The sequence below is a fragment of the Chiloscyllium punctatum genome, chromosome 26, assembly GCF_047496795.1.
Source record: "Chiloscyllium punctatum isolate Juve2018m chromosome 26, sChiPun1.3, whole genome shotgun sequence".
NCBI classification, from domain to species: domain Eukaryota; kingdom Metazoa; phylum Chordata; class Chondrichthyes; order Orectolobiformes; family Hemiscylliidae; genus Chiloscyllium; species Chiloscyllium punctatum.
Genome location: NC_092764.1, coordinates 13,860,477 through 13,932,565, shown reverse-complemented (window position 1 = coordinate 13,932,565; position 72,089 = coordinate 13,860,477). Strand labels below are relative to the sequence as shown.

General features: G+C 44.3%; 2 protein-coding genes across 7 annotated transcripts in view; both read right to left on the bottom strand.

Moving 5' to 3' along the window:
• Positions 1 to 23,360: 23,360 nt before the first annotated feature.
• Positions 23,361 to 50,704, bottom strand: nudt7 (nudix (nucleoside diphosphate linked moiety X)-type motif 7). 6 transcript variants are annotated; one of them, XM_072595856.1, is made up of 5 exons: positions 49,359 to 49,422; positions 40,727 to 40,793; positions 33,855 to 34,005; positions 27,414 to 27,572; positions 23,361 to 24,404 (listed from the first exon to the last, which is right to left on the bottom strand). In XM_072595856.1, the coding sequence occupies exons 2-5, from the start codon at positions 40,753 to 40,755 to the stop codon at positions 24,051 to 24,053; spliced, it is 693 nt and encodes a 230-aa protein (XP_072451957.1). In that variant the 5' UTR covers positions 40,756 to 40,793; positions 49,359 to 49,422; the 3' UTR covers positions 23,361 to 24,050. The 6 variants fall into 6 exon arrangements, with proteins under 6 accessions (XP_072451957.1, XP_072451953.1, XP_072451955.1 ...); XM_072595852.1 differs by lacking the exons at positions 40,727 to 40,793; positions 49,359 to 49,422 and adding an exon at positions 49,895 to 50,691; XM_072595854.1 differs by lacking the exons at positions 40,727 to 40,793; positions 49,359 to 49,422 and adding an exon at positions 49,624 to 49,881.
• A 13,821-nt stretch (positions 50,705 to 64,525) lies between these two features.
• bola3 (bolA family member 3) overlaps positions 64,526 to 72,089 on the bottom strand; it is an 8,074-nt gene continuing 510 nt past the window's right edge. The window contains exons 2-4 of the mRNA XM_072595851.1: positions 69,227 to 69,353; positions 67,246 to 67,334; positions 64,526 to 64,841 (exon numbers count right to left, since the gene is read on the bottom strand). Of these exons, the coding sequence (XP_072451952.1) occupies positions 64,752 to 64,841; positions 67,246 to 67,334; positions 69,227 to 69,353 (306 nt within the window). The 3' untranslated portion in view covers positions 64,526 to 64,751. The remainder of the gene's footprint in view (positions 64,842 to 67,245; positions 67,335 to 69,226; positions 69,354 to 72,089) is intronic.

Sequence of the window (72,089 nt, the reverse complement as noted above, 5' to 3'; positions counted from 1 at the left end):
CTGGCTGCTACTTAAATTTAGAGTCAGTGTTCTCTAACTATTAGTATGGTAGTACAAAATGGTTTATTTCAAGATGATGTGTGAACAAAAAATGCATTTCGCGGAATACATGTGTTTGTAAACAGCCTAGAAAATTGGTTATGTTTATCAAACCAAATCTACCAAAGTAAAGATCTGAAATTACGATCTACTCATGTTGTAAATGTCAGATTTCCATCTTTCTGTCATTGGCGATCATGCCTTCAGTATCTACCTGGACACTAAATGCGGAAATGCCTTCCTTAATTCTCCACACCTTTACCTTTCTCTTCTCACTTGAGATATTACTTACAGCTTTCTTACCAACTCGCCAATATCTCCTGAAGTGCTTCATTGTCAATGTTTGCCTCTTCTGAGCACGTTGTCAATTTCCCAGCTTGCAGATGATATATGACTGTAAGTTAAAAGAAGGGGCAATCCCTGGTCTATACTCAGTTTTCGGGAACTGCAGTAGAAGTTATGCAAATGCATCAGTTTCTGCACTTGGTCACTATCTAACGATTCCTGCTGGAAAAATGCATTTCTTTTACTGGTCAGAGAGGACTGAGTAAATTTTGATGGGATCCATGTACAATCAGTCTGCCAATGTGCAGGCCTTGACTTTGATAATAATGAAGAACATTTCTACCATTACAAGAATTGCTCCTGAGGCTGAAATCCAGAAGTTCCACCCCAACATTCTGTATGGACCATTTGCATGGGTTTGGGAGGGAGTGGAGCCTGGAGGAGTTGACCGTAAGGAATGGGACACATCCATATGTCCTCCCTAGGGGGCACCTTGTCTTTCTGAAAGGGTACCATACCTCTCCAATTGACTCCAACAAGTTTGGGCTTGCTTTTATCATGCCTAATCTGTATACATCTTTTAGAAACGACGAGTGACACTTTTTGTTATGTATGGGTGACAGCCTCTGTGAATAAAAGTGTCGCTAGTCACTTCTAATTGTCAAAGGAAACTGTTAAAAGCAAAAGTGAAAAACAACTTTCAAAAAAAACTCTTAAAAGCATTTCAATTTGTAAAGCATTTAAATTCATGGCCTTTAAATATTTGAAAAACTTTTGGAGGGTTTATTGAAAAAAATGCACAATAATTCACACTGTTTGTTGATATAAACTTGTGGTCTGTCATCACTGGATTAGATTAGATTCCCTCCAGCGTGGAAACAGGCCCTTTGGCCCAACAAGTCCACACTGACCCTCCAAAGAGTAGCCCACCCAGACCCATTTCCCTCTGACTAATGCACCTAACACAATGGGCAATTTAGAATGGCCAATTCACCTGACCTGCACATCTTTGGACTGTGGGAGGAAACCAGAATACCCAGAGGAAACCCATGCAGACATGGGGAGAATGTGCAAACTCCACACAGACAGTCACCCGAGGCTGGTATTGAACCTGGGACCCTGGTGCTGTGAGGCAGCAATGCAACTACTGAGCCACCGTGCTACCTCATCTGATTGCACAACCTTCAGTTGTCACAGTAGGGTGCCTACTAATATTATAATTTCACTGATAACTCAATGTGGCCATTGGTTGCTGGAGGTGATAATATGTATTTCAATACAAATGTTTATAAGGAATTAACAGAATTATAAGAAAAAGCAATTGAACAAAATGTTTTTTTATTAGAGTTTCAGTATTTGCTGGAATGTGAGTGTGGTGAATGGATTTTTATGAACCAGGTAGTAATTTTCAATAAAGTCAACACAGCCACTTAGAACATTATTTGATTTAATTTCAGCATGGGTTTTGAGTGTGCTATTGATGGAAACTTGGTAAATTGGGATTGTCCATGCAAGGATAAAGGATAACAAATGCATGAGTCAGTATTATGTTGGAATTGGGGCTATAAAGAGCCAATGGAGTGATTAGACAGGCACAGTTTGGCTTGCGGGATATGAGGTATTGTGGGGGATGTGTGGAGAGGCATTGATTGGCACCAAGGACCATTGAGGGTCAATGGGAGCATGACGTGGTATGAGTTAGGATGGTTAGGGCATGGGAATATGTGGAGTGAAGAGAGGCGTGAGGACTGTATTTTATTTTATTGTTTTTTCTTAAAATGAAAGACACAGAGTCGGAATCCTCTTCCTCTTCACTCCGGACTTGCAATCCCTTTCCATCTCCATCCCCATCAAGACAGTCTCGGCTCCCTGCTTCTTTCTGGAAAAAAAGGCCTGAACCATGCCCATCCACTACTACCACCCTGTAGATCTTAAGAAGGTAAGATGTGGTTGAAATAAATCCATGCAGAATAGCCTTAGTTGAGTAGACAGACTTTCCAGAGGATAGTTAGGAACAAGCATATTAAAATTTCCTGATTCACACACTACCAGCAAGACACAGTAAATTCTGATACATAGAATCACAAAATTCCCACAGTGTGGAAGAAGGCCATTCAGCCCATTGAGTTCACACCAACCCTCCGAAGAGCATCCCAGCCAGACCTACCCTCTACCCTATTCCTGTACCCCTGTATTGCCTCATGGCTAATCCACCTAGTTTGCACATCCTTGGACACTATGAGCAATTTAACATGGCCAATCCACCTAACCTGCACATCTTTGGACTGTGGGAGGAAATCAGAGCATCCGGAGGAAACCCACACAGACACAGGGAGAATGTGCAAACTCCATACAGACAGTCGCCCAAGGGTCAAATCAAACCTGGGTCCCTGGCAGATGGCTTTGTCTCTCTCATTGTCTCATTATTGTTGATGCCCACTTTTCAAGTTTAATGGAGGTCTTTCAATGGTACCTCCCTTTCCATTGTCATGGCAGCATGGTGGCACAGTGGTTAGTACTGCTGCCTTGCAGTGCTAGGGACCCAGGTTCAATTCCAGCCTTGGGTGACTGTCTGTGTGGAGTTTGTACATTCTCCCTGTGTCTATGTGGGTTTCCTTCGGGTGCTCTGCTTTCCTCCCACAGTCCAAAGATGTGCAGGCCAGATGAATTGGCCATGCTAAATTGCCCATAGTGTTAGGTGCATTAGTCAGAGGCAAATGGGTCTGGGTGGGTTACTCTTCAAAGGGTTAGTATGGACTTGTTGGGCTGAAGAGCCTGTTTCCACACTGTAGGTAATCTAATCTAATGATCATGCTTTAATTCAAGATGGAAAACTAGTAATGAAGGGTTGAGGGCATGTTTTTGTTGATGGAATCTGCATTTACTAATAAGGTGTGGAGGAGCCGGTGTTGTACTGGGGTGGACAAAGTTAAAAATCACACAAGACTGGGTTATGGTGAAACAGGTTTATTTGGAAGCCCTGGCCTTTGGAGTGCTGCTCCTTCATCAAGAACTATAACCTGGTGTTGTGTGATTTTTTTTAACTTTACTAACAAGATTCTAGCACTGCAATTTTGATTCCATTGCCAAAACTGTTCCAAACATTATTAACAAAATGATCATGTGCAATGCAGATAGATTTCTAACTTTGCAATCCAGCTTGTGTTAACTGATAACAAAACATTGTTTTCCACCTGCACAGTGATTGGATTGGTGCTGGCATAATTTATTGGACAACATTTTATAATGTTGAAAATGTGTTGCTGGAAAAGCGCAGCAGGTCAGGCAGCATCCAAGGAACAGGAGAATCGACGTTTCGGGCATAAGCCCTTCTTCAGGAAGGGCTTATGCCCAAAACGTCGATTCTCCTGCTCCTTGGATGCTGCCTGACCTGCTGCGCTTTTCCAGCAACACATTTTCAGCTCTGATCTCCAGCATCTGCAGTCCTCACTTTCTCCTCGAACATTTTATAATGTGTCAGCTTGTACAAAACAGTAAATCTACTCTCAGGAGAATTGACCAACAGTTTCCAAAAGAAACTGACAACTCAAAATAGTCTTGAACTTCAGCATTTCCTCTTTCCTTTCCCAATTATTCCTCATACAGGCCTATAGCACACAACTATATTGAATGTGCCCCTTTGAGTGAAGATAACATTTGCTCTCAGGAAGAGCACATGGATGCTTTTCCAGTTCAGAAAAGAACTATTGTGTGGCAGTGACCATATTGTTCTACAAAACTCATCCAGTGTTACCTCCTGCCATAGGCAAACAGATTGATAACCAACCTACATGGCCATCAAGACAAAGCATCTGGCCTAGAGGATGGACACCACCACACCATGCCACAGGCCGATTTGTGATCTACCTGAGCTGCACTTTTGCCCAATCGTGGAAAACATTTCTGCACTTCCTGCCTTCGTGTTTAAGCATATTGTAGTCATTTATTTCCTGCTACTTCATCTGATTAGTAAATTATGATGTAATTGTTCTCAAAGGTAGCACAGTGATCGGGTATCTTCACCGTGACTTGATCCTGGGACTTTCCTTCTTCCCCCTCCACCCTTTAATTCATTCACGAATTCTCCTCTGTCCCCAAGTGTTGCTCCTTCTCTCCTGTCTGGTCCTACAGTCTCCTCAGCACTGGAGGACTATGCTGGTTTCTCAATGCAGAACCTATCCTATTGACTGAATCTTACTTTTTCTTTGGCCAAGTGTTGAGCGTTTGGTTGTCGCAAGGCCTTGCGAGTTCTCTCACTGCATCTTACCAAACTTGCCTCAATTAATTACCTAGGAAAAAGTGTGGACTGCAGATACTGGAGAGTCAGAGTCAAACAGTGTAGCGCTGGAAAAGCACAGCAGGTCAGGCAGCATCCGAGGAGCAGGAGAGTCAATGTTTCAGACATAAACCCATTCCACTCTAATCATAACAGGCCCTATCACATCCAACTTGCACCCCTTCTTTTGGAATTCACCAGATCCCTTGAGGCTGCAACATGAAATACCCATCGGGTCCACTGGACAAGCATTATCAGTCCACAGGAATTGCTGGAGAAACTCTGCAGGTCTGGAAGTACCTGTGCAGAGAAAGCATGCTTAATATTTCAAGTCCAGGGACCCATCCTCAGATTTGATTGGAACAAGCAGAATACGTCATATATGCTGAACATGGGATGGGGATACATATCAGGCGCAAACAATAGCGAGAAATGGAGCCTAGAGAAAGAGAACAAGCAGGACGCTGGGAAAGCACAGCAAGCCAGGCTGGATTCATCCCTCCCATTGACCAACCAGCTCGCAGCCTCTACCTGTCTTCATCTATCCCCACCTCACCACCCTGCAACCCCCTCCCTCCTTACTGCAGCTCCCCTTACACCCACCGCCAGTCCTGAAGAAGGGTTACACTCGAAACGTTGACTTCTCCCCCTCCTGATGCTACCAGGCTTGCCGTGTTCTTCCAGACTCCTGCCTGTCTCCCTTGGATTCCAGCATCTGCAGTTTTCTTTTGTCTCAGAGAGAGAGAACAGCAGTTGGGCAGACAGAGGGGTGAGTAATGGTGAGCCACGGAGAAAGGAGAGCTGGTAAGAGGGATCATTAGTGGGTGAGGATGCATTGGCTGTGACGAGAGCAGCCAGAGGTGTGGGTTTGAGTCAAGAACATAGAAGAAGGTGCTCAAGCCCTGAGATTATTAAGCCTGATATTGAGTCCTGAAGGCTGTAGAGTTCATAAGCAGAACCCAATTTCTGTTTTTGTTTTAAATTTCCAGCATCTGCAGTAATTGAGTCAAAGAGCTGTTCAGCACGGACAGAAACACTTCATCTAACTCATCCACGCTGACCAGATATCCTAAATTAATCCAGCACTTGGCACATGTCCCTCTAAACCTTCCCTATTCATGTAACCGTCCAGATGCTTTTTAAATGCTGTAATTGTACCAGCCTCCACCACTTTCTCTGGCAGCTCATTCCATATATGCACCACCCCCGTGTGAAAAAGTTACCCCTTAGGTCCCTATTAAATCATTCCCTTCTCACCTTTAAGCTATGCCGTTTGGTTCTGGACCCTGCTACCCAGTTCTTTGTTTCTTGTTTACTATCAGTTCGGAGCTGCACTGCCCAGTTTCAGACATTTGGCCCAGATGAGGTGGATGGAGTAGAATCGGTGCCCTGTTTTTGCAGACAGGGTCCTGTTGAATGGGGTGGGTGGACGTGGACTGTACAACAGTTCCTTATCACCGGAATGTCTTTACACCATGAATTTTTGATTAGTATTCAACTCTAAGTTTCATACCAGCGTGTGATGATTCATCTTTATATTGTCTTGCTTTTCTCTCCTGTCAAGCTTAAGCAAGGTAATCTGTGTCCTTGGAATATGTTTAAACACCAGCTCATGAGGTGAGCAGCCTGGTATTATTCTGCAAAAGAAAAGAAAATTTATCACAATGAGAAATTTGGAATTGATTGGCAAGAATGACACAAAACAAGCATATCTGCAAACAGCCCTTTGTAATCGTCAGCCTTCTCTTTGTAGTACTTTTTGATGCTGCGTGATGTGGTGGGATGAGAGTATATTGATTTTGTCCTTAGAAACAATTCTAACTCTTCTGATGTAAACTGTAGACAATTATATAATAGCAACACCTCTAGCAACCTATAACCTTAATAGTTTTGTAATTTGTGACATTGGGTACACTCAACATTGACCAATTGTCTATAGCTATTGTTCAAAACATTCCATTCTACTTCAAAGAAATTAACAAATACTAATTGCCTTGTTTTTCTTATGTTTGAAAATGTTTGATCTAGCCTGCTCCCTATGTGTTCCTAACTGTGTGTTAGACACGCTTAGCTGACAGAATGTCCGTTGCATATTGTCTTTTATCTTTGATGTGGACGTGCTACTGATGGACGAAGGTGAACTTCTGACTTTGTCTTTTATCTCGACTTTAACCTTGTGATGCCAAATGTTTTTGTTTGGCTGTCTTTGCATTACGACATTTGTGATTTCTCAGGTAAGAGTCAAAGTACTGCAGATGCTGGAAACCCAGTATAAAACCGGCAAGTGCGAAAGAAGCTCAGCAGGAACTGTGAGGGAAGAGTTTGAGGTCTATTCTGAATCTTCATCAGAACTGAAGAGAGGGGTGGAAAAGGGACGGGCCTCATATTGTAGAACAAGTTGGAGGGGCGAACGTGGAACAGAAGGGAAGGTTAGGGAAAGGGGAGAGGGGGAGCAAGATTCAAGATCATGGCTGCCACGCCACACAAAAGAAAAGGAAGTGGGAATGCTGTTAACTGCGTGCAGGAGCAGCAATTACTGTTTCATATGCTGTTGCATTGTTTTGGCACTTTGGAAAAAAAAGTCAAAACAACAGCAGTTTCAAAAGGGAGAAGAACAGACAAAGGAAGCACATGGTGAGGTCATTGCAGCAGAGAGAGAGAGACAGAGAAAAACCTGCACAGTTACTGCCTTTGCTGTTTGAATTTGTGTATCGCTGGACATCGGAGTGCATCTGGGAAAATTATCAAACAGTGAAATTCACAACTGATCTTGGAGGAACTGTTGAGCGAAGTTCACGGCACAGAATCAGATAAGTTAATTGTTGTTTTAAGTGTGGCCGACAGAGAATCTGCAGCAGTGAGTAGTGTAGGTTCTTTCTTGATAATATGTTTTGGAGGTATGTCTCTTGATTAAACTTAAAATGTAAGCCATAGCTATTCATTTAACCTGTGGCAGTGTTTGTAGAGGAATAAGACGGTGTTATTTTCTGGATATGTAGATTGTGTAGGAGCAAAACTGGCCTTTAATAGAGTGAAATGTACTACTTGTCAGATGTGGGAGTTTAAAGAGAGTTTAAGGGTTACTGCGGATTATATCTGCCAAAAATGCTGCTGGCAGTGAATCTTATCAGATCGAATGGATCGATTGGAGAGACAGTTAGAAGCAATGAGAAATTTGCAACAGCAACAGTATGTGTTGGATGGCAGTTATAGGAGGGAGAAAAGTCTCAGATACAGTCACATAGATGGGTTAACTCCAGGAAAGGTAAGAGAGGTAGGCAGTTAGTGCAGGAGTCTTTTGTGGATATACTCTTTTCAAAAGGTATGCTGTTTTGGAAAATGTAGGTGGTGATGGATTCTCAGGGGAACATAGCACAAACAGCCAAGTTTCTGGTATTGAGACTGGCTCTAATGCAACGAGGGGTACGTCAGGTTCCAAGAGATCAGTTGTGTTAGGGGACTCTCTAGTTCGAGGTACAGATAGACGTTTCTGTGGCCATCAGCGAAAAAGCAGAACGATGTGTTGCTTCCCTGGTGCCAGGATCAAGGATATTGCAGAGAAGGTGCAGAATGATCTCACGGGGGAGAGGGGCCAGCAAGAGGTCATTGTCCACATTGGAACCAACGACATAGGAAGGGAAAAGGTTGAGATTCTGAAGGGAGATTACAGAGAGTTAGGCAGAAATTAAAAAAGGAGGTCCTCTAGAGTAGTAATATCTGGATTACTCCCGGTGCTACGAGCTAGTGAGGGCAGGAATAGGAGAATAGAGCAGATGAATGCATGGCTGAGGAGCTGGTGTATGGGGGAAGGATTCACATTTTTGGATCATTGGAATTTCTTTTGGGGAAGAAGTGACCTGTACAAGAAGGACGGATTGCACCTAAATTGGAAGGGGACTAATATACTGGCAGAGAGATTTGCTAGAACTGCTCGGGAGGATTTAAACTAGTAAGGTGGGGATGGGTGGGACCCAGGGAGATGGTGAGGATAGAGATCACTTTATTCCATGAGATCCAACCTTACTAATCAATCTCCCATGGGGAACCTTCTCGTACGCCTTACTGAAGTCCATACAGATCACATCTACCACTCTGTCCTCATCAAACCTCTTTGTTACTTCTTAAAAAACTCAATCAAGTTTGTGAGACATGATTTCCCATGCACAAAATCATGTTGACTATCCCTAATTAGTCCTTGCCTTTCCAAATACATGTACAACCTATCCCTCAGGATTCCCTCCAACAACTTGCTCACCACTGACATCAGGCTCACTGGTCTATAGTTCCCTGGCTTGTCCTGAACACCCGTCTTAAACAGTGGCACCAAGTTAGCCAACCTCCAGTCTGTGACTATCGATGATACAAATATCTCAGCAAGAGGCCCAGCAATCACTTCTCCAGCTTCCCACAGAGTTCTTGGGTACACCTGATCAGGTCCTGGGGATTTATCCACCTTTATGCATTTCAAGACATCCCGCACTTCCTCCTCTGTAATCTGGACATTATGCAAGATGTCACCATCTATTTCCCTCCAGTCCAAATCTTCCATATCCTTTTCCACAGTTAAATACTGATGCAAAATACTCGGTTAGTATCTCCCCCATTTTCTGTGGCTTCACATAAAGGCTGATCTTTGAGGGGCCCTATTCTCCCTAGTTACCCTTTTGTCCTTAATGTATTTGTAAAAACTCTTTGGATTCTCCTTAATTCTATTTGCCAAAGCTATCCCATGTCCTCTTTTTGCCCTCCCGATTTCCCTCTTAAGTATACTCCTATTGCCTTTATACTCTTCTAAGGATTCACTCGATCTATCCTGTCAATACCTTACATATGCTTCCTTCTTTTTCTTCATCAAACCCTCAATTTCTTTAGTCATCCAGCATTCCCTATACCTACCAGCCTTTCCTTTCACCCAGACAGGAATATACTTTCTCTGGATTCTCGTTACCTCATTTTTGAAGGCTTCCCATTTTCCCGCCGTCCCTTTACCTGCGAACATCAACGTTCAATCAGCTTTCGAAAGTTCTTGCCTAATACTGTCAAAATTGGCCTTTCTCCAATTTAGAATTTCAACTTTTAGATCTGGTCTATCTTTTTCCATCATTATTTTAAACCTACTAGAATTATGGTCGCTGGCCCCAAAGTGCTCCCCCACTGACTTCTCAGTCACCTGCCCTGCCTTACTTCCAAAGAGTAAGTCAAGTTTTGCACCTTCTCTAGTAGGTACATCCACATACTGAAGCAGAAAGTTTTCTTGTACATAATTAACAAATTCTTCTCCATCTAAACCCTTAACGCTATGGCAGTCCCACTCTATGTTTGGAAAGTTAAAATCCCCTACCATAACCACCCTATTTTTCTTACAGCTAGCTGAAACCTCCTTACAAGTTTGTTTCTCAATTTCCCTCTGACTATTAGGGGGTCCATAATACAATCTCAATAAGGTTATCATCCCTTTCGTATTACTCAGTTCCACCCAAATAACTTCCCTGGATGTATTTCCGAGCATATCCTCCCTCAGCACAGCTGTAATGCTATCCCTTATCAAAAATACCACTCCCCCTCCTCTCTTGCCTCCCTTTCTATCCTTTCACATTTGTGTCCTGGAGAGATCAATCTGAGACGGGTACAGTTGAGAACAGAAGCAAGTCAAACAGTCAGGGCAGGCAGGGACAAGGTAGGACTAAGAAATTAAACTGCATTTATACCAAAGCAAGGGGCCTAACAGGGAAGGCAGATGAACTCAGGGCATGGTTAGGAACATGGGACTGGGATATCATAGCAATTACAGAAACATGGCTCAGGGATGGGCAGGACTGGCAGCTTAATGTTCCAGGATACAAATGCTACATGAGAAGGTTTCCCATGGGAGACTGATTAGCAAGGTTAGATCTCATGGAATACAGGGAGAACTAGCCATTTGGATACAGAACTGGCTCAAAGGTAGAAGACAGAGGGTGGTGGTGGAGGGTTGTTTTTCAGACTGGAGCCCTGTAACCATGGAGTGCACAAAGATCGGTGCTGGGTCCTCTACTTTTTGTCATTTACATAAATGATTTGGATGTGAGCATAAGACGTACAGTTAGTAAATTTGCAGATGACACCAAAATTGTAGTGGACAGCAAAGAGGGTTACCTCAGATTACAACAGGATCTTGACCAGATGGGCCAATCGGCTGATAAGTGACAAATGGAGCTTAATTCAGATAAATGCGAGGTGCTGCATTTTGGGAAAGCAAATCTTAGCAGGACTTATACACTTAATGGTAAGGTCCCAGGGAGTGTTGCTGAACAAAGAGACCTTGGAGTACAGGTTCATAGCTCCTTGAAAGTGGAGTCGCAGGTAGGATAGTGAAGAAGGTGTTTGGTATGCTTTCCTTTATTGGTCAGAGTATTGAATACAGGAGTTGGGAGGTCATGTTGCGGCTGTACAGGACATTGGTTAGGCCACTGTTGGAATATTGCATGCAATTCTGGTCTCCTTCTTATCGGAAAGATGTTGTGAAACTTGAAAGGGTTCAGAAAAGACTTACAAGGATGTTGCAAGGGTTGGAGGATTTGAGCTGTAGGGAGAGGCTGAACAGGCTGAGGATGTTTTCCCTGGAGCATCGGAGGCTGAGGGGTGACCTTATAGAGGTTTACCAAATTATGAGGGGCATGGATAGGGTAAATGGGCAAAGTCTTTTCCCTGGGATCGGGAAGTCCAGAACTAGAGGGCATAGGTTTAGGGTGACAGGGAAAAGATATAAAAGAGATGTAAGGGGCAACTTTTTCACACAGAGGGTGGTATGTGTATGGAATGAGCTGCCAGAGGAAGTTGCGGAGGCTGGTACAATTGTAACATTTAAGAGGCATTTGGATGGGTATAAGAATAGGAAGGGTTTGGAGAGATAAGGGCCGGGTGCTGGCAGGTGGGACTAGATTGGGTTGGGATATCTGGTCGGCATGGACGGGTTGGACCGAAGGGTCTGTTTCCTGCTGTATATCTCTTTGACTCAATGACTCTATATATTCTGGATTAATCTTTGACTACCATAACTCCCTTTGCCTTTACCACGATCAATGAAAAGTGATAGGATGTCTGAGCTTATTCCAGTCTGACACTAACTTCAATTATCACTGAAATACAATAACACTGCAATAATGATTCAGATTCATAGCTGCTTTGTGGAAGGGAACATGACTTGGGGACCTCCTGCACTCTCTGAGACAGAACTTCAGAGCTGTATCAATGATGAAAGTTAGCTGTGAATCTCTGACTTCCATTTCTTACCATAATGATTTTGCCCTCTGCCTGAGTACAACTCTTTCTTTTCTTGATTTCTTCAACTTTTGTTTCTGTGATATGTACACTTGAAGCTTTGCAGACTCCTGAACTATAGAATCTCTACAGTGGAAGCAGGTCATCTGGCACCTCAAGTCTACACCAACCCTCTGAAGACCATCCCACTCAGACCCAAAACCGCCTACCCTAACCGTGTACCCTTGCATTTACCGTGGTCAATCTTTAATCACATATCTTTTGATTAGATTAGATTGGATTAGATTAAATTCCCTACAGTGTGAAAACAGGCCCTTTGGCCCAACCAGTCCACACCGACCCTCCGAAGAGTAACCCACCCAGACCCATTTCCCTCTGACTAATACACCTAACACTATGGGCAATTTAGCATGGCCAATTCACCTGACCTGCACATCTTTGGACTGTGGGAAGAAACTGGAGCACCTGGAGGAAAACCCATGCAAACAGGAGGAGAACGTGCAAACTCCACATAATCGCCCGAGGGTGGAATCAAACCTGGTTCTTGGGTACTGTGAGGCAGCAGTGCAAACCACTCACCCATGGCTGAATTATAATCCTTTGCTGCAGCTTGGATTGTTGTCATTTTCCTTGCTCTTGCATGCTCCAGGACATGATTGGCAAAGCACTTTGACTGGAAACATGGGAATTTAAATGCTTTACTATGACTTTGGCCAATATTTCCTCAAGCGCTTTGACTAAAAATGTGGGAATTTAAATGCGTTAAGGGGACCTTGGCCAACATTTCTCAAGGCTGCATGGATGCTAAGAGGTTCTGCACACACACATGTTGACATACACACGCACTGACTTCTGCTCCCAAAGTCCAATCCTTCACATGGATCTCAGAGGAACATGCAACAGAAAAAAATAATCAGTGGGAACATTGATGGTGGCATCTACATTTTTGACTGGGTGATTGCAAATCTGGCTCCCTTGGCCTTGATCATCCTGAGGCAAAAGTGAGGGCTGCAGATGCTGGAGATCAGAGTCAAGATTAGAGTGGTGCTGGAAAAGCACAGCAGGTCAGGCTGTATCTGAGAAGCAGGATTGTCGATGTTTTGGGCAAAAGCCCTTCATCAGGAAAAAACATTCCAGAAAAGAATCCCCTTTTCATTTGAAACTATCTCTTTCTGGTTTCTCTATGGTCTGCTATCTCATTTCAGGTCCCCTTTCACAACTGCTTGTGGGCTTTGGCCTGGATTTTATTGTTCCTCAGGCCTTTGACAAATGTGTCTGTAAGATTGAGTCCTGAGTTAGTACCATACTCACACTGACGAGAGAGCTTTTTTATTCAAGATGCAATCTGCAACAGTCTCACTTGGCAATTGCTCCCTTATATGGACTGCGGCTCTTAGTGTAATTGCATTGTTAAATGTGCCAGAATCTCATTAATTTTAGCACATCCCCTCAAACTGGGTTTCTTGGACAACGCTGATTGAAACTTACTTCAAAAGCCTCATCACTGTGACAGAAACATTTAATTTATTTACATCTCCTACTTTCATGATTTTGAGCCAAATATTTAACTTCCATTCATAATTCAACCAGAGCCTCTTTGTTAAGGTTGAGTATCCCCATTGTCCCAAATGTGCCTTCTGTGCTATTTCTTCTTTCAATTACACATCACAATGATTCATTGTAGACCTGAAAACAATGGGCATACAGAGAAATATTTCAAAACTTCCTCAAAATCAACTTTAGGAATTTCAAAGACATACGACAAACATAGTGTTCTTTCGTCCTTAATCTCTCAAATGAACTGTAAAAGAAAATTCAATTTCGGTCTTGCCACCACCTTTCTATTGTGTATCACACTGCGGAAGATCAACACTTAGACTCAGCGCCTGCAGCCAAATATTGATCAATTAGCTTTATTCACACAATTCCCAACAGAGAGAGCAGTACAGAAGGCTCTACATTAACAAGGCAATGGAGAGGGCTCTTTCCACATTCAGCAGAAACACCTTGTTGAAGAAAGGTAACTAATCAAACAAAAAAAACTTTCCTACAAACCTTATCCACTCAACTAGTAACATTCCCAGAAATATTCCAGTAGATCCGTCAAAATTAACTTTCCCGTCATAAATCCCTACTGATTCTGCCCGGTCCTGCCACTGTGTTCGACAGCTTTTATATCTTTCATAATAGATTCTAGCATAATTCCCACTGTCAGTACAAAACACTCTATAATTTGCTTTTCTTTCTCTCTGTCCCACTTCTGAAAGAGTGGAGTCACATTTGTTACTCTCGCATTAGTGGTCATCTTCCAAAATTCTATCAAATCCATAAAAACTGTTCTAGATTCAATAGAATTTTAGAAGATGACCACAAATGCATCTGCTATCTCCAGGGCCACTTCCTTAAATGCTCTGGGATGAAGTTGATCAGGCTGTGGGTACCATTTTGTATTTAATCCCATGAGTTTCCCTAATGCAAATTCCTTACTAACATTAATTTCTTTCAATTCTTCCTTCCCATTAAGACCTGCGATTCACCCATAGTTTTGGAATGTTATTTATGTCTTCCTTTGTGTCTTGATTGGTTTGCCATCTCTTTGTTGCCCAGTACATCCCGCTATTACACTCCTTACATATACATGGCTGTGTGGCCAAGTTCCACACCAACTCCATTACAAGCTTGCTGAGGACACTACCATTGTAGGTAGGCTCTCAGACAAAAACAAGAGAGACTGCTAGAAGGAGAAAGAGTGTCTTTACACCATGGCATTAAGCAACAATCTCTACTTCAATGTCAGCAAAATGAAGGAACTTCATTTCGTTAACTTCAGCAGATGGAGTGCAGGGCACATTGCTGTCTGCGTCAGTGGTGCTGACGTGGAGATGGTTGAGGGCGTCAAGTTCCTGGGAATGATGATCACAAATAGTCTGTCCTGGTCCACCCTTGTTGACACTATGGTAAAAAAAAACACATCAATAACCCTACTTCCTTGGGAAGCTAAGGCATTTTGTCTTATCCATAAAGACTCTTACAAGTTATTATAGATGTACATAGAAAGCATTCTATTTGGATACATCATGGCTTGGTATCATGACAACTGCTCTTCTCAAGAACAAATGAATCTACAGAGTCCTGAACACAGCCCAGTCCATCATACAAACAAACCTTCCATAGACTTCATCTATACTTCCCGCTGCATCAGGAAAGCAATCAAGATAGTCAAAGACCCCCTTCCATCCCAGTTATACTCTCTTCCATCGAGCAAAAGATATAAAAGTTTGCAAACACATATAAACAGATTCAAGAACAGCTTCTTCCCAGCTGTTGTCAGATATATGAACGGACGTCTTTAATGTTAATCCTGGATTAGTGGTGCTGGAAGAGCACAGCAGTTCAGGCAGCATCCGAGAAGCAGTAGAATCGACGTTTTGGGCAAAAGCCCTTCATCAGGAGTACAGGCAGAGAGCCCGAAGGTGGAGATATAAGTTAGAGGAGGGTGGGGGTGGGGAGAAAGTAGCATAGAGAACAGTAGGTGACTCAGGGAGTCCCTCTCCCACTGCAACTCCCAGGTCATTTCCTCTGCCCTGAAGCTCTTCCACCTATCCACTCCACCCTTCCCCCCCCCCCCCCCCCGCCGACCTATCACCTTCATCCCTCCCCCACTCACCTATTGTACTCTATGCTACTTTCTCCCCACCCCCACCCTCCTCTAGCTTATCTCTCCACCCTTCAGGCTCTCTGCCTGTATTTCTGATGAAGGGCTTTTGCCCGAAACGTTGCTTTTACTGCTCCTTGGATGCTGCCTGAACTGCTGGGCTCTTCCAGTGCCACTAATCCAGAATCTGGTTTCCAGCATCTGCAGTCATTGGTTTTTTACCTACCTGTCTTTAATGTTAATGTTGATCTCCCTCTGTACTTTCTCGTCAGCTGTAACGCTGTATCCTGCACTCTGTTCTGTTACCCTGATGCACCTGTATATTACAAACTGCCTGTAAAGCATGTAAGACAACACTTTTCACTGTACATCGGTACACGTGACTGTAATAAAACATATCAAGTCATTATAAATTCCCCTGTTTCTGACTGCAGGGGAGCTATATTCCTCTTTACCAAACATTTTTTTCTCTTTACCAGTTCTTTTCTTTACCTATAGAAGCTTTCTCTATTGGCTTAGAATACAAGAGCAGAGGTGTACCTCTGAGGCTGTATAAGTCTCTGGTAAGACAGCATTTGGAATATCATGTGCAGTTTTGGATCCTCTATCTAAGGAAGAATGTGGTGGCATTTGAGGTGGTCCAGAGGCAGTTTTTAAGCATGATCCTTCTTGTATTTAAGTGAGTGTGTTTAAGACAGTGACAGATAGGTTCTTGCACTGAACAAACAAAGCAGATGCCGGAAATCAGAAACAAAAGTAGATATTGCTGGAAAAACCGAGCAGATTTGGCAACATCTGTGAAGAGAAAGCTGAGTACATATTTCGGGTCCAGTGACCCTTCTTCAGAATAGATAGGTTCTTGATTAGTAAGGGGATCAAGGGTTATGGGGAGAAAGCAGGAGAATGGGGTTGAGAACCATACCAGCCATGATTAAATGGTGGAGAAAACTCAATGGGCTGAATAGCCTAATTCTGCTCCTATATCTTATGGGTATGATCCAAATGTCTGTGCCAAAGACCAGTTATTAAATCAATTGACCTAGGACAATTACTATACAAACATCCTAACAGTGAACAATACACCTTTTTTGTCTCATTCCTAATTGAGTTACAGTGTTTAATAGGTTCTATTGTCTGAGACATTGATGTCAATGCTATTCAGACTGTGACACTGTTTCTGCACGTGTGCAGAAACTACTCCCCCTAGTGTTTCAGTACAAACAAAATCAGTATTTCTCAATAGGTTAATGGGTGAAGTAGAGCACTGGGTGAACCTTAAAAACCTTAAGCATCCCAAACTTTGATCCCAATCTATGGGAAAACTAAAGCTGTAAAATGGTAGAAATAGGATTTTCAAGGAAAATTTGATCACTGCAATATACAATACCTTGGATACGTAATACTAAAAAGATCCCTCTGATGGAATTGTGATCATTGAAGCAAATATTGAATTCAGAATAGTTGATAGGAGTCTGAATCAAAAATTGAACTTGTAATTGCATTTTCCATTATCTAATGAACTTTTTTTTATTATTCATTCACTGGATGTGGGTGTCACTGCTGGACTAGCATTTATTATCCACCCCTAATTACCCAGAGGGCAAGTTAAGAGTCAACACATTGCTGTGTGTCTGGAGCCACATGTAGGCCAGGTAAAGATGGCATATTTCCTTCCCTAAATAACATTAGTGAACCAGATAGGTATTTTTTCTGACAATCAGCAATGGCTTCATAGTTATCATTGTACTCTTATTTTCAGATATTTATTGAATTCAAATTCCACCATCTGTCAAACCTGGGTTCCCAGAATATTACCCAGGTCTCTGGATAAATTGTCTAGCAATAACACCACTAGGCCATCACCAATCTATTTCAAACTTCCCCATTTGAGCTGTTGATGAAATTACTTTCTGATAAATACTTCCCTTAATATTTATTTTCTGCCATTATTAAAAACATGGCTAGTTGTCACTCCCCTCTGCAGATTCAGCTTTCCTTGATTTGGAAAGTAATGAATACATTGCGACAAATAGTGCAGGTAAGAAGAAGGTGGATAGGTTAATAGGAAGGAAGGAATATGATATCAGGAATTGATGGCATAAGATGGAAGAAGGCTTCTACAGAGTGTAAGCATTAGTGTGGATGAGTTGTGCTGAACAGCCCATCTCTGTGTTACAATTTTCATGTAATCCTTACATTGTATAAAATTCTTGCAGTTTACTAAAGGAGACGTAGTTGTAGATTCAGATTTGAATACAGGGCTGAGGAATTTCAAAGCTTTTCAGCGACTACTATCGAAGTCTCTGCCTCACCCACTGACCATGCAACATTCCCCCACACCACAAAACTGCAAGGACAACCTTATGCAATTCTGTCCAGCCACATGTAGGATTAGCAGCAAGCTAGTTGAAGAGATTTAATCAGTGGGAAAACAAAGAATGTGGAATGATGCAACAAACAAAATTAAGCCTAGGGCCCATAGGATAGTTTCTTGCAATATTTAACAGGATTTAACCAGTGATAGATTGGCTTTTCTTTTGTGCACAGAGTTCCCTGAAGATATATATAAGTATGAAGCTCTATCAAATCGTGGAGATTAATGAACATTCAAGCTATGGGTCATCAGACACTGGCATGCATTCAATGGAGAAAGATGTCCTTGCAAAGGATCTATAGAAATCAAGTTAATTGGCAAAGTTAAAAACCTCAAGAGGCACTTCCTTTTGTGTGTTTTAATTCATTTTCTCTTCTTCTTTCAAAAATGATCATTATTTCAGTGAGGTCTCACAGACACTCTGTACCTTCCCCAAATGAATATGTCTGGATGTTGGTGAGGCCACGTTTGGAACGCTGTGTGCAGTTCTGGTCGCCCTTCTACAGGAACGGTATTATTAAATTGAAAAGGAGGTAGAAAAGATTTACAAGGATGTTACCGCGCCTGGAGGGTTTGAGTTATAAGGATCACCATTATTTTAAACCGTGTTAGGATCCAAACTAGAATAGAATAGCATGTTATTTCCACCTGATTATTAGTAATGGTGTGAGCTATCAATTTTTTTTCAAGCTGTTTTATTCTTGCAGTTTAGATCCTAATGCTATCCAGACTGAAGTGAAGCTTTCCTCTTGCTGCAAAACAAAATTACTGGAGCAGGAATAGGCTATTCCCTCCATCAAGCCCACATCACCATTCAACAAAAGACCTTCAACACCACACTGCACAATCCCTGTGTTCTTTAATTCCCTTACTATCCAAAATTTAACAATATCTGTCTTGAAAATACTTATCGATAGAGCATTGATAGCTTTCTATTGGACAGAATTCCACATATTCATAAATCTTAAATGATTTCTCCTCACTTCAGTCCTAAATACCAAACCCTTGTTCTAAACACTACGGGCAATTTAGCATGGCCAATTCACCCAACCTGCACATTTTTGGATTGTGGGAGGAAACCCACGCAGACACGGGGAGAACGTGCAAACTCCACACAGATAGTTGCCTGAGGCAGGAATTGAACCCGGGTCACTGGCGCTGTGAGGCAGCAGCACTAACCACTGTGCCACTGTGCCACCTATTTTCTTTAGATTTTCTTTTTTTTATGGGATATGACCACCACATTGCCAATCCTGAACTGAATGGTTTAGTAGGCTATTTCAGAAAGTATTTAAGAGTCAACTACATTGCTGTGGGTCTGGAGTCACATGTAGGCCAGACTGAGTAAAGACATTAGACTTTCCTTCTCTGAAGGACATTAGTGAAAACCAGATGGGGTTTTGTGACATTCAACAGTAGCTTTATTAGTGGGATAAACTTTATTCTTTAATTCCAGATTTATTCATTGAATTTAAATTCATGCAGTTGTGGTGGGATTCGAATCCATGTTCTCATACAGATTTCTGATGGACCTGGGCCAATCTGAGCCTCCAGGTCTCTAGTCTAGGGACCCTGCCACTGTGTCACTACCTCCCTTATATTAGTAAAACTTTGATTTGTTCTCCTTCCTTCACCCTGGTCCCCCAATTCAAGATGGCAGACATCAAATATTGATTGACTACTGTCAACTCAGCTTGTGTTCATTAACAGAGAAAAGACAAAAATGAAAGCGTGCTGTTGTCAAGTTCTGAAAACAGAAAGCAGCTGGATTTTGAGCAGCCAGTTAACGTCATAAATGACAGATAAACGTAGTAATGTTTCAATGCTGACTCTGCTTCTCACTCTACACGTATGCTGCCTGACTTGCTGAGTTTCTCCAGCATTTTCTGCTTTTGCGTCAGAAAAAAAAGCACTCTAGTAAAACAGTGCTATCTGCAGGGCATTTCTGATCAAAATATGTCATGCAGGGCACTTCACACACTTGGTGAACAAACAATTTCCTGACCTCCTGGCATTTTATAGTAATTACATTGAACTCTGTCACGGCTTCCAATTGATTTCATATGACTAGTAGCATCTTGGGATTGTAAAAAAGTGACAATTACAAGACTGCTTGTTGCCAATTTTGTTGTCTCACATTTCAGTGGATTTCTATGAAGAACAATACTAGAACAAAGTGAGAAATGTTATTAGTGTATTACATAGGAGCTGGGCATGGATGGAAATGTCAGCATTTCCAGAGAGTGGTGGCTGTGTGGAATGCTCTGCCCCAGAGGGCAGTGGAGGCCCAGTCTCTGGATTCATTTAAGAAAGAATTGGATAGAGCTCTTAACGATAGTGGAGTCAAGGGTTATAGAGATAAGGCTGGAACAGGATACTGATTGGGAATGATCAGCCATGATCATATTGAATGGCGGTGCAGGCTCGAAGGGCTGAATGGCCTACTCCTGCATCTATTGTCTATTGTCTATTTACCATGCATCCCTAATTGTCCTTTGAGAAGCTGGTGGTGAGCTGTCATCTTAAGCTGCTCGAGTCCAGACAAATATGCATCCACAGGAAGCGAGTTCCAAAAAAAAATCAAACCAGCAACAATGAAGGAATGGAAGTATATCTTCAGGTCAGGATGGTGTGTGACTTGCAGGGGAGCTTGGTGGTACTACCAAGCACCTGCTGCCCTTTTGTTTCTAGGTGATGAAGGTCGCAGACTTGGAAGGCATTGTTGGAGGGGCCTTGGTGAATTGTAGCACTGCATCTTGTAACAGTGCATCAGTGTTGGAGAGTGTGAACAGTGAATGCAAATCAGGCAGCTTGCATTGTCACTGATGGTGTCGATCTTCTTGAATGTTGTTGGAGTTGCACTGGTCCAGGAAACTGACAGCATTAGACTCGTGCCTTGTCCCTTGGAGATGATGAACACCTAGTCTCTGACCTGCTATCAGAGCCACAATATGTATATGGCTGGTCCAGAACATATTCTGGTCAATTCCACCAGACTGTTGATAGTGGGGGATTCAGCCATGATATTGCAATTTATTCTCATGAGCAGATGATTAGATTTTCTCTTCTTGGATATAGCCAACACCAAGCGCATGCGATATACATAAAATAATTCCTGTTGTGATTTAAAACTATTTTTAAAATGTGATTGGCCAATGTAATTAAGATCTTTAAAATCCATCTCTTTTTGTATATTGCTAAGATTCTATATATTGGACAGACTTCACTACAGGTTAGAGCAAGGGTTTTACCATGGAGGAATTGTGACAGATCTAGGGAGCAAGATTTATGCTCTATATATCCATCAAGGGTGGGACAGTTAAGAATCTGCACAGCTTCCTTGGCATCACTTTGAAACCTTATTTCTAGAATAGTATCATGATACTGTATTGGAAATGGCCCTGAAAATTTAAAGATGGGCAGTGTCTAAATTTGTTAAAACTTCAAGAGTATGGAGACTTGAGAAGTGGAGATTGCTCTCCTAACAACAGGGAGGTAGAAGGGGAGATTGGACAGAGACATTCAAAATGTGATGGAGGTTTTGATAGAATAGATCAGGAGTAACTGTTTTGACTTGAAGAAGGGCCAATAACAAGAAAGGAAAAGAGGTGATGAAGTTGGCTGGAGCGTCGTTGCACTGCTGAATGCACTGTCACAGAAGTGGAAGAAGATTCAACAGGACCATTCAAGGGACAACACAATAGGGACTAATCATATAGTAAGAGGAAGTTCAACACAGGCAGTATAGGCCAAACGACCTCTTTCCAAACTAATGAGCCTCAATGCAACAAAAACATCAAATCACATTATTCCTTCACCCACTTCAAAACAATTCATTTCTCCTAACATGGATTGATGTGAAATACAAACTCCCTACCATCACTGTGCATTCCAGCATTGAAAATCTTCACTGAATGAATAAAGTCTTCAGTTTTGGAATGTCTACTTCAGATTTTCTCTAGGCTGACACATTAGTTAATCTTTTTCCTATGCTTGACAGTATACCCTACAGAAAGGTCTGCTGTGAATTCCATTGACTTCAATGTTTAGTAAGGTTTGCAACTTTCTTTTACAAATGCAAAGACTTAGTAATTTTACGAAGATAATGCTGATGGATCTAGAAATTTAACAATGATAAATGTGGCATAGTCCAGAGCTCCCCACACCCCGGATATGATTTTTTTCAGTGAATAGCTGCTCAGTACAGATCTGGAGGACCGAGGACTGCTGTTTGGATCTTTGGACTATGCTGCATTACCTGATCAGGTGATGTCTCAATGCTTCTTGGTTGGGTCGGATGGGAGGAGGAAGCAGAGGTAATAGGTCAGAGATTCCACTCATCATCCCAGATAGGAACATTTGCTTAGTCCATGTCTTAGGTAAGGATAAGTTCAGGACGAACCTCTTCTGTTCGGCAGAAGATACAGAACCTTAAACACATGAGCAGCTTCTTCCCCACTGTTATTAGACTGCTGAATGGATCTCTCAAACTTCAAATCTAATGTTGAAATTGTTATTTTTTTCATCTCCCGTGCAGCCATAATGATGTACACCACACTCTGTTCAACCACCCCATGATCTGTATGTCCTTCTAAATTATGATTTGCCCTGTACTGCATGCAAAACAAAATGTTTCACTAGGTACACATGGCAACAATAAATGAAATCACATTCTGGTCATACATGACCAGCTATTCAACAGTGGGGCAAACTCGTGCACAGACATCTGACTTTTGTGTGATGCTAATTGTGAACATGAAGTTATACCCAGCAAGGACTCAATGCAGTTAAATGATGGAGAGGGGAAAATAACAATAAGAACAATGAATGAATATTAAAGTCAGCTTATATAGGTCCAGGGAGCTAGTGAAGGCTGTACAATGTGTCATCTTTAGCTATGAGTGATTTGTGTTTTATTTGATTTTCTGGATGGTTTGATTTAGCCTTCACAATATTGATAAGGTTGGACAACACTAACTTAATGGGCTTGTATAATATTTCACTAAGTCTCAAATGAAAGCTATATGCTGCAGGTGCTGGAGATGTGCAATAAAAACTAAAAATACTGGAGAAACTCAGCAGGTCAAACAGAAACCTTGGCGAGGAAAAGTTAATGTTCCGAGTCCGATATGATTCTTTTTCTAACTCTTCTTCCATTCTCAAGAAAAGTAACTGATGACTTGAAACATTAACTCCATTTCTTTCTCCACAAATGATGCTGGACCTGCTGAGTTTTTACAGCATTTTATGTTCTTATTTCTTAGTTAGTCTATATATTCATAGCAAGCACATTTCAGTCGCACAGCTTTCAGGAACAGATAATTTTTCGAACCTGCTATTTGCAGTAGACACATTTTCTCACAGAGTGTGTCACGCTGTTGAAAACTCAATCCAGCCTAAATTGCACATCAGCACAGAATAAAGCAAGCGGGGAACACAGTTGACAAGGAAGCAAGGAAAAAAAAGAGTATGAGAATAATTTATTTTAAAAACTGAGAAGACAATCATGTGCTACATATGATATAGGATTTACAAGATGAATTTTATAGGTGACAATGCCTTTAAACGGCAGCCCGAAAAAACTTCCCCAGAATTTTCTTTACCTATGAGATTTTGAATGCTATATCATCAAATCCATTAACCCACTTAGATTTATCACTGCATCACTGGATGAAGCTGAATCCCAGGGGTTAGAACAACTCAGCAGATAGGCCATCCTTAACGTTCTTGATGCCATTCTCCAAAGATGACGAAATAACAAAATGGAAAGTGTGCATATACATCCTGTAGGATAGTCTACTCAAGCATATATTAGTGAAAGAAATAATTTATTATCTCTTTTTATAATTATCAATTCATTACATGTACTTGTTTAAGCCACACATCCTCTGCTGAGGTTTCACATCAGTCCACAGCATGAGATCATAACAAACACTGTGGCAACATCAGAAAAGGCTCAACTTAATTAGCTGCGAGCTTATTAAGGCACTAGCATGGCAAATTAAAAATGAAGAATATGAGAAGACTCAACATAAATTAAACACTGAAGTAAACAATTAAAATGGCAGGTGATACACTAACCTAAAACAGGGTTTTAGACTTCATCAAAATATTGGTGTCTAACCAATTAAAGATAGAACAAGGAAATGAATCAGTAAAGCTCATAGTTTACTAGTGGCATATTTTGCCATGAGATATTTCTCCATACTTGTAAAGGGATCATCAATGTCGAAATCAACCTTAAACAAAGGCTTCTGGCCTAGAGCTACATAAGCCACAATAATACAAAGTTGTGCAGTGAGGCCCCAGATGGTGAATGTCTTGTGTAAATGCCGGTCCTTAAACGTGAAGAAGTGCACCAACATGCCCGTTTCATAGGGAGTTGAAGAGTGCTCTTCCGACTTTAAGAAGTAGTCTAATGGCAGGACAAACACATCGCTCACTTCATCAGCATTGGGCTGTGGTTGAAATGTATCTCCAATAAATGCCACTACCGGCGTCACCAGAATGCCATCCTATGGGAGGGGATGAATGCAAAGCAAACATTAGGATAAAATGGAAGTCACAACAGAGCTGTCATAAAGACTGACTTGAGTCACAGAGATGTACAGCATGGAAACAAACCCTTTGGTCCAACCCGTCCATGCCGACCAGATATCCCAACCCAATCTCGTCCCACCTGTCAGCACCTGGCCCATATCCCTCCAAACCCTTCCTATTCATATACCCATCCAAATGCCTCTTAAATGTTGCAATTGTACCAGCCTCCATCACATTCTCTGGCAGCTCATTCCATACACGTACCACCCTCTATGTGAAAAAGTTGCCCCTTAGGTCTCTTATATCTTTCCCCTCTCACCCTAAACCTATGCCCTCTAGTTCTGGACTCTCCAGCCCCAGGGAAAAGACTTTGCCTATTTATTCTATACGTGCCCCTCATAATTTTATAAACATCTATAAGGTCACCCCTCAGCCTCCAACACTCCAGGGAAAACAGCCCCAGCCTGTTCAGCCTCCCCCTATAGCTCAGATCCTCCAACCCTGGCAACATCATTGCAAATCTTTTCTGAAACCTTTCAAGTTTCACAACATCTTTCTGATAGGAAGGAGACCAGAATTGCACGCAATATTCCAACAGTGGCCTAACCAATGTCCTGTACAGCCGCAACATGACCTCCCAACTCCTGTACTCAATACTCTGACCAATAAAGGAAAACATACCAAACGCCTCCTTCACTATCCTATCTACCTGCGACTCCACTTTCAAGGAGCTATGAACCTGCACTCCAAGGTCTCTTTGTTCAGCAACACTCCCTAGGACCTTACCATTAAGTGTATAAGTCCTGCTAAGAGTTGCTTTCCCAAAATGCAGCACCTCACATTTATTTGAATTAAACTCCATCTGCCACTTCTCAGCCCATTGGCCCATCTGGTCCAGATCCTTTTGTAATCTGAAGTAACCCTCTTCGCTGTCCACTACACCTCCAATTTTGGTGACATCTGCAAACTTACTAACTGTACCTCTTATGCTTGCATCCAAATCATTTATGTAAATGACAAAAAGCAGAGGGCCCAGCACCGATCCTTGTGGCACTCCACTGGTCACAGGCCTCCAGTCTGAAAAACAACCCTCCACCACCACCCTCTGTCTTCTACCTTTGAGCCAGTTCTGTATCCAAATGGCTAGTTCTCCCTGTATTCTATGAGATCTAACCTTGCTAATCAGTCTCCCATGGGGAACCTTGTCGAACGCCTTACTGAAGTCCATATAGATCACATCTACTGCTCTGCCCTCATCAATAGGTTTGACAGTGGGAGATTTATAGTGAAATTAATGTGTAACACTTGGTACACATTGTGTAACATTTGGTAACACTTCCAGGATTTAATTTCCATATTTTGAAAAAGTCAATCATGAGGAATTATTACTTCTAAAAATGGCAACTTAAGCATAGAAAGAGTTCTTTATTTAAGCTTATTCTGACAGATGTTCTGCAATAACTAATTAAGCACAGACTTAGTGAATCACCATATAGCAGTTTGCAGTATTAGCCTTCTATTCCCCTCCATCCTTTCTCAGTTCCACTACCCCACCTGAAATGTCTATACTCAGGCTTCTAAATGGTATCTTTGCCATTGTAAGCACAACACCCAAACCTGAATGATTGCATGAAACACCTTGGTACAAGTGTATCAATTTGCTGCATCCTCAAACCCTGCCCACCGTTTACAAGTCAGGTATGTGGCAGAATACCTGCCTGGATGAATACAACTCCAACAACACTCAAGAAGCTCATCTCCATCCAGGACAAAACAGCCCAATTGACTGATGCCACATTCACATTCATTCCTGACACTCAGTAGAAGCAGTATGTGCATCAACAAGATGCACTGTATTAATTCATCAAAGTCTCTTAGATGGTATCTCCAATCACATGACACACCATCTAGAAGGACAAGGGCAGCAGATATATCGGAATAACACCCCCTGTAACTTCCACTCCAAGCCAATCACCACTCTTACATGGAAATACATCAGCGTTCCTTCAGTATTTCTGGGTCAAACTCCTGGAAGTACCTTCCTAACATCATTCTGGATCTACTATAGACTGCAGTAGTTAAAAAAAAGCTAATGATTTCATGGGAAAATAGGGATTGACAATAAATGCTGGACCAGCCAGGAAGCCTACATCTCATGAATGAATCTGTAAAGAAAGGTCATTAGGTACTGACTTGATTTGTGTCCTTTGCCACTGCAGGAATTGCAAAACCTGCGCCCACACCTCCCCCTTCACCTCCATCCAAAGCCCAAAAAGAGCCTTCCACATCCACCAAAGTTTCACCTGCACATCCACCAACGCCATTTATTATGTCAGTTGCTTCCAATGCGGTCTCCTCTACATTGGGGAGACTGGACGCCTTCTCGCAGATCGCTTCAGGGAACAACTCCAGGACACCCATACCAATCAATCCACCACCCCGTGGCTGAACAGTTCAACATCCTCCCCACCCCCCAACTCTGCCGAGGGCGTGCGGGTCCTGGGCCTTCTCCACCACCACTCTCTCACCACCAGACGCCTGGAGGAAGAACGCCTCATCTTCCGCCTCGGAACACTTCAACCCCAGGGCATCAATGTGGACTTCACCAGTTTCCTCATTTCCCCTCCCCCCACCTTACCCCAATTCCAACCTGCCAGCTCAGCACCATCCTCATGACCTGTCCTACCTGCCAATCGTTCTTTCCACCTATCCACTCCACTTTCCTCTCTGACCTATCACCTTCATTCTTACCCCCATTCACCTATTGCACTTTTAGCTACTTTCTCCCCAGCCCCACCCACCTCCCATTTATCTCTGCACCCCGGAGGCTCCCTGCCTGTATTCCTGATGAAGGGCTTTTGCCCGAAACGTTGATTTTCCTGCTTCTCAGATGCTGCCTGACCTGCTGTGCTTTTCCAGCACCACTCTAATCTTGAGTCCTTGACAACCTAGTGCTGACTGAAGAAATACCTGTGGTCATGTACCTTGTTGATGATAGGGACTAGTTTGCAGATTACTTCCACCTGATCTGAGGGGAGGCCGATTTCTTCTTGGGCTTCACGAAGAGCAGTTTCTATGTCACTTTTATCCTTCAAGTCTTGTTTCCCACCAGGAAAGCAAACCTCTCCACGGCTGCTGAGCAACTTTAAAACCAAAATCACGGTTTAGTGAGAAATACTACCGAGCATAGTTGAATTATGAGAATGTCTCTCGACAATGTAAAGAAATTTTATTGCAGATTTTCACCTACAGTTTAAGTTTTTGGATTACAGCACTGGTCTCAAATCCCTCCTTGTGTTAGACACACGGTCATTCTTCACCCAAGGTCACTGGCTCATGCTGGGGTTAAGTTCCTTTCAGTGCCTTGGCTGAGAGGCTACTTTTTAAAATCTGAACTGTGAGCTTACAAGGTGAAGCAACCTCAATTATGTCCTCTACTAGTATTCATTCCTGTTCACTTTCAGTTAAGAGTAGCTTGATAGAGAAACACAGTCATTGATTTACCTCAGCCTGATAGTCACTGAGATCAGAAGATTAGACAGTTGCTACCCATTCCTGAATGGCTGTTTCATCATCCCAGGAGTAAAGTGGAATTGTTCTGGTGACTGTGACTCCACTTCTTTGGAATGTCATGGTGCAGTGGCAATGCCTGTACCAATGAGCTAGAGAACATGGGTTCAAGTCCCATCTGCCCCAGAGGTGTGTGATACTACGTCTAAACAGGTTGACTAAAAACTAAAAAAGGTTGACTCCATTCTATAGCAAGCAACCATTACCTCACCTGCATCATGAGAATATCGGCACATTGATTTATTAGCAATTGCAGAAGTAAGATCTCAGCAAGGTTAACACCTCACTAAGTTTGCTCTGTCATTCAAGTAGATCATGGCCAATAGGAAACATATGTCTAATGATCCACTTTCTATCCATATCCTATTTTCTTACTCAAAAAGGAAAAAAAGGAGACACATGAAAGGTTCTGGAAACAGAAGACAGAGCCCATGAAGAATACAGAGAATCCTCGATTATCCGGCATTCAGTTATCCAAACATTGGATTATCCGGCAAGATCGCAAGGTCCAGATGCCCGGCTAAACGATGTTATCCAGCATTCAATTATCAGAAGTTGATTAATTATGAAATATTGCCCACCTGTGTCCTTTGGATAATTGAGGTTCCGCTGTACGAAAACAGAAAAGAACTAAAACAAGGAATTGAAAGGGCTGAAAGGCAAATATGACTCAAGAAAATCCCAAGGTGTTTTATACATAAAAAGGACTAAGAGGGTAGTTAGAGAAAGGGTAGGTCCACTTAAGGAGAAAGGAGAAAATTTATGATGGAGCAGGAGGCAGTGGGTGAGATCCTTAACATCGGATCTCACAAAGAAGAAGGACATGGTGGATGGTGAGTCACGGGAAGCGATTGTTGATTTTCTAGGACATGTTAACATAAAAAAGATGTTGGGTATTTTGAAAAGCATTAAGGTAGTCAAATCCCCAGGACCCGATGGGATCTATCCCAGAATGCTGAGGCAGGCAATGAAACTGGTGGGAACTTGTACGAAATATTTGTATGCTCTTTAGTCACAGGAGAGGTCCCAGGGGATTGGAGAACAGCCAACATTGTTCCTTTGTTCAAGAAGGGTAACAGGATTAATTCAGAAAATTACCAGTGATCCTTATGTCAATGGTAAGTAAACAATTGGAGAAGGTTCTTAGAGATAGGAATTACTTACATTTGGAAAAATATGGATTGATTTGCGATAGGCAGCATGGTTTTGTGCATGGAAGGTCATGTCTCACAAACTTGATTGAGTTTTTTGAGGAAGCGATAAAGGTGATTGATGATAGCAGGGTGGTGCATGTTGTCTAGACGGACTTAGTAAGGCTTTTCACAAGGTCCCTCATGGCAGGTTTACACAAAAAGTGGAGTCACATGGGATCCATGATGAGCTGATACAGATCTGGCTTTGTCATAGAAGACAAACAGTAGCGGTGGAATGATGGTTTTCTGACTGGAGATCTGTGATCAATGGTGTTCTGCAGGTATCAGTGATAAAATCCTTGATATAAACACTTTGGAGGGGAATGTGGGTGGCCTGATTAGTAAGTCTGCAGGCAACACAAAGATTGGGAGAGCTGCAAATAGTGAAGAAGATACAGCATTATATAGATCATTGAGAGAGTTGGTCAAAGATATGGCAGTTGGGAATTTACTTCAGACAAATGCGAAGTGATACATTTTGGGTGATTTAATGCAGGAAGGAAGTATAAGTAAACGGAAGAAGTACTCTCAACAAACAGATGGATCTAGGCAGACAGGTCCACAGTTCCCGAAAGTGGCAACAGGAGTGGATAAGGTGGTCAAGAAGGCAGATGACATGCTTGCTTTCATCGTTCGGAGCACAGAGTGTAAAAATTGGCAAATCATCTTGCAGCTGTATAGAAATTTAAATAGGCTACTTTTGGAATATTGTGTAAAATTCTGGTCGCCACACGACCAGAAGGATGTGAAGGCTTCAGACAAACTACAGAAATTTTGACAGATATATGAATAGGAAAGGAATAGAGGGATACAGACTGCAGAGAGACAGAAGGTTTTTAGTTTAGAAAGCAATCGTGTCAGTTCAGTCTTGGTGGAACTAGTTTCTGCACCACTTTGAGATGACATTACAGAACCCAGTTCCCTGAAACAAATGCATTTTTGAAAAATGCTACAATCTCTGTGTGACAAAGGCTCCCTACCAAATGTTTTTTTGGATTTTCATGAACAGCAGATGCCTCTGTGGATTTCAGTCCTGAGGAAGAATATTAGCTAAGATGCAAGTTTCTGATCTTGATATAAAATTTGCAATTGTATCGAATTCACACCTGGTTACAGGGAAATATGCATCAGTATAATGCAAACTACATGACCCACAGCTTGGAGTCTTTTATAGGCAGCAACACTTTGCATGTTGTCTGAACTGCAATATCCATTGTGTCTCAGATACTTTATACTGAGAAAACAAGGGAGTTACATTTGGGAAGGCATCTTTCTGCTGAAGGTGGTGTTTTCCAGGTTAAGAAGAACAGCATATGATTGAACGTGAACTGAGGTACCATGTGCAGCCTGACTGATTAAATGAGGTGACACGAGGTTTTATTGCTGGCGACTGCAGTAAAAGCTTCTTTTCCAAATTCCACCATTGGGAGGACAAAACCCACCTGAGGTTTATAAGAGTCCTTTAAAAAGAAAAATGTTCAAACTACAAACGGGGGAAAAAATAGAAACCACAGAAAAAATAGAAACCACAGAAAAGCACATTTGACTTCTTAGCTCCACGTTATGTGGCTCCTCCGTTCTATCATCACAGGCAGAGTCCCTAATAATTTAGCAATATTTCACTGTGGAAGCTCTGCACCCAGGGTGGTTAAATCACAAAGTGGTAGGACAGACTAGGACCCGAGGGCACAGCCTTGGAGTGAAGGGGCGACCCTTTAGGACTGAGATGAGGAGGAAATTCTTCAGCCAGAAGGTGGTTAATCTGTGAAACTCATTGCTGAAGGATGCTGTGGATGCCAAGTTATTGAGTGCATTTAAGACAGACATAAGCAGGCACCTGATTAGTAAGGAGACCAAAGGTTATGGGCAGAATGTGGGGGAATAGAGTTGAGAATCATATCAGCCATGATCAAAGGGGAGAGCAGACTCAATGGGCTAAATGGTCTAATTCAGCTGCTACATCTTATTGTTTTATGGGATTATTTATGGAATGGTAGACCAGCAGGAGGCTGTAAGAACACAGCAAGCCAGGCAGCATCAGGTGGTGAAGAAGTCAATGTTTCGGGTTTAACCCTTCTTCAGGACCTTTTTGACTGAATGGTATTCTGCGACTACTGAGTACCTAATCTTTTATGTCTTCTTCCTGTTTCTCATGCAAATGATATTCCAATACTTTTAAAATTTCTCAGGCATATCACTTCAGAGCTAAAAAAATTATACAACTTCACCAGGGAAATTTTAAAATAACATTCTATTTCAAAGCTTTTAACATACTAGTCTATACATTGCCCTCTTTGTTGTTTATAAATAGTAGCTAATTACCTACAGCTTGCAGATTAAGATAATCTCTGTGTTTCAGCATTCAATTTTTAAAAATATTATTTAGCTTTCAAAAATAACTGAACACCACATATTTTATCTTGATCTAATTTGCATGACTATAGCTATGAATCAGAGTAGGATTAGTTTCGATTATTAATCACTGTGAAGACTGCACAGTAAAAACAATATTGCTGTAATTTCAGCAGGTAATTATTGGGTTTTTCTCATTCATGGGATGAGGACATTGCTAGCTAGGCTAGCAATTAGTCCCCATCCCTAATTGGCCAGAGAGCAGTTAACAGTAGGAACAAATTACTGCAGATGCTGGAATCTGAATTGAAAACACCAAATGCTGGAGATCACAATGGCTCAGGTAGCATCCATGGAGAGAAAGCAAAGTAAGGTTTCAAGGCTAGATGACGCGTCGTCAGAACTGAAGTGAATTGTGAAGGTGTGTCTAAGGGAAGGAATGGGTTCCCTTACTTTTAGTTTTGTCGGCTACATTCGGTTACTGTCTCTCCACCACCACCTCCATGTGCCCCAAATCCCCATCCCATTGGGACTGTCCATTCTTTCTAATCTGGCAGTTCGACACACCATTGTTCTGCCAATCCCACATTCTGATCACCGAATCTGAACTATCGGCATCCTTTCTCCCCAAACAATCCAACCCTACTTCCCTTCACCTGTTGCACAAATGCTGTTTCCTGTACACATCACTTCAGCTCTAATGAAGAGTTATCTAGACTTGAAATGTTAGCTTGCTTTCTCTCCATGGATGCTGCCTGACCTGCAGTTAAGTCTGAACCACACTGTTGTGGGTCTGGAGTCACATGTAGGCCAGACCAGGTAAGGATGGCAGTTTTAATTCCCTAAAGGACATTAGTGAGCCAGATAGGGTTTTCTGACAATCAACAATGGAGTCATGGTCATCATTAGACTATTAATTCCAGACTTTTATTTTAATTATTGAATTCAAATTCCACCCTGACATGTTATGGATGCACTGAACGAGAGCTGCACTATTGGACATGTTAAACTAAGGCCTCATCTGTTCTCTCTTGAGGTTCTAAGATATGCCATTGTCTGATAACAGCCAGCAAGCCTATCAGATATGCATGGGTAGACCAAGAGGCATATAAAATTATGTGAAGCATAACTGTAACTGGAAGAACATTTCCTCATTGGCATGCGTGTCTAAGACCAGAGGGCACAGGTTTAAAGTGAGGAGTAAGTAGTTCAAAGGGGATCTGAGGAAACCATTTTTCACCCAGAGTGTGGTAGAAATACGGAGCATGCTGCATGAGAGGGTAGTGGAAACAGGTACTCTCACAATATTTAAGAAACATCTGGACAGGCAATTATAATGCCGGGACATAATAGGCTATGGACCAAATGTGGGTAAATAGGATTGGTGTAGTGTGGTGTTTGGTGGCAAGCACAGACATAGTGGATTGAAGGCCTGTTTCTATGATGAATGAGTCCATATCTGCATTTGGGCAGAAACCTGGCACCACCTGTGCACAACTTATTAGTTATCTTTGGTTGCATTGGGAAGGACCTTTTTTATTAAAACACATTGAGATTTGATACTACTGAATGCCTTCCTCAGCTATTTCAAAGTACAGTTAAGAGTCAATCCTATTTTTATGTAGACCATTTCATGTAAGGATGGCCAATTCTTTCATGGACATTTGGGTGAACGAATCAGACTTAATGCACAATCTGAGAACTTTATGGCCATTTGTTTATTTCTAACTTAGTTTGAAAGATGAGTTCAATTTTTCCTACTCCTCTGGTAAGATTTGAACTTGCATTCCATGGATTATTACTTGAGACTTCAATTGTTGTTAATTGAATACTATAAACCTTACACAGCTGTACAAATTTACTGAGACACTCTTCCCTCGCCTTACCATGCCAGATCTCACAACATTCTCCTCTGCCTTCTATCTAGGGGAGACGGTGACACAGTAGCAGTGTCACTGGACTGTTTATCCTCTGGGGAAATGAGTTCAAATCTCACCAGGGCAATTGGCAGAATTTGAATTCAATGCAAGTCAATCTCAGTGACCATGTGACAATGACAACAATCACTGATTCTTGTAATAACTCACCTGGCTCACCAATATCCTTTAGAGAAGAAAGTTTGCTATCCTAACCAGGTCTGGTCCACATATGACACCAGACACACAGCATTGCCCTCTGAAATGGCCGACAGTTAGCAAGAATCAACATATGATGGCCTTGTTAATCTGCGAATTCAATAGGCGAAGCTCCCCATTTTGATACAAACTAAGATGAACACCTCCTGTAGTCTCCCATTTCTCAGTACTGTACCTTCATGGATCTGACTGTGAGCAGTACATGCAGCTCCTCGTTTTTTATTAACAGGGGTACCAGCACTGACGCTCTAGGAAGAGTCAAGTCTGAGTACTTATTTCCTACATCATATGTCTTCAGCACATGCTTGACCTTCTCTTTAATTGATCTAATAAGAAACAAAAGAAGAAACATCACACGCAGCTCCAGTTTGAAGACTTGCAACGCCGTTTGCTGATACTGCCTTTAGATGTTGCAATCTGCCTCAGATTTGTGACTTGGCACCTTAAAGATGAAAATGAGTCAAGGAAAAAAAAGTCAAGTTTATCTCCAACTTGGTTCCAGCGACAGCCATGCTTTAATTCAAGGTCAGAATTATATTATAAAGTGTGGAGTAATGTTTCCAATCAAAGAATCACAGAATTTTAGAATACATACAGCGTGGGGAAGCACGCTGTTCGGCCCATCGAGTTCACACTGACCCTCTGAAGAGAATCCCAACCAGACCCATTTCCCCCTACTCTATTCCTGTAACCCTGCATTTCCCATGGCTAACCCACCTAGCCTGCCAGTCTCTGGAACACAATGGAAAATTTAGCATGGTTAATTCACCTAATCTGCACATCTTTGGATTGTGGGAGGAAACCAGAATATCCAGGGGAAACTCACGCAGACACAAGGAGAATTTGCAAACTCCACACAGACAGTCGACCAAGGCTGGCATTGAAGGCCTGTTTCTATGACGAATGAGTCTATATCTGCATTTGGGTAGAAATGTGACACCACCCGTGCACAACTTATTAGTTATCTCTGGTTGCACTGGGAAGGACCTTTTATTGGAACACATTGAGATTTGATAAAATGAATGCCTTCCTCAATTTCAGAGTACAGTGAAGAGTCAATCCCATTGGTATGGGATTCCACACATATGTAGGCCATTTCATGTAAGGATGGCCCATTACTTCATGTACATCTGGGTGAACCAATTAGACTTATTGTGCAATCTGAGAACTTTATGAACTTTTTTTTATTTCTAACTGATTGAGGTCATGGCGAATTTCCATAGTGACAGGTGCATTAGTCAGGGGTGGGTATCGGGTAGGGGAATGGGTCTGAGTGGGTTAATCTGAGGAGGGTTGGTGTGGACTTGTTGGGCCAGGGTCTGTTTCTATACCATAGGGAATCTAATCTAATCTAAAGATGCTTTCAATTTTTCCTACTCCTCTGGTAAGATTTGAACTTGCATTCTGTGGATTATTAGTTGAGGCTTCAATTATAATTAGTTGAATACTACAAACCTTACATGGCTGTACAAATTTACTGAGACACTCTTCCCTCGCCTTACCATGCCAGATTAGATTAGATTAGATTATTTACAGTGTGGAAACAGGCCCTTCGGCCCAACAAGTCCACACCGAACCGCCGAAGTGCAACCCACCCATACCCTTACATTTACCCCTTACCTAACACTACGGGCAATTTTAGCATGGCCAATTCACCTGACCTGCACATCTTTGGACTGTGGGAGGAAACCGGAGCACCCGGAGGAAACCCACGCAGACACAGGGAGAACGTGCAAACTCCACACAGTCAGTCGCCTGAAGTGGGAATTGAACCTGGGTCTCTGGCGCTGTGAGGCAGCAGTGCTAACCACTGTGCCACCGTGCTGCCCACAAACAAGGATCTCACAACATTCTCCTCTGCCTTCTATCTAGGGGAGACGGTGACACAGTAGCAGTGTCACTGGACTGTTTATCCTCTGGGGAAATGAGTTCAAATCTCACCATGGCAATTGGTAGAATTTGAATTCAATGCAAGTCAATCTCAGTGACCATGTGACAATGACAACAATCACTGATTCTTGTAAAAACTCACCTGGTTCACCAATATCCTTTAGAGTTAGGACAGTTTGCTGTCCTAACCAGGTCTGGTCCACATATGACACCAGACACACAGCATTGCCCTCTGAAGTGGCCGAGCATAAACAGTTAACAATAATCAACATATGATGGCCTTGTTCATCTGCGAATTCAATAGGCGAAGCTCCCCGTTCTGATACAAACTAAGATGAACACCTCCTGTAGTCTCCCATTTCTCAGTACTGTACCTTCATGGATCTGACTGTGAGCAGTACATGCAGCTCCTCATTTTTTTATTAACAGGGGTACCATCAATGGCACATGTAAGGCAGCAATGCTAATCACTGAGCCACCACGCTGCTCATTTACTGACAAAAGTGGTTTAGTTATTTTAGAGATGGCATTCAGTTAAATGTTAACACAAAAGTTCACAAACATAAACTGGACAAGGTAAAATCCTGAAGTGTGAGCCAAGTATGTTCAGATGGACTGAAACCTGTGCTTTCATAACTACAACATTAACTTGGAGAGATGATGTGGGGGAGCCGGTGTTGGACTGGGGTGGACAAAGTTAAAAATTACACAGATTAAAGTCCAACAGGTTTATTTGGAAGCACTTGCACTATAATCTGGTACTGTGTGATTTTTCACTTGGAGAGAGGATGTTTAGCTAATTGATCCAAAATGCACACACTCTGATTAAATCAATCATTTATCCTCAAATAAGCTCCTCAGTTAATTACAGCATTACAATCACCCTGCAGCTTTCTACTATTGCAAAGATAGTGCAGCTGCAGTTTTGGCATTCCTTGCATTTTCTCCTGCAGAAATATTGATATAATTTTCAAAGATTTGACCTAAAATCCTCTTGAATTTGAATTTTACAGAATCTTTTCTTACACTGAAGTAATCGCCCCACTATTAAGTCTTTTTTGACTGAATAACATTATAAACCAATGACAAGATGCAAATTATCAGTTACCAAGCAGCAGTGGCAACAACTGCAACAACAAACGAAAACAATATACACTATAAATAAGTAGTTATCAGAGAATGTTGTCAAACTAACTGGGGCTTGTACCACATCAGTATCACAGTGCTACTTTTACAAGTAGCTCAAATGTCATGCATGAAGTAGCGCGAGTACCTTTTACATCACTTCAAGAACCACAAGAAGCCCATAGCAAGGAGCACATCTCCACACTCAGTCATAACCACCCTCACCAACAACCAATTGCCATTTTCAAGTTTTTGCAACTGTACCCTGAAATTGTGCAAGTGTTTAATGTGGCTCCGTGATTAGCATCCTTGCCTTTCAGTCTGAAAGCTGCGGATTCGTGTTCCACTCCAGGGACTATAACTTACAATCTTGCCCCGGTATTTCAGGGTCATTTTGAAGGAGCACCACATTGACAGAGGTGCTGTCTTTTGCATGACACTTTAAACCAAGACCCCATTTGCCTTCTAAGGCAACATTTCTCCACAGGTATAATGTCAGGTGGGGAACAAACAGGCCACACACAAGTGACAATCTGCAGACTCTGCTGTGTAATGTTAAAGGGCTCCATACAATGCAACAAGCTGGCTGGACATAGTAAACACAAGTAAGAGGGAGCTCTTAGAATAGTGGTAAAAGATATAAATCTACTTGAAGAGCAAGAGAATTTTACCTTGTGTCCTCATCAACATTTATTTCTTCCCCAACACCACAAAAATCAGACATTGTGCTTATTATCTTACTGCTGTTCATGGAAGTTTGCTGTGTACAAAATTAATTCTGCGTTTCCAATTACTGCAACATCAATGAGGATGTGAAAGCTTCTGTGTAAATGTAAGTCTTTCTTTAATCATCATTTGAATAGCACAATGACAACAATTTGACTGTTCCAGTGCAATCATTTCCCAGTTAATATGAAAATTTCCTTCTTTTGAAATGGGTGGTTTCCAAAGCACTTGCAGCTTCAAGTGGCAGTACCACTTTGAATCAGCCTTAGGTCACAAATAAAATCTTTCTAAGTATACAATATCATGTTGTTATGAAGGTGTCGAAGTGTACTGTATCTTTAAAAGAGTAGAGGACGTGGCAAGCACTCAGAGGGCTGGAGACTTTACAATGTAACATTTGGTTCAGAACAGTTAGCACAGGTTGAGTTGCTATGAGACAAAAACAAATTTGAATTTGGCCAATCAGTTTAAATTATACCCCGAAAATACCAAATTCCAATCAAGTTTGAATCGAGTATATTAACAATCTTAAAAGCCAATGACACAATCTGATGCTTTGGGAGTATAAGACTCAGGAAAATGTAAAGACTGCCTGAAAAATAGCTCTCTTAAAGGTACCTTTATTGATCAGTAACCTGTGAAGCAGAATCTCCAAGCAGAAGATGACAGGTGGGACTAGATTGGGTTGGGATATCTGGTCGGTATGGACGGGTTGAAGGGTCTGTTTCCATGCTGTACATCTCTATGACTCTATGACAGGAATACAGAGAAGAACTGAAAGCTTCCTGGTTTTGAGATACAAAGTTTTGTCGGACTAATATTATAGAAGAGAAAGGTAAAGGCTAGGTTTGAGGATGGAGTTGTAATTGTTGTTAGTTAATTATCCTGTTATACTTTAAGAAATAAAGTTGTTAATTTTTACTTTAAATAGTTCTTGGCCTCTTGAATTTCCTCAGATTACTGCATGGGATAAATCTTTTCTGTGTTGCTGGGTTAAATTGAGTAGGAAGGTCGTAACAATTTCAATTCCTCCAATTAAGTGGAGATTTTGTAACTACTATCACATATAGGTAGGGGGGGTCACACTTGCAGCAAATTAGGATACGGCACTTGACTGAAGTCATTTCTGCAGATGGGAAGTTGATCACAAGAACACTGGAAGAGCTGTGCCTGAGAGGTGAGAAAATATCAGTGAGGGCTTCAGAAGCAAATGGGTTGAAGTGAAAATGGGTTGGGAGACAAGTAATGTTTTGGAAGCAAGTGGTTTTCACTGAGGCTCAAACAGGTCAGTGATCTAAAGCTGCTTGTGATCGTGGTCAGTGAGATGGAATTGAGGAGAGAGGTCAGTATTTGTGAAAAGGACTTAAAGACAACGGCAGTGAAGACTCTCCAAGCCCATACTTTGCCTATGTCTTGCTTTCACAAATCACCTTTCTCATGCTTCTAAAACATCCAGTATCTTTCCCTCCATTCCCTTTCTCAACTTTCTTTTGGAATTCTTCATGTACTGTCTTTCCTCTCATCATAATTGACGTTCTGCAATAGAAATAAGCCTCGGCAGGACCCAGTAAAACTGGGTAGAATTCATTTCTTAATGGACAATATCTGTCAGAAACATCCAGGGTCCAATGGTTTGAGAAATAAAATTTAAAAAGAGTCTAAATGCAGAGTGAATACAGCACAATCTCTGGAATTTTAGTAATGCTCTCAGTGAAGTTTCAACATTATATAAACATGAATGATGAAAAACCCAGCGTTACAGTTATAGAATTTCTGTTTACAAATTTGAACTGTTGGAAAAGGGAAGTTTGAGCTATTTAACACTGAAAATGAAATACTTGTGATTATAGCTCTATCACTGTGTAACAGTTTAGAGAGAATTATGAGCAATATTGGGCAAGAAATTTATTGTCACAACATGGAATTACATTAAAAGCAAAATACTGCAGATGTTGGAAATCCGGAATTAAAACAGCAAGTTCCAAAACTCAGCAGGGCTGTAGAGGGAGAACAATAGTTAACATTTCAAGTTCAATTTGACGATTCTGAGCTATGTTAATGTACATTCAGTATTTTCAAAGAGGGTTGGAACCAAACCACCCATGAACAACAGTGATCCCTGTGATTAAAATTAACATACACACAGCGCATTTATATAAAATAGGTTGAATATTATCAGGCTGCATACCCTTAGTTTTTACTCCATTGAATTTAAACGATTAAGAGGAACTAACTGAGGTCATTGAAATAATAGAATGAAATGTAGCATAGATACAAAGAGGCAAGCACCCTACTGAAGAAAAATCTGCTATGGACCAGACCAAAAGCCTCCTTAATATGGTACGGAGATAGCCGAGACTCTAACTTTTATATTTATTTAAAGGCAAGCAGAAGGTATCGTGTTCCAGATGTAATTTGATTGGATCACCACGAGGCTGTAATCAAAAGTCACTTTATTTCTACAACACAATTACAATACAGAAAAAAAAAAAGAAGAATTGGCATAATTTTAATGTTCTTGATATACCTATCAAGATAATATATGATTTTACCATTAATTATCAACTGTTCCGATATACGCAATAACACATAAACACACCCTTTGGCAAAAATTCAATTCTGTAAAACGGCTCTGGTTCTCATGCGCTGCCTCTCTTCAATCCAGAAGAAATAATCTGCCTCTTTGGATTTTTAAGAGGAAACCTCTCGTCTAAGACTTCACTCTAGCAGCTTGGATCTCAGGATTTTAGCTCAGCAGCAACCAGGGATCTTCGACTAATTGAAAGCAACACCAAAAATCTTACTGGATCTGACTGAGGCCTGAACCTGTCCATTCACGATGCCTTGTCGTTTAAAAATACACCTAGGGAGAATTCACAAGCTGTTTACCAACTTCCTGTCTGAAGCAGATATTCCAGCACCACTGTGGTAATATCTCTCTGCAAGAGAAACAGCACAGAACACATCTCTCTTAAGGGCACAGTACCGTCACAAGTGACAACAAATAGAAGAGCAAAGTTAATTTAGATCATTAAATAATCATAAATGTCCTACAAACATATAAATAACAAAGGGTAATAGCACCACTAAAGGTTACATGCAATAAATTCAGAGGTAATGGCAAAAAGACAGAGTAGTTTCTTGATCTCAGTATTTACGAGGGAGAATAACAAAGTGACATTAAAGCATAGAAACATTATAGAAAATAGGTGCATGATTAGCCAATTCTATTCTTCAAGCCTGCATTACTATTCAATATGATCATAGCTGATCATGCAATTTCAGTATCCCGCTTTTTCTCCATACCTCTCGATCCCTTTAACTGCAAGGGCCATGTCCAGCTTCCCCTTGGATGGAATCAAGATGTGAGGACCTACAAGATAGGTGGGGTAGAAGATGCAGTTTGGGGGAAATTTTATGAAGATTGGTGGAGAAACCTTTGACGAAATATTCTGTGAATGTGCTATAAATATAATGTAACCAAACCAGCGGGATTACATACACACATTCGAGAAATGAGGGAAATGTAGCAGGACCATTATTAAGTACATATAAATTCATAACTAAACAGTACCAAAGACTACAGTCAAGAGTGTCGTGCTGGAAAAACTCAGCAGGTCAGGCAACATTTGAGGAGCACAACAATGGCGAATTCCCGATAAACGGCTTTTGCCCAAAATATCGATTTTTCTACTCCTTGGATGTTGCCTGACCTGCTGTGCTTTTCCAGCATCGCACTCTCGACTCTAACCTCCAGCATCTGTAGTCCTCACTTTAGCCCAAAAGACTAGTCAACTAAGCAGTTCCTATATTAAAAAAGGGAATAGAATACATGCAGGAAAATATAACTGATTAATTCAACATCAGCAGTGGGGAAGATAATGGAATCTTTATTCAAAGATTTCATGCAAAAGAGAAACATCTGGAACGTGAAGATGCAATGTTGTCAACATGCATTTCAGAAGCACTTCTCCACTAGACAGGCTAATGGAAAGCTGCTACTCCTTCTGTCAAAAAGCTACAGCTGCTTCGTCATTAGAAATTTCAGGATGGAGGATCACCAATTTTTGTTGATTCAAGGTATCAGGGAAATGAAGCACATGCAGGTAAACCAAGTTGATATACAGATTAGCCATGATTTGACTGAATGAAAAGATTCGAGGAGCTGAATGATCTGTCAATTACTTCGATTTCAGGATGTATCGGTATACTACTACATTTTTCATTACTGTATGCCTTTATGGCCATCTATGCTCAGACTGCGTTATCATCATGGTTTTAGGACCAGTATTTCTAATGCTCCAAACACAAATTTGATATTTCTTCAGCATTGTTCATGCACAAGAAAGCCAATTACCACCGATTAGCAAATGTGTCTCTCAAAAGTCCTGAACTATTTCATTGCCCTGCGCTATGATGTTTTTCTCTCACCCATCTCTTCCACAATTCCCATTGCCTCCAAGACTTTTTATGCAAACGATCACTGTTTGATCTGCAAATCATACTACAAATGCTAAGTGAAGAAATTGCACGACTTGTCAGAAATGTTACTATCACTCCTCAGTGCATTCCCGGTTCTCAAGGACTTATTACATAATAAAACACTTTCTTTCTCCATTCTGCCTTATGCTTGCTTTCTGCAGGCTAGAACAATGTAAGGATACAAGACGTACTCTGGGAGAAGTTACTCGTTTGGCCCATCAAGCCTGCTCTGCCATTCAATATGACCACAGCTGATCTCAGGATTCAATTCCATTTTCAACCTTGCGCCCTTGATTCCCTGAGAAGCTAAGTATCTGTCAATCACACCCTTAAATGCATTCAACCAGACAGTATCCACAACCTTCAGGGTAAAACAAAATTTGAAGATACATTGTACTCTATGCAAAGCTAACGAATGCCTGATTTATTAATCCACCCAGCATGGTGTTTTATTAGTGCAATCACATCAATCAAGAGAAGTGTTGACTGCCCATGAGATAACAGCAGATCTTTTTTAAGTACATAAGAAAGACATTGCTGCAGTTGGTTCCACTTTCAAAATGACTACTCTCTTCTTTCAGGCCACAGCACCACAAAGAATTCACAATACTTCATGTGGGACTAAAGGACAGCAGCAGCACACTTGTTGTAAGTATTTTGTAAGTTAGTCACGCAATGCTGTAAGTTAGTGGGTGGCATGGTGGTTAGCACTGCTGCCTCACAGCGCTAGAGACCTGGGTTCAATTCCCGTCTCAGGTGACTCTCTGTGTGGAGTTTGCACATTCTCCCCGTGTCTGTGTGGGTTTCCTCCCACAGTCCAAAGATGTGCAGGTTAGGTGAATTGGCCATTCTAAAGTGCCCATTGTGTTAGGTGAATGGGTAAATGTAGGGGAGTGGGTTGCGCTTCGGCGGGTCGGTGTGGACTTGGTGAGCCAAAGGGCCTGTTTCTACACTGTAAGTAATCTAATTTACTCTGTTGCTGCAAACTGAGGATTGGTTAAATGCTCCGAGTTGCATTGGCTTGAACTAGAATATTAGCAGAGCCGAATCAAACTTCCTCTTAACAAAGCATAAAGTCAGAAGTCACACAACACTGCGTTATAGTCCAACAGGTAGAACAGAATATCCTTTATTGTCACATGTACTCCAGTACAACTTACAGTTTTTACAATGGAGGAATAAAAGGAAAAGCAGTAGCATTCCTTAGTGTCTGCAAAATAAGTTAGAAATAAGACAGTTATAAGATAGCTATAGGATAGTTAAAAGATTGACCTTGCAGTTTGGTAAAGAATTTTGAATAGACATTATATTGCAGCAGCATTACAGCAGCTCAATGAGCATGTGGTTTGACCGCCCATGCCAGTCTGCTGCACTAAGGTAAATTGTGTTGCTCTAGGACTTGCTTCCCCTCATGCTGTTCTGGGACTGCTAAAAAGAGAGAGAAAAAAAGAAAAGAGAAAGAACAGGCATAGCAGAGGAGCTCCAAATGGAGCACCTTTCAAAGGCCAGTAACACCCAGGTCCTGAATAATCGAGTGTCACTGTCAGATTGTTTTTTTGGCAAAACATCCACCTCCAATGTCCTGCATTGGATTTGCACCATGCTCCTGTGAACATAGTGCCTGTCAACTCGGGTCCTGTGAGAACAACATCCGGAAAAGCTTTCACCAGAATAAAGGCCATAAAGATAGGTTTCATTCAGCATTCACTGTCTTCTTGTCTTGCTGTGTTTCTGAAACCACTGGCTCTCTCATTCCATCCCGATTCCTCTGAGGGGCCTCACCAGGTAACAACAAATAGTCATAGAGATGTACAGCATGCAAACAGACCCTTCGGCCCTATTTATTCATGCAGACCAGATATCCTCAATAATCTAGTCCCGTTTGTCAACACTTCAGCAGTGCGGCCTTTGTGTGGAGCCGCAGAAAATGGGGGAGATACTAAACAAATATTTTGCATCACTATTTACTGTGGAAAAGGATATGGAAGATATAGAATGTAGGGAAATAGATGGTGACATCTTTAAAAATGAACATATTACAGAAGAGGAAGTGCTGGATGTCTTGAAATGCAAAAAAGTGGATAAATCCCCAGGACCTGATCAGGTGTATCCTAGAATTCTGTGGGAAGCTAGAGAAGTGATTGCTGGGCCTCTTGCTGAGATATTTGTATCATTGAGAGTCAAAGGTGAGGTGCTGGAAGACTGGAGGTTGGCAAACGTGGTGCTGTTTAAAAAGGGCGGTAAGGACAAGCCAGGGAACTATGGACCAGTGAGCCTGACATTGGTGGTGGGCAAGTTGTTGGAGGGAATCCTGAGGGACAAGATGTTCACGTATTTGGAAAGGCAAGAACTGATTAGGGATAGTTAACATGACTTTGTGCTTGGGAAATCATGTCTCACAAAATTGATTGAGTTTTTTGAAGAAGTAACAGAGGATTGATGAGGGCAGAGCAGTAGGTATGATCTAAATGGACATCAGTAAGGCATTTGACAAGGTTCCCCATGGGAGAATGGCTAGCAAGGTTAGATTGCATGGAATACAGTGAGAACTTGCCATTTGGATACAGAACTGGCTCAAACTGACAGAGGGGTGGTGGTGGAGGGTTGTTTTTCAGACTGGAGGCCTGTGACCAGTGGAGTGCCACATGGATCAGTTCTGGGTCCACTACTTTCCATCATTTATATAAATGATTTGGATGTGAGCATAACAGGTTTGCAGATGACATCAAAATTGGAGGTGTAGTGGACAGTGAAGATTACCTCAGATTACAACAGGATCTTGATCAAATGGGCTGAGAAGTGGCAGATGGAGTTTAATTCAGAAAAATGTGAGGTGCTGCATTTTGGGAAAGCAAATCTTCGAAGGTCTTGGTCAGGTCCACGGCCCCCAACAACCCACCCTCACCTCCTGGCACCTTCCCTTGCCACCGCAGGAATTGCAAAACCTCCTCCCATTTATCTCTCCACCCCAGAGGCTCCCTGCCTTATTCCTGATGAAGGGCTTTTTCCCAAAGTGTCGATTTTCCTGCTCCTCGGATGCTGCCTGACCTGCTGTGCTTTTCCAGCACCACTCAAATCTTGACTCTGATCTCCAGGATCTGCAGCCCTCACTTTCGCCTTATACACTTAATGGTAAGGTCCTAGTGTTGCTGAACAAAGAGACCTTGGAGTGCAGGTTCATAGCTCCTTGAAAGTGGAGTCGCAGGTAGATAGGATAGTGAAGGAGGCATTTGTATGCTTTCCTTTATTGGTCAGAGTATTGAGTACAGGAGTTGGGAGGTCATATTGTGGTTGTACAGGACATTGGTTAGACCACTGTTGGAATATTGCACGCAATTCTGGTCTCTTTCCTATCGGAAAGATGTTGCGAAACTTGAAAGGGTTCAGAAAAGACTTACAAGGATGGTGGTAAAAGGTATTTGGTTGGGTAGATGAATAGGAAGGGTTTGGAGGGATATTCGCCGGGTGCTGGCCAGTGGGACTAGATTGGGTTGCGTTATCTGGTCAACATGTACAGGCTGGACCGAAGGATTTGTTTCCATGCCGTACATCTTTATGACTCGGCCCATATCTCTCTAAACCCTTCCTATTCGTATGTCCATCCGGGTACATCTTAAATATTGCAACTGTACCAGCCTCCAACACTTCTGCTGGCAGCTCATTCCATATGTGCACCACCCTCTGCATGAAAACGTTGCCCCATAGGACCCTTTTACATTTTTCCCTTCTCACCCTAAACCTATGCCCTGTAGTTGTGGACTCCCCCACCTCAGGGAAAAAACCTTGTCCATTTACCTATCCCTGTCAGCACTCAGCCTCCGACGCCCCAGGGAAAACAGCCCCAGCCTATTCAACCTCTACCGATAGCTCACATCCTCATAAGCTTTCAGTGCAACGAATGAACACATTGGACTGTAACCTGGTGTGGTATGACTTTGTGCAGCCCAGTCCAACACCGGCACCTCCGGTGATGTATTTGCCCTGGCTGAGATGAACATAGCGATGGTTGAGAATCACCTAGCCCTTAAATATTTCAAAGATAGAATAGAATCGCTGCACTATGGAAATAAGCCATTTGGGCCAACAAATCCACAACGACCCTCCAATGATCATCCCATTCAGACTCATGTTCAAATTCAGCGGGTGAGAATCACGCCTATCAGCACACGACCAAACCACCAGTGATTTCTCCTCCATCCCCTGGACACTCGCTCTACCCCCTGGACTCCAGCTCCGCCCCCTGGGACTCCAGCTCCGCCCCCCTGAGACTCCAGCTCCGCCCCCCGGTCTCCAGCTCCGCCCCCCTGGGACTCCAGCTCCGCCCCCCTGGGACTCCAGCTCCGCCCCCCTGGGACTCCAGCTCCGCCCCCCTGGGACTCCAGCTCCCCCCCCCTGAGACTCCAGCTCCCCCCCCCTGGGACTCCAGCTCCGCCCCCCTGGGACTCCAGCTCCGCCCCCCTGGGACTCCAGCTCCGCCCCCCTGGGACTCCAGCTCCGCCCCCCTGGGACTCCAGCTCCCCCCCCCTGGGACTCCAGCTCCCCCCCCCTGGGACTCCAGCTCCGCCCCCCTGGGACTCCAGCTCCGCCCCCCTGGGACTCCAGCTCCGCCCCCCTGGGACTCCAGCTCCGCCCCCCTGGGACTCCAGCTCCGCCCCCCTGGGACTCCAGCTCCGCCCCCCTGGGACTCCAGCTCCGCCCCCCTGGGACTCCAGCTCCGCCCCCCTGGGACTCCAGCTCCGCCCCCCTGGGACTCCAGCTCCGCCCCCCTGGGACTCCAGCTCCGCCCCCCTGGGACTCCAGCTCCGCCCCCCTGGGACTCCAGCTCCGCCCCCCTGGGACTCCAGCTCCGCCCCCTGGGACTCCAGCTCCGCCCCCTGGGACTCCAGCTCCGCCCCCTGAGACTCCAGCTCCGCCCCCCTGAGACTCCAGCTCCGCCCCCCTGAGACTCCAGCTCCGCCCCCCTGAGACTCCAGCTCCGCCCCCTGAGACTCCAGCTCCGCCCCCTGAGACGCCAGCTCCGCCCCCTGAGACGCCAGCTCCGCCCCCTGAGACGCCAGCTCCGCCCCCTGAGACGCCAGCTCCGCCCCCTGAGACGCCAGCTCCGCCCCCTGAGACGCCAGCTCCGCCCCCTGAGACGCCAGCTCCGCCCCCTGAGACGCCAGCTCCGCCCCCTGAGACGCCAGCTCCGCCCCCTGAGACGCCAGCTCCGCCCCCTGAGACGCCAGCTCCGCCCCCTGAGACGCCAGCTCCGCCCCCTGAGACGCCAGCTCCGCCCCCTGAGACGCCAGCTCCGCCCCCTGAGACGCCAGCTCCGCCCCCTGAGACGCCAGCTCCGCCCCCTGAGACGCCAGCTCCGCCCCCTGAGACGCCAGCTCCGCCCCCTGAGACGCCAGCTCCGCCCCCTGAGACGCCAGCTCCGCCCCCTGAGACGCCAGCTCCGCCCCCCTGAGACGCCAGCTCCGCCCCCTGAGACTCCAGCTCCGCCCCCTGAGACTCCAGCTTCGCCCCCTGAGACTCCAGCTCCGCCCCCTGAGACTCCAGCTCCGCCCCCTGAGACTCCAGCTCCGCCCCCCTGGACTCCAGCTTCGCCGCCCTGGACTCCAGCTCCGCCCCCTGAGACTCCAGCTCCGCCCCCCTGGACTCCAGCTCCGCCCCCTGAGACTCCAGCTCCGCCCCCCTGGACTCCAGCTCCGCCCCCTGGTCTCCAGCTTCGCCCCCTGGACTCCAGCTCCGCCCCCCTGGACTCCAGCTTCGCCCCCTGGACTCCAGCTCCGCCCCCTGAGACTCCAGCTCCGCCCCCCTGGACTCCAGCTCCGCCCCCTGGTCTCCAGCTCCGCCCCCTGAGACGCCAGCTCCGCCCCCTGAGACGCCAGCTCCGCCCCCTGAGACGCCAGCTCCGCCCCCTGAGACGCCAGCTCCGCCCCCTGAGACGCCAGCTCCGCCCCCTGAGACGCCAGCTCCGCCCCCTGAGACGCCAGCTCCGCCCCCTGAGACGCCAGCTCCGCCCCCCTGGACTCCAGCTCCGCCCCCTGAGACTCCAGCTCCGCCCCCTGAGACTCCAGCTTCGCCCCCTGAGACTCCAGCTCCGCCCCCTGAGACTCCAGCTCCGCCCCCTGAGACTCCAGCTCCGCCCCCCCTGGACTCCAGCTCCGCCGCCCTGGACTCCAGCTCCGCCCCCTGAGACTCCAGCTCCGCCCCCTGAGACTCCAGCTCCGCCCCCCTGGACTCCAGCTCCGCCCCCTGAGACTCCAGCTCCGCCCCCTGAGACTCCAGCTCCGCCCCCTGAGACTCCAGCTCCGCCCCCCTGGACTCCAGCTCCGCCCCCCTGGACTCCAGCTCCGCCCCCCTGGACTCCAGCTCCGCCCCCTGGTCTCCAGCTTCGCCCCCTGGACTCCAGCTCCACCCCCCTGGACTCCAGCTTCGCCCCCTGGACTCCAGCTCCGCCCCCTGAGACTCCAGCTCCGCCCCCTGGACTCCAGCTCCGCCCCCTGGTCTCCAGCTCCGCCCCCTGAGACTCCAGCTCCGCCCCCTGAGACTCCAGCTCCGCCCCCCTGGACTCCAGCTCCGCCCCCCTGGACTCCAGCTCCGCCCCCCTGGACTCCAGCTCCGCCCCCTGAGACTCCAGCTCCGCCCCCTGAGACTCCAGCTCCGCCCCCCTGGACTCCAGCTCCGCCCCCTGGACTCCAGCTCCGCCCCCCTGGACTCCAGCTCCGCCCCCTGAGACTCCAGCTCCGCCCCCTGAGACTCCAGCTCCGCCCCCTGAGACTCCAGCTCCGCCCCCCTGGACTCCAGCTCCGCCCCCTGAGACTCCAGCTCCGCCCCCTGAGACTCCAGCTCCGCCCCCCTGGACTCCAGCTCCGCCCCCTGGTCTCCAGCTTCGCCCCCTGGACTCCAGCTCCGCCCCCTGAGACTCCAGCTCCGCCCCCCTGGACTCCAGCTCCGCCCCCCTGGACTCCAGCTCCGCCCCCCTGGACTCCAGCTCCGCCCCCTGGACTCCAGCTCCGACCCTCTGGACTCCAGCTCGTCCCCCAGGGTGACCAGGCCCTGGCCTTCCCACCTGTTCCTCCTTTCATTCGGGTTGCTTCGTCCGCCGCCACCCGCCGAATTCCTGGTCCCGCACTTTCCCCCCACCCCCACCCCCACTTTCCCCCCACCCCCACTCCCACTCCCCCCCCACTCCCACCCCCACTTTCCCCCCCACTCCCACCCCCACTCCCCCCCCACTCCCACCCCCACTTTCCCCCCCACTCCCACTCCCCCCCCCACTCCCACTCCCACTCCCACTCCCACTCCCACTCCCCCCCCCACTCCCACTCCCACTCCCCCCCCCACTCCCACTCCCACTCCCACTCCCACTCCCACTCCCCCCCCCACTCCCACTCCCACTCCCACTCCCACTCCCACTCCATCCCAGTGAAACCTGCCGCGGCTTTATATCAGGAAACATGAGAGAGACCTTTCCTGTTGCGCCATGCTGCCGCTGAAACTCCTTCCGCGTGGATCAACGACCATCAAAAGGAGACTGCGCGGCGGGAGCTAACGTCCCAAAGCAGCGCCCCCTGGCGTCTCGGAGTACTTCCATTAACCTCCCGCCCTACCGCCACCTGGCGTCTAGGAGTACTTCCATTAACCTCCCGGTCTACCGCCACCTGGCGTCTCGGAGTACTTCCACTAACCTCCCGATCTACCGCCACCTGGCGTCTCGGAGTACTTCCACTAACCTCCCGGTGTACCGCCACCTGGCGTCTCGGAGTACTTCCATTAACCTCCCGGTCTACCGCCACCTGGCGTCTCGGAGTACTTCCACTAACCTCCCGGTGTACCGCCACCTGGCGTCTCGGAGTACTTCCATTAACCTCCCGGTCTACCGCCACCTGGCGTCTCGGAGTACTTCCACTAACCTCCCGATCTACCGCCACCTGGCGATTCGGAGTATTTCCACTAAACCTCTCCATGCATCGCCACCTGGCGAATCGGAGTATTTCCACCAACCTCGAAAAGCAGCGCCTCCTAGGATCTTGGTGTACTTGTACTAAACCTCCCCTTGCAGTGCCACGTCGCATCTCCGAGTACTTCCACCAACATCCCAAACAGTGCCACCTGGCGTCTCGGAGAAGTGCCACCAACCTCCTAATGCAGCGTTATCTGGCGCCTCGAAGTACTTCCACTAACTTCCCGATGTAGCGCCACCTGGCGTCTTGAAGCAGTGCCGCCAACCTCCCCGAGCAGCGCCACCTGGCCTCCCAGCTGAGCTACTTCATCACACGAAGTTTGATCTACCATGTTACTGTTTATTGTTATGCAAACAAGCCAGTTCCTTAATTGGAAAAGAGTGCCCTCAATGACTTTACAGCTGGTAGAGTAGCTTTTGAAATGTAACAATTCCTGCAAAGTTGGGAATGCAACAACCAATTTGCAGGAAGCAAGCTGTCAAAAATAGCAGATGATCTGATTTACTGATGCTGGTTCAGAAAATAATTACTGTCAGCCAGAAATCTTCTGAAATATAGGCATTGAGTCTTTCATCATCCACCTGTAAATATTTTCCAATCAACATGCTTGGACATGTTACAATGCCTTCTCGCAGAATGCTTCAAACATGCAGGTCCTGGGCCTCCTCCACCGCCGCTCCCTCACCACCCGACGCCTGGAGGAAAAACGTCTCTGTTCTGCCTCAGAACTCTTCAATCCCATGGCATCAATGTGGACTTCACCAGATTCCTCATTTCCCCTTCCCCCACCTTACTCCAGTGAAACCTTTCCAGCTCAGCACCGTCCTCATAACCTGTCCCACCTGGTCAATCTTGATTAGATTAGATTAGATTACTTACAGTGTGGAAACAGGCCCTTCGGCCCTACAAGTCCACACCCCCCCGCGGAAGCGTAACCCACCATGTCCCTACATCTACCCACTATGGGCAATTTAGCATGGCCAATTCACCTGACCTACACATCTTTGGACTGTGGGAGGAAACCAGAGCACCCGGAGGAAACCCACGCAGACACGGGGAGAACGTGCAAACTCCACACAGTCAGTCGCCTGAGGCGGGAATTGAACCCAGGTCTCCAGCACTGTGAGGCAGCAGTGCTAACCACTGTGCCACCGCGCCGCCCATCTATCTTCCTTCCCATCTATCCGTTCCACCCTCCTCCCAGCCCCTACCTTTACTCCCAGCCCCACCCACCTATTGCACTCTCAGCTATCAGGTGAATTGGCCATGCTAAATTACCCGTTGTGTTAGGTAGGGGTAGATGTAGGGGTATGGGTGGGTTGCGCTTCGGCGGGGTGGTGTGGACTTGTTGGGCCGAAGGGCCTGTTTCCACACTGTAAGTAATCTAATCTAATCTAATCTATCTTCTCCCCAGCCCCACCCCCCTCCCATTTATCTCTCCATCCCCTAAGTCCCCAGCCTCATTCCTGATGAAGGGCTTTTGCCCAAAATGTCAATTTTCCTGCTCCTCGGATGCTGCCTGACCTGCTGTACTTTCCCAGCACCACACTAATCTCGACTCTAATCTCCAGCATCTGCAGTCCCCACTTTCACCATGTTATGTCACACTACTAGTTCACGTAACACTACCAGTGCATCACTGTCATGAGGGGCCTCTGTTTAACCTCTGTCCTGAAAAGTGACACCGGAATGGATTTCAGCCTTTGTGCATTAGATGTACTCTCACCTCTGAAGAATTCAGAGATAGTTTGGATTCCAACCCTCAGACCTGTCCAGTGTTTTCAGTGGAAAATCTAGGCTGAGTGAGGGTGTCCTGTACTGACTAACCTGCAATCTTTAGGTTGAGGCTTTGAACCAAGGCCTTGCCTTCTCTCTCAGGTGGATATAAGACACAGAAAGGCTCCATTCGAAGAATAGCAATATATCTGTCAACAATTCAGTGAATTACAATTGGCTGACACCAGTAGATCGAACAAACCACCATTAATCAAATTGCAGCTTGTGCAATTACCCTGTCAAAATGTGTGGTACTGGGAAAGCACAGCAAGTCAGGCAACATCCGAGGAGCCGACAAATTATCCTGTGCCAACTTTGGCTATTACACCTCTCTACGCTGGAATAGCTTTTTGTTATTCACTCAAGGGACAAGGGCATGCCTGGCTGAACTAGCATTTATTACCCATTCCTAGTTGCCCTTGAGAACATGGTGGTGATCTGTCTTCTGCTGCAGTCCACATGCTGTGGTGGACCCAAGAGGCCATGAGGGAGCGAATTCCAAGATTTTGACACAGTAACCCTGAAGGAACGGTGATAGAGTGGAGCGGAAGGGAACTTGCAGGTGGTAACGTGCCCATTTATCTGCTTCCTTTCTAGATGGAAGAGGTTATGGGTTTGGAAGGTGCTGTCCAAGGATCTTTGAAGAATTTCTACAGTGTATTTTGTCGATAGTCCATACTGCTGCTACTGAGTATTGGTGATGGAGGGAGTGGATGTTTGTGGATAATACTATCTCTCCATTTGAGAGACAGAATAGCAAATATGCATGTTCTCTGCCCAGATTTCAGGCCTGGGTACATTAACTCGTTAAGACTCAGTTTCTGCTGACAGTTCCACCTTTTCGGTTTTAATAGTCTTTTTATTCATTCATGGGATAGGTAGGTTTGGACAGCATTTATTGACCATCCCTAATTACTCTGGAGAAGATTGTGATGCACTACCTTCTTGAACCATGTTAAAAACTACACAACACCAGGTTATAGTCCAACAGGTTTAATTGGAAGCATACTAGCTTTCGGAGCGACGCTCCTTCATCAGGTGGTAGTGGAGGGCTCAATCCTGTTAGGATTAAACCTGTTGGACTATAACCTGATGTTGTGTGATTTTTAACTTTGTAAACCCCAGTCCAACACCGGCATCTCCAAATCATTCTTGAACCATGGCAGCCCTTTCTTTGGAATCATTTTCTTTTGCAGCTTCTCCTGCACGGTGGCACAGTGGTTAGCATTGCTGCCTCACAGCGCCAGAGACCTGGGTTCAATTCCCGCCTCAGGCGACTGACTGTGTGGAGTTTGCACGTTCTCCCCTTGTCTGCGTGGGTTTCCTCCGGGTGCTCCGGTTTCTTCCCACAGTCCAAAGATGTGCAGGTTAGGTGAATTGGCCATGCTAAATTGCCTGTAGTGTTAGGTGCAGGGGTAAATGTAGGGCAATGGGTCTGGGTGGGTTGCGCTTCGGCAGGTCGGTGTGGACTTGTTGGGCCAAAGGGCCTGTTTCCACACTGTAAGTAATCTAATCCTGTGGGTCTGTTTCCATGCTGTACACCTCTATGACTCAGTGCATCTACATTGTCTCTGTCACTGTGCAGAGTGCTCACAGCACTCAATTTGAGCAGCCAACTGAAGCCAGAGGCCACCATCTACACTTTCCACTCTTCCTTACCCTGTCACCTCAGCACTGGTGATCAGAAATATCTCACTGACACACACTGTGAAAAGAGCTTGACAGGGGAAGACATTGAGATTGTTCACCCCTCCAGTCAGGGATTCTAAAGCAGGAGGGGACAATCATGAAGAGCTGAGATGAGGAGAAATTACATTGAGTCAAAGGTCTGTCAACCATTGGAATCTCTGCTCCATAGGATAGTGGATGCTCCATTGTTGAGCACGCCTAAGGCTGAGAGAGGCAGGAATTTGGTCTTTCAGGGAATCATAGGATTTGGGGAGTGAGTAGGATAAGTGGAGTTGAGGCCCAAGGTGGGTCATGATTGAATTTAGTAGCACAGCAGGCTTAACTAACTGAACGGTCCAATCCTGTTTCTTTTTCTTGTGTTCTGCTTTGCTCTTTATTCCCATCCTTGGAGGCCAGTTATTCAATGTGCTCCTGACTTAAAGAATTTTTTCTCTTCACTGACTCAGCTCTGACTCTCCCTGTGTTCAACATGGTCTGCCAAAACAAAAAAAATTCCATCACTAGACTTGTAGACATCTCTATAAAATTTTCTCCATTTCCGTGCCAGACAAAAATAGAGTTATTCAGTCAAATATTCTACTTCTGTATCACGTGTCCTGAAATTTTGGGATGCATTTCTGAGTGTGTAGATTGTAAAGGGATCAGCGTTTTGACTCAATTGCCTTGTCTGACCTAACTTTGACCCATAAGCTGTATCAATGCCAGGCAACAATGCAAGTCATGGCAAAACACCACAGATACTAACCCTCTGAAACAAAATACAGACCTGCACCTCAGTGTCTCCTAATTCTATTCAACAATAATGGAGACAAGATTTGAGAGTTGGAAGGGCCTTGTATGTTCATCTCAAAAGAGACCAGGCCTCAGTTTAATACCTTAGTCAAGTGATGTGCAGCACCCCTGACAATGCAGCACTCTCTCATTGATAACTTAGATCTGTTGGTAATTGAGTGTCGGAGAACTCAGTCTTCCAAATTCAGGATCGAGAGATTGACCCACTTGACTCAGGCTGAAACCTACATTCTAAAATGCAATTAAAATGATCAGACAATTCCATTTTTAACACTGAATTCACACTTCGCTATGACATCTGATGGCAAAGGAAACGTTTTGAGGACTGGGAGAATGACAAACCTGTTTGCCTTCAGGACTCGGTGGAACAGTCACAGGTTGGAGCTGAATGGGAGTGTGAGCCCCCTCTGCTGGACAGTCTTCAGTAAAACTGGTTACAAGGGAAAGGAGCCAGAGGGACCAGAACTTCTCAAACTTGATAAGATTCGAAGGAAATGAATGCACAGAAAGAGGCCATTTGGCCCACTGTGTCCGTGTCGGACAAAAATAGAGTTATTCAGCCAAATCCCACTTTGAGCTCTCGTCTTGTATGTTACAGACCATCAAGTGAATACCCAAATTCAGGTTTCTGCCTCTACCAGAGAGTCCCAAGGCCAAACCACCTTCTGCTGTCACATCACACCCCAAGGTAGCTTCAATGACACAAACAGCCCAACTGCCAGTTTCCACCTCTTGACATTTGACACACTCCTGGCTGATTTACAAAAATAAGAATTGAGAGCAGGAGTGTTCTCTTTCAGCCCCTCAAGCCAGCTGTGCCATTTTATCCAATTATTCCCACTTCACTTTTCCACCTACCCCTCTAACTCACTCACTGATTAAGAATCTAACAAACTCTGCCTTAGAAATATTAAAGGACCCTACTTCCAATACTCTCTGGGGAAAAGAATTCCATAAATTCACAACCTAATCCTGGAAATAAATTCTCACGTGTATTTAATTATGAACTGTGTTCTCTAACTCTTGCCTCCCCTGCTAGAGGAAACATCCTTCCAGCACACATTCTGTAAAATTTCTCTCAAGATGTTTTGTGTCTCAATAATTCACCTCTCATTCTTCTAAACTCCAATCTGTCAACCCTCATCTCAGGGATCAGTTGACTGAAATGTCTCTGAACTGTTTATAATGCAATTATGTCCTTTCACAAATTGGGAGACTAAAACAGTAAATAATACTCTTGGTCTCACCAGTGACATATACATCTGTACACCTTGCAATAAAGAACATTTTATTTTCCTTCTTAATCATGTGCTGAACCTGCATACTAACGTCTTGTGATTCATGTACCTGGATCTCTCTATATCCATGTGACGTGCAATCTTTCTTGCCTTGAATAGCATATTTTTATTCTTCTTTTTGTTAAAAAGTGGGCAAGTTCACACCTTCCTACATTATACACCATCGGTCAATCTTCTTTACCAAATCACTTTTATAGATCCCTTGTGTGTTCTTCACAACCTACTTTTCTTTGCATCTTTATGGATCATCTGCAACTTGAGAAACTGTACATTCAGTCCCTTCATCCATTTGGATGTGAACATTGGAGATATGGTTAGTAAGTTTGCAGATAACACCACAATTGGAGGTGTCACGGACAGTGAAGGTTACTTCAGAGTACAATGGGATCTTGATCAAATTGGCCAATGGGCCGATAAGTGGCAGGTGGAGTTAACTTAGATAAATGTGAGGTGCTGCATTTTGGAAAGGCAAATCAGGGCAGGACTTATACACTTGATGGTAAAGTCCTTGGGACTGTTGCTAAACAAAGAGACCTTGGAGTGCAAGTTCATAGAGTCACAGGTAGATAGGATAGTGAAGGCGGCATTTGGTATGCTTGCTTTTATTGGTCAGAGCATTGAGTACAGGAGTTGGGATGTCATTCTGTGGCTGTATAGGTCATTGGTTAGGCCACTTTTGGAAAACTGTGTGCAATTCTGGTCTTCCTTGCATTGGAAGGAGTTTGAGAAACTTGAAAGGGTTCATAAAAGATTTACAAGGATGTTGCCAGAGTTGGAGGGTTTGAGCTATAGGGAGAGGCTGAATAGGCAGAGGCTGTTTTCCCTGGAGCGTCAGAGGCTGAGGGGTGACCTTATAGAAGTTTAAAAAATCATGAGGGGCACAGAAAGGGTGAATAACCAAGGACTTTTCCCAGGGTGAGGGAGTCCAAAACAACAGGTTTAAGGTGAGATGGGAAGGATTTAAAAGTGACCTAAGGGACAACTTTTTCACATAGAGGGTGGTGGGTGAATTTAATGAACTGCCAGAGGAAGTGGTGGAGGCTGGTACAATTCCAGTATTTAAAAGGCATATGGATGGGTATATGAATAGGAAGGATTCAGAGCGATACGGCTAAATGCTGGCCAGTGGGACTGGATTTATCTAGGATATTTGATTGGCATGGACGAGTTAGACTGAAGGGTCTGTTTCCGTGCTGTATAACTCCAAGTCATCAACACACACTTCTACCTTCTCTGAACCTGAGGTTATCTCAAACTGTGCTTTGTGTCCCTGTTCATGCCAGGACCCAGCCACCCAACTGGCTAACCTACATTGTCCCATAGTCAAGCAACACTTTGATGTTAAAATGCTCATTGCTTACAAATATTTCGGCTCTCTCTCCAGATCTCTGTAACCTCTTCCAGCCCCATTCAGAGAGATCGCTCTCATCTAGTTCCTGCTCTCGTGTACCTCTAGCTGTAACAGATCCACTATTAGCAGCCACACCTTCACCTACCTCAGCACAAGCTCTCGAAATCCCTCCTTAGGCCTCTCCCACTGCCATTAATACCTTGAAAACTCTCTTACACCAAGCTTTTGGGTCATCTGCCCCAACATTTCCATTTGTGGCTCAATGTCTAATTGTACTCCTATAACCTTGGGAGAATTTATTACCTTCATGGTGTGATACAAGTTGTTGAACATCCACATGGTTGGAATTGATTAAAGTTCAGAACCCGGGGCAAGGCATTGAGAAAATTCTGAGTAATCATGAGGAATAGGAAATTAAGTAAATCATTCTTTATTTTCCGTAATTTTCTTCTCTCACTCTTCACTGACCTCTGTATAAACAATATATTTATATAATGTGTACAACTTACATTTCCATACATTCATTAGCACTAAAGCAGAGCTGAATTAGAGAGCTAGTGTTCATTTGATGTTTCATCATGGCTTCAGAAAAATCCAATGAACTACTTTGAAGCAATAGTGTCACTAAAAACAGATTATTAACACACAGCAAGACCCTACAATTAAGGGAAGTGATCACTTGACCTCTTACACCTGTTGGATCTAAGGTGCCAGACTTTAGGTTTCTGGGCACTTTTACTTTTACATGTTTTTATGCCTATGCCAACAGCATGTTTTATTTATAGGAAAAAGAAAATTCAGCAGAAATTTAAAACAAATTCAGGAAATTGGCATTCAAAGGAGGAGAAGGCTTGTAAAGGACATTTTGGGAAATGTAGGAAGTGGAGTGTGGGGTCAGGGAGGACTTGTGACTAGATAATGGAACGGTCAAAAAATCAGAACATAATATGAGCTTGGAATATGTTTGCGATTTTTGAGAAGATTTGTAGTTCAGGTTGAGGTTCAGGTTGTAAGTTTGCTCACTGAGCTGGTAGGATTTTTTCTCAAGACGTTTCATCACCATGTTAGATAACTTCATCAGTGAGCCTCCAGTGAAGCGCTGGCATTCTGTCCTGCTTGCTATTTACGTGTCTTGGTCTGTTAAGATGGGTGATATCATTTCCAGTCCTTTTTCTCAGAGGTTGGTAAATGGGGTCTGAATCAACGTGTTTATTGATGGAATCAAACCAGAACTCCATCAATGAACATATGAATTTGGACCTCTGAGAAAATGAACTGGAAATGATATTACCCACAGATCAAGATACACAAACAGCCGGACAGAACACCAACTGGAGGCACACTGATGATGTTATCTAGAGTCGAAGAGTGTGGTCCTGGAAAAGCACAGCCGGTCAGGCAACCTCCGAGGAGCAGGAGAATTGACGTTTCAAGCATAAGCCCTTCATCATGAATTCCTAATGAAGAGCTAACGCTCGAAATGTCGATACTCCTGCTCCTTGGATGCTGCCTTTTCCAGCACCGCACTCTTCAACTCTGATCTCCTGTCCCCATTTTCTCCTGATGATGTTACCGAGCATCATCTGAGAACAACCCTACCAGCTCAGTGAGCAAACTTACAACCTTGTAACATGTGTCTGCGTCCAAGTGTGGAGCAGAATAGAAAGACCATCACCAGGTAAATCAACTCACCTATGGCCCAGCTACATCATCAGGGCACATGCAAATGAACCTGAGCATGTAACAAGCCTCAATACTGTACAAAAACAATTTGAGAGTCTGTTTCCTGGTTGATTAATAATTGTGAATGCTACAGCTCAGATCAGTAATTGAATGAGGCAGTTAATGTCCAGGACAGGGCTGAATCACTCGATCCCCTCATATAAAATTGGGCGGGGAGGAGGGTGAAGAGTATGAAACTTCTTCTCCTCTACCTATTTAGTCTTCAGCTGTTCAGAGTTACGGGCAATTGTCCTCAAGCTATCGACTCCCAACATTCAGACAATTTGCTGAGAGTCTCCCAAACTAATCTTGATTGTTAAAAGCCAGTAGCGGGTTGTCCATTAACCAATGTTAAATTTAATCTCAACAATAGAGTATGCAACTTATTGCAGAATCTGTCTACCTCTCCCTCACTGAATTGCAATTACAGAAACAGCTTTGTGGTAGAAATGGTACTTTACAGCCAAAACACACTGTATTGTTAATTTATAAACTTTTCTAAAGTAGAGATTATATGGCAACATAATCTGGATAAGCAAATCTTGTTCAGCTGTTTAGCAATATCAGCTTCTAGAGTTTGGGTACCAGCATTGCACTAGATATTCCCTTCCTTTCTTTAAGGAAGTAAAATTTTAAATAAACTTCTTATGGAAGACTCATCTGAGAAGTGGTAAGTGATGGCTGTTTGGTAATATTGGTAGGCTATTAATCCAGAGACCAGATAATGTCCTGGTGACCCAGGTTCAAATCCACCAAGGCAGACAGTGGAATTTGAATTCAATTTTAAAATCTTTATACTTAAAGAGTCTAATGAAGAACGTGAAACCATTGTTGATTGTCAGGAAAATCCCATCTGGTTCACTATTCTTCTTTAGGGAAAGAAACTACCATCTTTACCGAGTCTGACCTACATGTGACTGTAGATCTACAGCAATGTGGTTGATTCTTAACTGTCCTTTGGGCAGTTAGAGGTGAGCAATAAATGCTGACCTAACTAGCGATACCTTCATCCTGTGACTGGCTCCACCATCACCCAAAGATATGAATGGAAAACAAACGCACAGGTTTAAACCACAGACCCAGAATGAGGTCCGTTTCTTGCTCACTAATAAAGTTTGCTTTAGCGTGAAAATCAAGCATGTCTGACTTTTCACGTATTGAACCGTAACCAGACATTGCAAAGTCTCAAGAACTCAGGCTGGGAGACGCTGTTCCATTGATGCGGTCTGAAACCCATATCTCACAAAGGTGAATGTTAAATGATTGAGCAGCTTTGGCCTATACTCGCTGGAATTAAGAGAGATCTAATTGAGGTACACAAGATGCTACAGGCAGGGGATTGAATAAGTAGATGAAGAGTGGATATTTCCCCTTCTGGGCCAACCCAGAACCGGGAGGGGGTGGGGGGAGCATAGTTTCAGATGAAAGGCATGGCAGATTCAAAACAGAGCTGAGGAATTACTTCCAAAAGGAACGTGAACCTGTGGAATTCACAACCCCAGACTGTGGTGGACACTGGGGCATTGAATATATTCGAGGAGCAAGAAGACATTTTAAAATTACTAACGGGTTTAAAGGGTCACAGGAAACAGGAAGGAAAGTGGAGTTAAGGTCGAGCTGAGATCAGCCATGATCACATTAAATGGCAAAGCAAGTTTGCAGAGCTGAATTACCCACTCTCTCTTCATTGGTTTCAGGAACCCTTCTTTACCACATCCGAAACGTTAACTGATTTCTCTCCACAGATGCTGCCAGTCCAGCTGAGCTTTTCCAGCAATTTCTGTTTTTGTTTCTGCATTTAGATGTTGCATTGCTATGGATGAGTTCCCTGTTCCGGCTAGAGGTGGAGTTGCCTAAGAACGCAGCCAAGAAGTAAAGGTGGCTAGGATACCTTAGTTCAGACAGCATCTAATTACTAACCTTAGTGATCACGGGCTAAGCCCCACTCTCTGCAACTGGATCCTCAGTTTCTTGACCCACAGGCCACAATCAGTGAAGACTGGGGACAATGTTTCATCCTCACTAATACTCAACACTGGAGCCCCCCAGGGGTGCATACTCAGCCCCCCTACTGTTCTCACTGTATACTCACAACTGCGTCACCAAATACTAGACTAATGGTTCGCTGATGACACCACCGTAGTCGGTCGAATCTCAGATGGTCACGAAACAGACTGTCAGGAGGCTGAAGACCTGAGAAAATGGTGCACTGAAAACAACCTCGCTCTCAAAGCCGGTAAAACCAAGGAACTCATTATTGACTTTCGGCAGGATGTTACTCATGCCCCCCCCTACACATTAACGGCACAAAGGTGGAACGAGTGGAGAGTGTCAAGCTACTGGGAGTGGTCATGCACAAGTTTTCTTGAACTTTTCATGTGAACGTACTGGTTACAAAGGCCCAACAATGTCTCTTCTTCCTCAGACAGCTGAGGAAATTTGGTATGACGGTGAATACCCTTGCCAACTTTTATAGGTGCGCCATTGAGAGCATTCTGTCTAGATGTTATCACTACCTGGTATGGCAACTTAACCATTCAAGATCGGAGACAGTTCCAGAGAGTGATGAATTCGGCACGGACAAGCACAAAGGCCAAACTCCCATCTAAAGAATCCATCTACCAGGCTCGCTGTCAAGGAAAGGCCGCCAGCATTCTTAAAGATCCATCCCACCCTGGAAATGCTTTTCTCCAACCTCGACCATCGGGGAGAAGGTACAGAAGCCTGAACACACTCACCAGCCGGTTTCAAAACAGTTTCTACCCTATTGTTGTTAGAATACTGAATGGACTCTGAAACTCTTAACATTTGCCTGTACCTGTGTTTTTGTTTTTGCTGCTGTTTACCTATTATTTTATTATCTATGCTACTTAACTCTGCGATCTGCCTGTATTGCTCGCAAGACAAAGCATTTCACTGTGCCTCTGTACACGTGACAATAAATTAAATTCAAGGGATTGTATCAAAACATATGTCTGGAACAAACACTAATTCCTTCAATTGAGGAACAGGTGGACAGGACATTCAGCTCCCTGCTCTTTGGGGGATTTGGCTGCTGCATTTACCTCCCACTTTCAAAGCAAAAAGCTTTTAAATTAGATTAGATTAGATTACTTACAGTGTGGAAACAGGCGCTTCGGCCCAACAAGTCCACACCGCCCCGCCGAAGCGCAACCCACCCATACTCCTACATCTACCCCTTACCTAACACTACGGGCAATTTAGCATGGCCAATTCACCTGACCTGCACATCTTTGGACTGTGGGAGGAAACCGGAGAAAACCCACATGATGCAATATTGTTGACTTTAAAATCACCCTAGTGCAGTATGTATAAATTCCTATCCTAAACAGAAACAGGGGTCATATACTGACACAGCACTGCCATTTAACAGATTGATTATTAATGCTTGCACCAAATTAAAGACTGCTGCAGCTTATTGAGTTTTGAGAAGATTTGTAGCTCAGGTTGAGGTTCTGGATGTAAGTTTGCTCGCTGAGCTGAAAGGTTCAGCATATGCCTTACTGGCATAAACTTCACTAAAGAGGAGAAAAACAACAACAAACTGCCATTCCTAGATGTCACAGTAGAGCGAACAGTCAATGGGCAACTTCAAACCAGCGTCTACAGGAAAACACCACGTACCGACCAAATACTGAACTACAGAAGCAGTCATCCCAACATCCACAAACGAAGCTGCATCAGAACATTTTTCAACAGGCCAATACACACTGCAGCACAGAGGAATTACGCAGAGCAGAGGAAAACCATCTATACTATGTCTTCAAAAAGAATGGGTACCCAATGAACACAGTCCGTGACTTCTCAGCAACGAACCCAAACAAGCAGACAAAACACGTCCAGAAATCCTAGCCACTCTCCCCTGCATCAAAGAAATCTCAGAAATGACTGCCAGACTACTTAGATCTCTTGACATCATGGTATTCCACAAACCCACCAACACACTAAAACAGCAGCTAATGAACTTGAAAGACCCTACACAGACAATGAGCAAAACTAATGTCATTTACAAAATACTGTGCAAGGACTGTAACAAACACTACTTTGGACAAACAGGCAGAAAACTAGCCACCAGGATACATGAACGTCAACTAGCCACAAAACAACATGACCCACTCTCACTAGTATCCTTACATACAGATAAGGAAGGAAACCACTTCAACTGGGACAACACATCCATCTTAGGACAAGCCAAACAGAGACATGCACAAGAATTCCTAGAAGCATGGCATTCCAACTGGAACTCTATCAACAAACACAGAGTTAGACCCCATCTACCACCCCTGAGAAAAAGAACATAAAATGACATCACCACAGGAAATAACATCATCAATCCAAAGAAACCCAAACATATAAATAGAAAGCAGGAATCATGTACAGTGCTTCACTTGGAGGCCCACTGAAGATGTTACCTAGTAGGGTGACAAAACGTCTGGAAATGTACTTCAAGCTCAGCAAGCAAATCTACATCCATTGCTGCAGCTATCTAGAAAAATGACCCAGGTCTAGACAATTCAGAAGTTAACATGGTTTCTAACTTTATCGTATCCAGCAGACCCTGAATGCTATTGAGTCCATGAGATCAGATCTGTGGTGCTTTTCTTTCACATTAGGTTCATGGTGGCCAGGTCAGAATTTGATATCCATCCCGAAGTACACTCAAACTGAGGTGCTTGCTAAGCCATTTCAGAAGACAGTGGAGTCACATGTAGGTCAGACTGAGAGAGTGTGGCAAGTTTCCATCCACAACAGAGCATTAGTGAAGGGGATCAGTTTTCACAACAACTGGTGACATTACAGAGACCAGCTTTCAATTCCTTTGGCTGGCGTGTCGGGATTTGAACCCATGTCCTCATAGCATAAATCTGTGTCTCTGCAAAGCTTGGCCAATGACAGTACAGATACGCCATCACCTCCTGAACAGTAATGGAGGCTGCAGAAATCACTTGTGACCACATATAAGGGGCTTTCCCATCCTCTGCCAGTGTTAGAGGGATGGCTAGCAGCAGAACGAGGGACATTTCCCTACAACACCACCTTCCCAGTGAAAACATTGAAGTCTGCAGGCATGTCCCAGGGTCACAGCCTGTGTTCCCTCATTCTCTTCAGGGCTGCGCAGCCTGTGGACAGCAGCGATTGACCAATAGGCTGGTCCTTGTGCTGACAGCAATCGCCATGCACACAGCATCAGGATGGCTGCACACAAGCAGCTTACAAGGTACATTGGTCACAGCCCTATACAGCACCAAGACAACGCACTAAAACAGAAGTCAACCAGTGACAGCAACTCTGGATTTGGCAGATGAGCAATTGCCACCAGTAGGTCCAATAGATTTTTTTTTATCATTCACAGGGCCTGGTGTCACTGGCTGGGCTAACATTTATTGTCCATCCCTAATTGCCCAGAGGGCAGTTAAGAATCAACCACATCATTGTGGGTCTGGAGTCACATGTAGGCCAGACCAGGTAATGAAGGCAGTTTCCTTCCCTAAAGGATATTAGTGACCCAGATGGGGTATTCTGAAATTGTCAGCATTTCACAGTCACCATTAGGGTTCAGAATTCCAGACGTCTATTGAATTCAAGTTCCATCATCTGCCGTGATGCGATTTCAACTCAGGAAACTGAGAAGTTGGGGTGAGCTTTGAGGTGAGCATGGGAGCCAGGCTGTCTGCTTTATTGGGGGCAGAGTGTGGAAGAGGAACAAGCAGAACAAGGGAAGGAGTCAGCAGCACTGGCTCCTGTTAATGGCATTAACAGCCTGGTCAGTGGAATATTTAATTCAATGACACTCAGCAGCAGCTTCATTTGTGCCTTTTCCAAAGTGAGCTGCATGCACTTTGTTTCAGTCAGTTCTATAAAAGATGACCTCACCCGGTCTTTTCCCTCCTCAAAAACCAACCCACCTGCTGGAGATTGCCAACAATTTCTCACGCTCTTAACTTGAAATCTTTTATAGTCAGCTCAAAGATCATGACTCATTCACCATTCACCACAAAGACTTCATTCGCTCTTACAATACTTTGCTTTTAAAAGGTTGCTTTAATACATCTGGAATTATTTAATAGCAAAATCCTGAGGGTCTCTTGAACAGCATTCAAGATCAAGGACAGGAAGAGTCGATGGGTTGAGGTATTCCTGGGATATTCCGCAGCTCGGGAGATTCCCCTGCATGAGGGCTCCTCCTTGTCCCTATTGTGCGTTTGGTGCATAATCTGAGTGTTTGCTAATCCATAATCTGCTCCATTCTACCGACAATCCTCTCCTCCATCACATACCTTTGGAACGGCAGTGAATATCCTCAGGCCGTGCATGGCCTGGATTTCATCTTTTAATGCCTGTTTTTAAGTAAAAAGGAGAAAAGGGGAACTTGCAGTTATAAAGCATCTTCCACAGCCTTGAGATGCCCCAAAACATTTCACAGCAAACAAAGCATATTTGACATGTAGTCACAAAGGAAAACATGATAGCGAACTTGAACATAATGAGGCTGGACAAACAACAACTTGATGACAAACAAATGATCTGTCTTTGTGGTGCTGGGAGGTAGCTACTGTCCAAGATGCCACAATTGTCCTCACAACAGTTGGACACAGGATCCTGAGGTACTAACAGGAGCTGGTTGGCCCTCTGCTTAATATCTCAGCATCTCTGACAGTGTAGATCTCATCTACTGCACTGGGAGGGTCAACCCAGAGTATATGAAGAAGTCTTGAAACTGGACCAATTACTTTCCAACTCAGAGGTAAGTGTGCTATTGACTGAGCCACAGTTGTTACTTTAAAGGCAGTGTCAGTGTCATGGAACAAAACTTGGCTTTATCTAAAGCAGGACATCCTTTTCATCCATTCCTCAATCAGAGGGAACAGAATGGGTGGGATTCTCCAATCCAGACACAGACCGATACTGTCCAAAGCTCTGCAGTAAGGCATATCCAGTCTCAATGTCAAAGCAGTGTTTGCCTCCCCTAGTGTGACATTAGTAATGTATAGAACAGTGTCAATTGTGATCAGTGAAGATCTGCATCCAGATCCCATGAAGGCAGCAGCACAGAGTCAGGATATCATTGTAGCTTGTACAGAACAAAGACTCCAGAATGTATATATCTGCAATGTGCTTAGATGGACAGATGGATAATTTCATTTAAAAAATCAGCCAGGCAGTTGGGACAGCCCTGACAAGAAGGGGTGACATAGGAGTAGCAGTGTGAAAGAATCCTGGCTCAGAGAATCAGTCAAATCAGTATGCTGGGAGATTAGGAATAGCAACGTTCACAACACAATTGATGGTAAGGATAAATATTTGGCAGGAGACGAGTTAACTCCCCATCTCTTCCTCAAAACAACGCCGTGGGATTCCAAACACTCACTTAGGAAAGTAGACAGTGTGTCAATTCAACCTCTCATCTGAAAGACTGTGTGTGAGACAGTGCACAACACCCTCAGAACTGCACTGGAGTGTCAGCCTGGATAATGTGCTGTTAAGCATCTGGAGGGAGATTTGAGCACGAGTTCCTGATTCAGTGGAAAATATTTTCTCACTGGCATCACTAAGAAATAATACCTCAAGTCTTTACTGACATTGTGCACCCCGGAACATCGACTAGATCAATAACTGTGATCTAATGACAATTTCACATATTCTTCAGCCATTTCATAGAATCCCAGAACCGTCACGATGCAAAAGGGGGCCATAAGGACTTAGTGCCATTCTCCTGACTTCTCCCTAGATTTTTTCACATTCTTTCTGTACATACCATCCAACGCCCTCTTGAATCTCTCAGTTTACTGTGTGTCCATACTTCCACTGTCAGTAAACTCCAGACCCAATAAAGCATTGCTTCATATCTCAGTTGCTATGTTTGCAAACCACTTTTAGTCTCAGTCCTCATGTTTTAGGAGCAGGATTAGTTCCTCCCTATTTACACTATCCAGATCTCTTAGCATTTCTCAAACGAGCCAACCTCTCAGCCATCTTCCCCTTTAAGAAGGACAGTCCTAGCATCTCTAATCCCTACAATAACTGAAATTTCTCATCCTTGGAAACACTTGTGCAAATCTTTCACCAATGAGTTCAGATCCTTCCCACAATGTGGCACTCAAACTGTACTCAATACACTAGCTGAGGTCTAATAAGTGTTATTTCAGTTCAGCATTATCTCCTTGCTCTTGTGCTCTATGCTTCTAAGAATAAAGCTCAAGATACCATATGTTTTCCTCACTGTTCTCTCCACTGGTCCTGCCATCTTCAGTGATCTGCACATATATACTTCCAGGTCCCTCTGCTCCTGCAACCCCTTAAGGTTGGTCCACTGTTTTATATTGGCTGACTATCAAAATGCTTCAGCGATTCTACAAAGGAACACCCCTTTGATGGGCTGATCAGTGCCCCTCATGTCAAGGTGGGCTGCCTCCAGTGAACACAAGGATGTGGGGTGGGAGAAAGAGGGCTGTTGTAGGACAGAAGAAGAGCGAAAGTGAAAAACCTTTTGCCACTCAGATGCTAACAATAAAAAAATCAGTTAGCAGCACTACAGTGGTACTCTGCACTATGTAGAAATTATGCCAAAACAAGTGTTGATAAAAAAATGGTTTTACATGCATTTGGAAATTATCAGGTCTTGTGAGGGGAGGGGAGTTTGCCTCTGAATTTAGGTTAAGTGGGAAATTAATGTGGTTTAATGCTAAGCTAGATGCCTCTTGCCTCTGCTCCATTTAGCAAAGACGACAAAACTGCCAGTACCTGATTAATCATCTGGTGTTGCTGGACAACACGTTTTCCTTTAAATTCCACTGATTCAATGTGCACTTCATACATGGCCCCACAACCTCCTGTGGGACAGAAAAAAATCATATTTAGTGGCGTGTAGATCACCACAACAGGCTTAATTAAAAGAACAAAATAATTTTAGGCAAGGCCTCATCACTCAGTATACCTGGAGTTACATAAGTAACAGAGTGTGACTGTGGGTGCCTTCATTCCTACACTTATTCACAAGCCTGTACATTGTAAAAAGTTTTTAAAAACTGGCAAATTCAGCAGTTACTGCCCATCCCTCACTATTCTTCTGATGCGAAGGCATTCTCACAGATCTTTGAGATGGAGGTTTGAGATTCTGACCCTGTGACATATTTCCAAGTCAGGAAGGTGTGCAAGATCAGGAACTGTTGTGCCTACTCTGCCCTAGTTCCTATTGATAGGAGAGGTCATGAGTCATAACATACAAGTTGATTAGTATAACAAATTGCTTGGCTTATGTCCAGAATTAAACATTTTCCACGGACAGAATGTGGTGCCACCGACATCAGCCATGTCTTGGAACAGCAAACTGTCTGGACACCGTGATTTAAAGGACTACAAATACATGGATAAGGGGGAGAGCAAGGGCTACAAATTCTCCAGAGGCACCCAAAGTCCTTTCCCAGTTTTTTTTTATCCAGAAAGAGTCCTGTCAACTCAAACTATAAGGTTACAGGTGAATAGCTCTGATCTGTAATAATGTCCTTAGAAATGCAGTAGTTATAAGTATATCTTAAGAGTCCAGATCCATAAAACTGCAACTATCACCCAGGTGGGAATTCACACGGATAGCTTTCTAATGCTGAACCCCTGAAAATCAGTTAAATCCCTTTGCTTCTCAGCCAGTTAATTCTTGCTATTGGTAAAAATGTTGCAAGTATCTATAAAAACCTGAAAGAACTGAGGATGCTGTTTTTGCTGCAAGTGTATATACTTGACAAGTAGATCAATGCTGAGGCAGGAGTGACACTGGGAGTAAGTTTTATAGTGGACAGCACAAAGCTGAACCTGATCATACTTTGTAGTAACTCCGTCTTGTCTCAAGGATTGTCATTTCAATCTTTCCCTTATTTTAACAATCGTTTCACCTTTTCTTTGCAAATATTGCTCAGTGAATTATAGTAAGAAACAAATGCAAAGGACAATCCAGAGTCAATCATTCCTCTGCATGTTCCACTGTAGGCTGTGGTCACGATTATCACTGTTAGACAGTGCCCCAAATACAATTCCTCCCTCAGCTGACACCCTCAACAGTTCTTTTATCTCATACCAATCCCACCACAAAGCAAAGAAAAACAATTACAGTCTGTCTGCTGGTCTGCCTTATTTATTCAAAGTTTGAATGCAGCCTCACTAGGATTCGAGTGAACAGAAGGCTCTCCAGTGTACCATTTGAGATGTCTACTGTCCATACACAGACCGGAAGAGCGCTGGGCGAAGACAAGAAAACATAAAAATCTAGTCCAACACCCTCTCCCCTCCGTGCCCTTGTAATTTCTAGTCAAGGCACTTAGATTGGCAGCAACTTCTTTGGAAGGTTTTTGCATTTTCCCACAGTGACTGAGGTCAATTCAGCATCACAGCCTGAAGTGGTCTCCTCAATGCCTTTTGCGTGGAGATCAGTGCAGCGATTGCAGAGATTGAAGATCAAAACCTTACCACAGTCTTAACCTGCTGGCTTATCCATGGCTGGTGTTAAAAACATTGGCACCAGTCCTTCAAAAGGCCATGTTCAGGGTAAAACTAAAACTGGACACACACAGACATCCCAAACCTCGTGCTAAATTTCCCTCTTTCCCTGCTGCCCTTTGGAACTTTTTTTCCTAAATCTCAACATTGTTAAAAGCAACATTGGCCAGTTTTTCCAATCATCTGTTCACTCCCAGAAAGTTAGCACACACTGTGCAAGTCGGTTGTTACTTGCCTGATATATCCACAACTTTAATCGCTGAAGCATGCGGAAATTTACTTTTTAAAATGTCTGTAATCCGGACCTCGCCATTGGTCTGTGCTGACAAACTTCTTCTTAGTGTGTTGGAGAGTGCCAGTGTCTAAAAGCAAAGGAACAGCAGTTAACAAATTCTGTTCAGAGATGCTAGAGCACTCATTGGTTATTCACTGATCTACAAACATTAGGTACAAACTTCTTGAGTCTCGCTCCCCATTTAACTAGTGTGAGAAAGATCGGTATTGCCATTTAATTTTCCCATCTCTAGCTTTGCAGTCCTGAATGCCCACATTGACCTCATAGCGCCAGAGACTCAGGTTCGATTCCAGCCTCGGGCGACTGTGTGTGGAGTTTGCACGTTCTCCCCATATCTGCATGAGTGCTCTAGGTGAATTGGCCATGCTAAATTGCCCTATAGCATTCAGGGATGTGTAGGTTGGATGCATCAGTCGGGGGAAAACGCAGAGTAACAGGGGAACAGGTTACTCTTCTGAGGGTCAGTGTGGACTTGCTGGGCTGAAAGGCCTGTTGCCACACTGTCGGGATTCTAATTTGAATAAAAAAGGGCCTGGTGAGAGGAGGATTGGGTAAGGACAAGTTGTTTTAAGTCCTAGAATTGTTGAACTCGATGCTGAGTCCAGAAGACTCAAGAGTTCCTAAGCAGGAAGTGAGGTGCTGTTCTTCCGACTGGAGGTGAGCTCCACTAGAGCACTGCAACAAACCTGGGACAGAGATGTTGGCCAGGAACAAAGTGGTGAGTTGAAGTGGGAAGCCTTGTCACACAACCCATTGTTAGCTAACAATGAAATCCATTCTGATGATCATCCGTGAACACGTTAGCTCAAAAGTTTAAAATCATTTCTCCTTGTTCTGCATTTTCTGACCAGAAGGAAGTTGTTCCCTGTTCAGGTCATTGTTTCCTTTAATTATCTTCAGACCCTCATCTGTGGCAGGAGGAGGATAAAAGAAGAGGGAGGAAGTTACAAATAGAAGGGATGTAAAGGCATGGGGGTGCCAGGGAGGATGGAGGGGGAGTGGTGTGCAACTTGCACAGTAGGATGAGAATTTTACAACGGGGGCTTTTTCAAAGTGGCAACCCAAACAGGTCAGTGAACAAACGGGTGAGGAATCATAGCACTCAGTGGTAGGACTTGGGCAGCAGGGTTGGGCACATTGAGTTTACAAAGGATGGAAAACAAGATGCCACAAATGTCAAATTTTCAAGTAAAAATAACGTGAAGGAGCAAAAACCAGGGACGTGATATAACTCAGCGTGATTACACATTCTAAATTAAAATGTTTAGTTTTAATAAGTGAAGGGAAACAAAAAATTTGTGCAAATTACACAGAGTGCAATTACTTCTCAGTGAAACATATCAGAGTTTTGCACTAAAAACTAAGCACTGTGGATGCTGTAACTCTTTAAAAAAAACAGAAATTGTTGGAGAAACTCAGCAGGTGTGACTGAGAAAGGAGGTTAACATTTCGGGTCCAGTGACTTGAAGAAAGGTCATTGGGCTAAAACATTGAGATTGCTTTCTCTGCACAGATGCTACCAGACTTACTGAGTTTCTCCAGCAATTTCTGTTGACCAGAGGTTTTGTTGTGATAGTGAACAGGATAGTTTTGAAACCAATGGCTCCCAGTGCTATCCACCTCCCCTCAGTCGGATCCTCTCCTCTCTCAAAAGGGTCATACACTCAAATAGCACGGGAACAGACCCTTCAGCCCGACCAGGAAATGCCGAACATAATCCCAAACTAACCTAGTCCCACTTGCCTCTTCCTGGTCCATATCATAGGAACACTGAAGGTAGGAAGAGGAGGCCATTCGAACATGCTCTCCCATTCATCACAATCATGGCTGATCGTCCAAATCAATACTCTAATCCGGCATTACACCCCATAACCTGTGATCACATTCACCCCAAATGTTGTATCGATCCATCTCTTGTGTATCAACCCAAATGTCTTTTAAACGTAATTGGACCCACATCTGCCACTTCCTCAGGAAGATCATTCCACACACGGAGCACCCACTGCATTAAAAAAAATTGCCTCTCATGTCTTTCATAAATCTCACTTGAGTCATCTTTAAAAATGTGCTCGTTAATCCTTAAATTCCCCCCACCCCAGGGTAAAGGCAATCACCGTCAACCAGAGACTTTATCAAAGAGAGAGTTAGCACCCTCTCCTCCGCCACACACACCCCGCTCTCTTTACATTTCCCCCAACCCACACATCCCGTTCTGTCCCCCTCCCCGGTCTCTGTCCCCCCTCCCCCACATCACCCTCTCTCTGGCCCCCCTCCCCCACACTCCCCTCTCTCTGTCCCCCCCCACCCCCAACCCCTCCTCTCTCTGTGCCCCCACTCCCTCCTCTCTCTCTCTATCCCCCCTCCCACACACCCCACTCTCTCTGTCCCAACCCCTACTCTCACTATCCCCCTCCCACACACACCCCTCTCGCTGTCGCCCCACCCCCCCCTCACGCCCCCTCCCTCCCTCCCCCCAACCCCCCTCTACCCCCCAACCGCCCCCTCTCTCGCCCCCCATCACCCTCCCCCCACATCCCCCCTCTCTCCCCCCCAACCCCCCCTCTCACCCCCCCACCCTCCCTCCCCCACATCCCCCCTCTCTCCCCCCATGCCCCCTCCCATCCACCACCCCCCTCCCTCCCTACAACTCCTCTCTCCACCCCCACCCCCCTCTCCCCCCATCCACCCTCTCTCTCCCCCCATGCCCCCTCCCATCCACCACCCCCCTCCCTCCCTACAACTCCTCTCTCCACCCCCACCCCCCTCTCCCCCCATCCCCCCCCCTCTCTCCCCCCCCACATCC

Coding starts and splice junctions, on each gene's coding strand:
- nudt7 (XM_072595852.1), bottom strand. CDS start 49,965: ATGCGACGTGGCACTGCAAGGGGAGGTTTAGTACAAGTACACCAAGAT. Junction 27,573..33,854: donor TCACAGTCAGATCCATGAAG/GTACAGTACTGA, acceptor TTGGTTTTAAAG/TTGCTCAGCAGCCGTGGAGA. Junction 24,405..27,413: donor TAGTCCCTATCATCAACAAG/GTACATGACCAC, acceptor CCCCTCCCATAG/GATGGCATTCTGGTGACGCC.